We start from the raw sequence: 72,089 nt of genomic DNA on the forward strand, positions 1-72,089 counted from the left end.
TGAGAGCAGGCCAATCATTGATGGTCACGAACAACAACGCCTTTAGGTCAAATTCTTCCCCCATGAGCTCATCCCACGCACGTACACCTGTTCCATTCCACAGTTGTAAGAGTTCTTCAACTAATGGCCTTAGGTACACATCAATGTCGTTGCCGGGTTGCTTAGGGCCTTGGATGAGCACTGGCATCATAATGAACTTCCGCTTCATGCACAACCAAGGAGGAAGGTTTTACAAACATAGAGTCACAGGTCAGGTGCTATGGTTGCTGCTCTGCTCCCCAAAAGGATTAATGCCATCTGCGCTTAGACCAAACCATACGTTCCTTGCGTCATCTGCAAACTCCTTCCCATACTTTCTTTTGATTTTTCTCCACTACGACCCGTCAGCGGGTACTCTCAACTTTCCGTCTTTCTTACGGTCTTCTCTATGCCATCGCACCGCCTTGGCATGCTCTTTATTTTGGAACAAACGTTTCAACCGTGGTATTATAGGAGCATACCACATCACCTTGGCAGGAATCTTCTTCTTGGGGCGCTCGCCCTCGACATCACCAGGGTCATCGCGGCTGATCTTATAGCGCAATGCACCGCATACTGGGCAAGCGTTCAAATCCTCGTACTCACTACGGTAGAGGATGCAATCATTAGGGCATGCATGTATCTTCTGCACCTCTAACCCTAGAGGGCAGACAGCCTTCTTTGCTTCGTACGTACTCTCGGGCAATTTGTTGTCCTTTGGAAGCATATTCTTTATCATTACCAGCAACTTTCCAAATCCCTTGTCAGATACACCATTCTCTGCCTTCCATTGTAGCAATTCCAATGTGGTGCCCAGCTTTTTCTTGTCACCTACGCAATTCGGGTACAACAATTTTTTGTGATCCTCTAACATGCGCTGCAACTTCTTCCTCTCCAAATCACTTGCGCAGTTTCTCTTTGCATCGTCAATGGCCTGACCTAGATCATCAACGGGCTCATCCGATGCCTCTTCTTCAGCTTCTTCCCGCATTGCCGGCTCAGCTTCTTCCCGCATTACTGGCTCAGCTTCTTCCCTCATTGTTGTATCATCGTATTCAGGGAACCCATGGCCAGGATAGCTGTTGTCGTCCTCTTCTTCTTCATTGTCTTCCATCATAACCCCTCTTTCTCCATGCTTGGTCCAAACATTATAGTGGGGCATGAAACCGGACTCAAACAGGTGGACGTGAATGGTTCTTGAAGTAGAGTAATTGTGACCATTCTTACAGCCAGCACATGGACAAGGCATAAAACCATCTGCCCGCTTGTTTGCCTCAGCCGCAAGCAGAAAAGTACGCACGCCATTAATGAACACAGGACAGCATCGGTCATCGTACATCCATTGCCGGCTCGTCTTCAATACACAGCACCGAAACACCAAATTAATACAATACATAAAGTTCATACATAAAGATCATACAACACTTAAATGCAACAAACAAATAACTCTCTAGCTAAAGAATTTAAATGCAACAACAAATGCGATCAAGATTGCAACTAAGGTAACAATTGATCCAACAGCATAACGATCGATACCAAGCCTCACTATGAATGGCATATTTTCTAATCTTTCTAATCTTCAAGCGCATTTTCTCCATCTTAATCTTGTGATCATCGACAACATCGGCAACATGCAACTCCAATTCCATCTTGTCCCCCTCAATTCTTTCAATTTTTCCTTCAAATCCTCGTTTTCTTTTTCAACTAAATTTAACCTCTCAACAATAGGGTCGGTTGGAATTTCCGGTTCAACTACCTCCTACATACAAATATCTATGTCAACTTGATGGGCATAATTTTTCATAAACACGAAATGCAATGAATAGTTTTAAAAGAGAATATACCACATCCGAATCATAACCCGGACGAGGGCCGACGGGGACGGATATCAAAACCATGGCACTATGTATAACAAACAACGTATGGGTAAGATAATTATACGAGTAACTATATATCCAAATCACACAAACATCAATTTTTTATATAAAACTTCATGAACAAGAGGCTCACCACAAGGTGGTGCCGGCGACGGGACGTTGTGAGCGATCGACGGTGGTTACGACGGATATTTAGAAGGTACTAAGTAAACCACACCTAGATATGCAAACTAAGTGTTATTTTTGACCACAAATTGCATATAAATCAAATACTAGCACATATATATAATTCCTCCCAAATTACTAAACTCAAAAATCAATCACTATATAAAGCATTGCACGAGCTAATCTAGCAATGAGAGATGAAAGGACAAAGTTGCTAACCTTTGTGATCATTTGAATGGATGGGGGCCTTCAAATCTTGACAAATTTTGGGCAAAATGTGTGATGAGCTTGAGAGGAAGAGGGAAAAGAACAGAGAGGAGAGGGGAAAGGGGAAGAACAGAGCGAGCTCGGGTGGACGAAGGGTCTATGTAGGACGACCTTTAGTACCGGTTCATGATACGACCCGGTACTAAAGGTGCTGGAGGGGCCCCGGACTGACAACATCCTGCCACCACTCACTTTAGTACCGGTTCGTGGTATGAACCGGTGCTAAAGGTTCGCCACGAACCGGTACTAATGAGAGCGGCCGGCTAGCCGTTGGAACCGGCACTAATGCACACATTAGTGCCGGCTCAAATTCAAACCGGCACTATTGTGCTTCACATTTGACCCTTTTTCTACTAGTGGTGGTAGGACTGCTGGATGTCACACGCTTTCGGCGAAAGGAGGTACTACTACTAGATTACAATTTTCTCCATTCTTACAGCGGAGGCGTGCAAGAGCAGTGAAAACACGCAGACTCAGTGATTACATGCCCCACCTCACACTATCACCGTGCGACACCTAACTCTTTACATAGTACTCCCTCCGTTCCTAAATATTACTAGATGAGTCCCCGTGCGTTGCCGCGGAACAACTGTATATCTCTCTGCGCAAAATTATCGATTTCATAGAACTAAAAAAACTCTATAACCGCATGACAAATGTGGTAGCCAAACTAAATAAACTCCCATCATCATTTAGATCATCCCACGTAAGGAAAAAACATTAGCCAACTCCTACTGCATAATGGGATTATATTTTTCTTTTTGACATGTTAATGGGACTTAAAAGCTCACTTACATGCATGCTACCGATGCATGCTTGCATGCAGACATGTTGATGTGATTTAAAACCCACTCACTTGCATGTGGCTTAGTGCGGAGCCTCTCAACGTCTAGATCAGACGGCTATTATGGACTGATTTACTTCATCTAACGACTACATCAATTTTGATGATGTGGCTCAAGGAGAGGATAGAGAATTCCTAGTAGTGGGGGCTAGCTATTACTAGTAGATAAGTCTTTGTAGAGATTCCACTACATACAGAACAAAATGAATGAATCTACACTTAAAATGCATCTATATACATCCGCATGTGGTTCATGGTGAAATCTCTACAAAGACATATATTTAGGAACAGGGGAGATGGCGTACTAAGCAAGCTTCTCCTCGTTCTGTGAGTTGACGGGACACATCAAAAGTACTCTAGTGTATAGAGCCTTGCCTCTAAGGTAGGCCCCACATGGTTTGCCTCTTTTTTTAACATAACACGTCAAGTCGCAATTTGTTTGTTCACCCGTGGTAGATGATCCCCCTCCACCAAGTGGACAACCAGTATACGTGCCAAATTACCACATGGGCTGCCTTTTTCGTACAGAAATGAGCTCCACCGTGTACCCGCGCAGGTGTGGTTGGGAAAGAGACGGGAGTACGTGCGCCATGCATGCAGCTCTTCTCTTCGTGCACGTAACCACCTATGTGGGTGTGTGTGAGAGATACAAACCGCGTTCATGAGTGTTTTTTTTAGGGGTGGGGTGGGGTGGGGGTTGATTTCGTGAATTATTTGTGGGAATATGTGTCGATGACATCTCAAACAAAATTTTGCATGCAATGTGTGTGAAATGGAGGCCTATCCATATCATACATAGAGGGTCGGGCAATCCACGAGAAGAGAGGGAGGGGTCATAGCTATCTATAGAGTCGAAGAGAGGATCAAGTGGGTGGGTGCGAGATCGATGAAGAGATCCATCGAAATTGTGTGTGTGTGCAAGTCAAAGATATAGGGCGACTGGCCTACCGGAACGTTAGAGGGCAGATGTCAAGTTTGTGTGTGGCTGGGAGACATGACTAGAGCGCTCGATGTATCAGTGTGTGTGGGGGGGAGGGGTTGGGGGAGGGGTAGGCAGAGGCCTAACTATAGAGGTAGAACGCCTCGTATATGTGTTGAGAAGGAGAGACCCAGCTATGTCTTGAGGGAGATCGGTCGACATCCATACATAACTGAAGGACGGGAAATATGATGGGATAGAGAGAGAGAGGAGAGAGAGAGGGAGGGAGAGGGGTAGAGTGCTGGATGGGTGATGGAGTTGCTTCTCGAAGATGGTGGGACAGGCCTACTAGACAAACTGAGGGTGGAACTGCAATGTTATCAATAAGAGTGGGAATGTGTTTCTGTGTGTGCCTGTGCGTGATAGATCTTTCGGGACACATCCATGGATGATGAAGGGGAACCATGTGTTTGGTAAGCAAACCTAACTAGATCGGTAGATCAATCGTTGTTTGTTGGAGGAAGGGAGAGACACAACTAATGAGGTAGATCGATTGATGTGTGGGTAAAAACGAGTTATAAGGACCTAGCTAGCTATATGTATAGCGAGAGATCGGTCGGAGTACGTCCATTTGTTAGAGGCAAATAAGGCCCAGCGAGACGGATAGACAGAGATAATGGATCTAGGAGGTGGTGCGAGAGGCCCAACTACTAGCTAGATAGTGGGAGGAGTGTGCGGTTGTGAGATCGACAAAAAGAGGGGCGGGAGTTTACACATGCGTCTGACCGTATGAGAGACACGAGGCAAGGACACATAAAAGGAGGAGATTGAAGGTGTGTGTGTATGTTGTAGGCAGGCATCGCTGGAGAGGTTAATCGATCGGTGTGTGTGGGAAAGGAGTTGTGGAGACTCTGGGAGAACGACCTAAAGAAAAAACTGAATGTGCCCGGTGGATAGAATGCCGAGGGAGGGGGAGGGCGAGGAGGGCGTGTGCATGCACAAGAGAAAGTTAGTGGTAGCTACAAAGGTTAGAGGATTGTGTGGGTGTAAGAGACTAACAAAGATCATAATTTGATATGAAAGCGGATTCATATATTTGAATAGGAGATCATAGTGTTTTAAACATTGCATGCATGAATATAGCGGTGATACATGTGTTGTGCACATGTTATACCATAATGTGATAATGCACGGCGTTTGCAACTCATAGCTAAATGCCGAACAATCTAAATCATACTATACATCAAACAATCTCACATTTTATTTGAATTTGTGATAATGTGTGGCGTTTGCAGCTTACAACTAAATATCGAACAATCTAAACAATACTATATATCAAACATTCTCACATTTTATTTGAATTTGTGGTAATGTGTGGTGTTTGCAACGCACATCTAAATACTTGTAGGCATAGGGGGCGGGGCACCATACATAATGTGATAAACACATTATACATATGAGACATGGTTTAGATTATGAAGATCTAGCTAGATCTATAAATGTAATGTGATTTGAAATCATAATAAAGTGGATTCAAAAAATCTAGTTCGAGTTCATATAGTACACATAGTTCATATGTAACTCGAGACTAATCATGTGGTGTGCTGTGAAGATAATACACAAACGATGGTTTAACTTGACAATAATGATGATTGTAGATCTTATTAAAACAGAGAAACGAATTCAAATGCTTTGACTTCACAACAATCATTACTGTAGATCTTATTCAAATAGAGAAACGAATTCAAATTTAGTTCATATTGAAGCGGTAGTATATACGTTTGGAATGCACTAAAACGTTCATTTGAGTAGTAGGTTGCATACATTATACACGTAGCGAAATATTTTAATTGAACATAACATGAATTCAAAGTTTTGAATGACATTTGTAGTGCGCATTGATTTGGTACAGTACACATTAGGCTTGTCCGGAAATTTCACCCTGCGCCTTGTTAGCCCGAAATATTTAAGATATATCTTTGTCTCATTGTGCTCCGGCAACTCCCTCCATCTCAACCCGCGCCTTGCTATTCCGAAATTACAACGCGCGCAAAAACCCCCACCTCCTGTGAAATCCCGACACGCGAAATGCCCGTGGTACCCCTGAACCGAAAGAACCGCCTCAAATCGGTAGGGGTACTTTCATAACTTACCCCACATTTCGGACAAGCGCGTCTCTAAGCCATGGTTCCCCACTGCCATCCCATCCACCCACCCATTCGTACACCAAGGCCGCGAAAACACGCGACAAAACCCCACACCCTGCTCCGTCCGCCACCCAGCCGGAGCCTCTTCCCCGACGACGTCGTCCACAGCAACACCTTGATGTCCCTCATCCACCGTACCGGATGAGGATCCCTCGTCGATCTCATCGTCCCGCCGGTTCAGCCACCCCGTCCTCCACCTCCAAGGAGCTGCCCTGACGTTCCCCTCGTCTTTCACGCCACCTCCATTCCCACACTGTCGTCTTCACCTGCACCACCGGAAGAGCATCATCATCACCGTTTCCTCGGATGAAGCAGCGGCCTAATCGGCGCCACCAAAGAGGTTATACAGTAATCGCCGCATTTTCTTCTTGATTCGATCTCACGGTGCTGCTGGCACTTGGTGCGGCTCCATCCACGGCGAGTTCGCCAGCCACTTCCTCCACGGCGTCGCTCCCTCGGCGGCGACGTCCACATCAGTAGGAGTTGATGCTGCTTTAGCCCTCGCTCGCGCTGCCGCTCTACTCTTGCTCTCGGTCCCCTGCCTGGTCTGCTCTTATTATTGCTCTTGTTGGCGCTGCTGCTCTCGCTCTTGCTCTTGATTGCGATGCTGCTCCGATTTAGCTACACTTCAGTTGACAGAATCGACTTTTGGGTCAGTCGATTTTCAGGGGGTGGGGGGCTCGCCGGGGTGAAGGAAGAACCAGCCACAGCGGGGAGGGGGGCTCGCCAGAGAGGTATCCCACTATCTATCTTAGGGTTCAGGATGGGGGCGGTGGTCGCCGGCGGTGGCGGGGCATTGGCGGGGCGGTGGCGTGGGGATCGCCGGAGAAAAAGCTCGGCACGGGGAGGCCTAGAGGGATGGCCGGGGCGGCGGCGGACTGGCGGTGGGGAGTGTTTTCAGGGAGGGCGGGGGGTTGCTATTTGGCCGGTGGTGGCTAGCGGCTCAGGGGGTGGAGGTTGAAGATGAACCGCAGGCCCTTGATTTCGTATCCAATGGCTACAAAATTGATTGACCAGAGATGAAAAAGTCAGTCGACCGACGTGTAGCCTCACCTTGCTAGTGCGTTCAGTTTCGACAGCAAAATTCAGTTTCGACGATTAAGTTCAGTTTCGACAGTTAAGTTCAGTTTCGACAGTTAAGTTCAATTTCGATAGTTAAGTTCAGAGATGAGCGGCTGATGTATTTTACATCTAGCACTTTGTGGTTATGTATTTTATGTCATGTATTGGAGATACTATTAGAATTCCACTCGAGTTAACGTTTTTTGTTGTCTCTCTTGTCCTGCTTCATCCTCGGCGTCGTACAACTCACCGAAGCTGCTCCAACAACGAAACTCTCCATCACAGCGGAGTAGTACGTCGGGCTCCATCTCCAGACGCCTAAGATCTTCTTCCCCTCCTCCGACAGCAAAGTCAGCCGAAGCATCCTCATCGGCCAACCCAATCACACTAAGATCGACATGGCTTCGCCAAAGAGGTTGTACACTTGTTGCATCTCTTTTTTACTCTACATGTTATATATATTGTCCACTAAGCACACAGATTTGTTCCTTTAGTGTCTCCTTGAAAGAAAAAATGTAGGAAATTTAATTTTCACTTGTCCTGCTTTCCAAGTTCCTATTCATGAAGCACAAGACTAAGAGATAGTAGCATAGTAGCATTATAACCGTACATTTTCTTGTGGTTTGACTTAATCTCACCATGCTTCTTTGCATCCTGTGATCTTCCAATTGTTGTGAATCAAACACCCAGATTGGAAGAAATCTTGTGTTTTTAAATTCTCTGTTTTGCACTTGCATTCCTATCCTATTCCTGTCTATTTCCTATCCGTGCATTGTTGGAATCCTCCAATTCAAACGAGCCCTTACAGAATTACTTCTCTTACAGATAGTTATCAAAGAAAACCTTGCGTGGTTTGTCCCGCTCCTGCTGCGCCGTCGTCCACCCCAGCTCAGCTGCTCCAACGATAGAAGGGTCCAGCACAGCAGGGATCCGGCCTCCAGACTGTCTTTCGCCGCCTCAGATCTTCTTCCCCGCCGCTGGCAGCCATGAAAACTGCATTACCATCATCAACCGAGCAGATGACCTCGAGGACTACACGGGTCCGCAAGAGAGGTCGCACTCTTTCGTGTCTGCTTACGTTATGCATCGCTTAATATTACATGCTACTTTATCGTCCTTTTCACCGATTAGACTCTGAGTCAGCTCCAAACTAATGGTCAAACTTGAGTTTTTAAATGGTTGTGGGGTACATATCGGGGCCGCTATCAATAGTATCTATCTACTATCTGGTTAATCTCCGGTGTCTACTATGAGTTTCATGTTGGATGGGAAACAAACAGTAAAGAAGCCATTATCTGTATTTTTTAACTGAAGCCATTATCTGCTTGCTATTATTGGTTTTGGGTCTATCCACAGGTTGCTACCATCCCTCTGGATTTCTGCATGCACTCCTTACATAATCTCACTATGTATTATTCCTATGCATGACAATTATTGTAAACAATGGAACTGAACATGTAGAGCAAAAGAGACGAGCCTTGCGTGGCAATAAAATTTCATGCAGACGTCGCTCCATGGTAGGCGCAAAGGCAGCCCCCCCTCCACGCATTTCGGATTGTAATCGAGAGGAAGATATCTGTTCTGAGGGGGATTCGGAAGGAGAAGACAACTCCTATTTACTCCCTGAGGTCTTCGCTCTAACTTGGCATACTGATGTTGGTTATATCATGCATATCGTGTCTTGCATTGCTTACTTTATACATCAAATATGTCATCTACTTAGTTTAGACATCCTTTGTGCGAATGCCATCTGTTTAGTTTATTCATCATTTATGTGAATTATGGAACGCCATCTTGTTTAGCCAGGCATCATATATGTGAATTTTGCAATGCCATCCTACTTAGCCAGTCATCTTATATGTGAATTTTGCAATGCCATCCTACTCAGCCAGTCTTGATGACCAGTCCTATTTCCCCCCTGAGGTCTATGCTCAAACTTGGCAGGGTTATATTACCCATGTCATGCATGTTGTCTTGCATTGCTTAGTTTTTACATCATATATGGATTGCCATCTTCTTACTTGCTTACTATATAAATCATATATTTGAATTATATTATGCCCTCATGTTTACATAGTACATACACATCATCTATCTGAATTATGGCATGGCAACCCATTCAATAAAGACATCATATAGTTATATCATCTCATCATGTTTAGTGTTTACAGTCATCATATTTTGAATTATGGCATTCTCTCCATGAATGTATGTGAATTATGGCATGCCAACCTATTTAATAAACACATTATATAGTTATGTCATGTCATCCTGTTTACATAGTCTCATATTTTGAACTATGTCTTTCCGTCTTTTTTAGTTAGCCATCATAAGGTGAAATTGTGTCATGCTATCCTGTTTAGTTAGCCATCATATATGTGAAATTGTGCCATGCTATCCTGTTTGGTTAGACAACATAAATATGAATTATTTCATGCCCTCTTTTATTCCCCACCATCCATTGCACCTGTCTATCATACAATGTCTATACTTTCAATTACTTTTCTTGTTTATCAGCCATTTGAATTGGAGAGCGTTATGGCAGTATCTAAGGGAGTAACAACACGGTCTTCAGAAAAGATAGTGCTACCAGTTGATGCAGATAGAACCATGGTTGTACTTGCCCAAGGACCAGATCAACCACACATAACCCAGACTCTCGCAGATTGTACCCCTACCCAGTTGGACAGAGAGTCAGCTACACCCCTTCTAACCCCAACCCCGGCAGATAGTAACCCAGTTCCAGTTGACACAGCACCGTCTCCACCACAGAGCGCCCAAACACGAGCAGTTAGTAAGGGAACTGCAGTGCCCAAAGCACGAGGACCACCACTCTGAATCCCAACTCAACGCTTAAAGGAGAAGAGGATTTGTTCTCAGGTCAGGTTCTGTAGCTATGGTTCATACTCATTTGCTCTTGCATTACTGTATTTACTCATACCAACTATTTTCAAATTTGAAGGATGGAATTGAAACTCCAATGGCGCAAAAGGTATGTTTTAAACTTGTTTCTTTAACTGGTTTGCTGTTGTAACCTGCTCTATGTTGATTTCAGTTTCAATTGAATAAACAGTTATGTTCTCATGTCATGCACATTACAAGTGTTGTTATTGCTCTATAGTTACCCACACTTATATTCTGTCTATTCAGCTTTGTCTTGAACAAATATTATTTGAACTATGTCTCTATCTTGATTTTGCAACAAAAACTAGAATGATATAGACCATAAAGTGACCATGGTACATAGATATATGTTTGTTTCATGCTGTTATCCTGTCCACTTTACTACTGAACTCATTTACCAAAATGAGTTTCATAAACAACATGGTAAATATGTGATGTGTCTGCTTGTTCTCTTTTAGAATGCGGACAAAATATTGGAGAATAGTACCGCGTTATCCAATGGTAAAGGAAGTAATGCAGATAAGGTTTAAGATAGTGAGACCTCCCTGTTGGTCTCCAAGAAAGCTGATAAAAACTATCTTGATGATAGTGAGGGAACCCAAAAGTCATGTCTTGATGTAGTGTTCGAGTTACTAGCCACTACTGCTGGCACAAGCTCTTCGAACTCGCTGCCGGAATTAGTTCGTCTTCTTCAGTCTCAACTTCAAGTTGAAAGACATCGATCAGATGTGCTATGATAGGAAGCTGAAGGACTGAGGAAGTCCCTGTAGAATTCAGATGCATATTTTCTAGTGCAATAGCAAGCGCTGGAGGATTTAAGCGCCAAACAAGAGAAAGTTAATAGGCTTGCTAAGCATCTTGCCAGCATTATGGGTACCCAGGATATTGTTTCTTGAGATCTTATGAAGTGGTTTCAGTTCTTGATTTGTTTTGCTGCGGCGTTTATTTATGCTGGTCGCCAACTTTGACAACCAGTGTATATGATATGCTGCTTTGTTCCCTATATTTGCATTGGTGGCGAACTTTGATGCCCAGTGGATGTAATATGTGTAATAGCCGTGATAGCCTAGCGTTAGTTGCTTGCTTATATATTTCCTTGTTGTCTTGTTTATTTGTTTGCTTGTAGTCATTGCAGTTCTTTTTCTGCGGTTAGCTCGTGGCTGCAATAACCAATTTTTTAAAATAGGCCACAATAACCATGGGCTAATATTTACTGTAGTGACACTGGGCCTCCTACTGGCCGTAGAAACAGTGGGCCTTCTATGGGCCGTAGAAACAATGGGCCTTATACGGGTCGTAGAAACAATGGGCCTTCTGCTGGCCGTAACATCAATGGGCCTTATACGGGCCGTATGATCGGTTGGCCAAACATGGGCCAAACAGACCGCATTATGGCCGTAAACGGGCTAGAGTTGGAATCATCCGTTCATGGGCCGACCATAACGGGGCATCGTTAATAGGCCGTATTTGATGATGCAATGAAAATGGCCCAACGTATTAACGGACCACAAACGGGCCGACTGTAACCACGGGCTGAATTTGGCCCACAAGAAGAAAATGGCAGTAACGGGCCGTAAGTAAACGAATGCTGGAAATGAGCCCAAGAATAAATGGGCTCTGAGAAGGCCGAAAGATAACATGGGCTGGAAACGACCCAACGGAATAACGGGCCATTAATGGGTATAAAGTGATACACTATTCATTACAGGCCAGTTTCACCACGGCCGTTAATGGGTGTAAAGTGATACACTGTTCATTACGGGCCAGTTTCACCACGAGCCGTTAATAGGCCAAGAGTTACATAGGGCCTCATATGCACTAGTAGAAAACAGGGCTTTGGTCCACGCCGGGTCAGCCCATTAGTCCTGGTTCAGTCCAGAACCAGGACCAATGGGGGCAATGGTCCCGGTTCGTGAGCCCAGGGGGCCGGCCGGGCCACGTGGGCCATTGGTCCCGGTTCATCTGGACCTTTTGGTCCCGGTTGGTGGGATGAACAGGGACCAATGGGCCTCGCTCCTGGCCCACAACCATTGGTCCCGGTTTGTGCCTCAAACTGGGACTAAATATTAGACCTTTAGTCCCGGTTTGAGGCACGAACCGGGACTAATGGGGTTGAGACCTTTAGTCCCGGTTCGTGCCACGAACCGGTACTAAAGGTCCCATTTTCAAACACTACCCCCCCCGGTGGATCGCCTTTTCAGTTTTAAAAAAAATAAAAGAAAATGATGGAAATGTCAAAAAAATAAAAGAAAACAAGTTTCCCATGTGATATGTGGTCTAGTTGTTGGGAAAATTTGCAAATGTGAATTTTGACTTTCTTTGCAAAATCTCTCTGAAATTTGTAAAATTGGGCATAACTTTTGCATACTAACTCGGATGAAAAAGTTGTTGTCGGTGTACTAGAGTAGGGGTACCCTAGTATCCCGAACTTGTGCACGGGCAGTCGCAGCATCCCGCGGCAAGGCTTGCCGGGTGACCGCCAAGGTCCTCCGTGGTTCCTTTGGAGCCATTCAAGAACAAAGTATTCAAGTCAAAGAGACAAGACCCTGGCAAGAGGGGCTTGCCGGGAAGGCCATCCAAGGCATCTCAAGACCCCGGCAAGAGGAGCTTGCCGGGAAGGCTAACAAAAGCATCTCAAGACCCCGGCAAGAGGAGCTTGCCGGGAAGGCCCACCAAGGCACCTCAAGGAACTTGCCGCGATGCGCCTCGCGCTCCGGCAAGGCCCGGTGAGCGACAAGCCCCCGGACGCGACAAGACAACAACCGCGGCAAGGCGCTTGCCGCGGCAAGACACCACTGTGCCCGCGCTCCAGCACATCCACCAACGTGTCGCTCTGGGACCCCCTCCAGGCGTACGTGGCGGAAGGCTGTGCAGCTTGCGGTGCGCGGTGGCAAGCGGCGCTGACAAGATCGCCATCGTGGCGAACGGTGGCATTCCTGGCGGTCCTTTTTTGCACTGTTTAGGCGACACAGACGGGCATTTAAGGCCCTTGTCCCCTGCCGTCAGGGTTAGGTATGATACACTGTAGCAGGTAGCTGTACCTACTACAGCACCTTTCCTTTTTTACCCTTTACCTCCGTTGCCACCTGTCGGTGACCCCTTGAGCATATAAAAGGAGGCCCGTGTGCAACGTAGAGGAGGTTAGCTGATAGCTGGTTCGAACACTCACGCTCGGTCTCGTTAGCAGCTGGACTATACTGTAGCACTCCGCGCTCCCGAGCAAGAAATTAATACAAACCACAAAGCAGGAGTAGGGTTTTACGCATCCGTGCGGCCCGAACCTGGGTAAACTGCTCGCGTGCTTCGCCTCGATCTGCTCTTTACACGACCTCCGCCCTCACCGGATCGAAAGGGACTCGGCCCGCTGGTCCCATAGGTGTTCGTGGATCAGTCCCCCGACATCTTTGGCGCGCCAGGTAGGGGGCGTCGAAGTTGTGTGAACCAGATCCGGCGTTCTCGCGAGCTAGATCTTCATCATCTTCATCAACATGCCGCCGAAGAAGAAGGTTTCGGAGGCAGCTGCTCCGTCCGCGCCAAACCCACCATCACCGGAGCAAACGGCTGGTGGGGCGGACGCCGGCGGAAGAACGGGTGTCGACGAGGGAGCCCACGGTGCTGCCAGGTCCAAGGACAAGGCTGCGCTGCCCATCGGCGGCGTAGCCGGCTCCCACAACGACCGGGCGCACTCCAATACCTCGGCGTCCGTGCATGCACCGCGCCCATCTCAGGAGGCGCGGGACCGGCAGCGTCATGGTACTCACGGTACCATGCGTTTGCTAGATCAAGATCGGGCCGGTGGATCTCGGAGCGCTCAGGACCAGCATGCACGCCAGCATGCTAGCACGAGCGAGGCACGGTCGCCCGGGCGAGATACTGCTCCTTCTAACGTGGTTAGGAGTCCGAGCATATCCCGCTCCTCGCACCGTTCGCCACCACCACCCGCCACTGCAGCAGAAGCTTTGGCGCGAGCTCAGCTGCTCCTAGACTACCCTCCAACGGCGGATAAGATCGACGACTGGAGGGCCACCATCCAGAGTCTCACCGGCTTCGCCAACGGCGACACTCCACGGCAGCCGAGCACGTCGCAGCCTCAGCGAGTCAGCCAGGCACGAGCCGGTGGCGACAAGACCGGTGGGGGTGCAACCTCTGTGCACTCTCCACCCCGAAGGCCAAGATCGCCGACTCGCCGGATCTACCACGACAGCGACTCCACCGCGTCATCAGACCCGCGAGCTCGTCGCGATCAGCGCCAAGTTCTTCAAGAACAACAACAAGAAGACGCTCGTACTCGCATCGAGCGCCGAAGAGAAGCACGACGCCAAATCGAGCCACTGGCCAAACACCTTTCACTCTAGTCTATGGAGCAGAGGCAGTTATCCCCACGGAACTCGTATATGGGTCAGCTCGAGTGCTCGCTTATGATGAGCGCGAGCAAGAGCAGCTGCGACAAGACGACGCGCTGCTCCTTGAGGAAGACCGTCTTCAGGCTGCTGTGCGAGCTGCTCGCTACCAGCAAGCTTTGCGCCGCTACCATAGCCGCAAAGTTAACGCCAGAAGTCTCGAGGAAGGCGACCTTGTTCTTCGGCGTGTTCAGTCCGCCAAGAATTCCAACAAGTTGACGCCGAAGTGGGAAGGCCCTTACCGAGTGAAACGAGTCACTAGGCCTGGCGCTGTCCGCCTTGAGATCGAAGATGGCATTCCGGTGAGCAACTCCTGGAACATTGAGCATATTCGCAAGTTTTACCCGTAAGACGCGGTTGTCGGAACCTGTTCCGGCAACCACCTTTTGTACAAGTCTTGCCGCTGTTGCATGTAATCCTTCGTACAAAGCCGGGCGCAGACCCCGTGCATAAGTAAAGCCCATGTGCTCCGCACATTCTGTCGATTTCATGCTTTCTATTTTTGGCATATATGATCTGACACTTTGTGCAGCACCTAAACCCCGGTAAGCAACAACGAGCCGTGAGGCTCCATATCTTTATTTTCTCTTATTTCTTTTTGAAAGCAAGGTTCCCCTAGCCCACAAGGTTGCCGGGGGGGAAAGGAGAAGACGATGGTATGGACCAGGCGTTCAAGAAAGTTTCGCCTTGCCGGGAAGCAAACAACAGAAAAGATAAGTTGCCAAAGTTTGAGCAGTCAGATTTTTTAAATTTTAAGTTATATCCCTTGAACGACCGCACTTTGTGTGGAAAACCTGTGCGCGGAGGAACCAACTCATAGCTAGTTGCGCCTTTACTTTTTTTCGAGTCCGCTCAACAACTTAAGTGAGCTGCTAGCGCCCTTACTTTGCTTCGAGTCCGCTCAGCAACTTAAGTGAGCTGCTAGCGCCCTTACTTTGTTTCGAGTTCGCTCAGCAACTTAAGTGAGTTGCAACTAGTCGCGACAAGGTTTCTTGCCGGTAGCGGCACCGCCAGTAGGCTGCTGACGTCCCGCACTCAGCGCTCACGGCCCAGGTGCCTGCACCGGCAAGTTCCCTAAAAGCGTAGGGTAAAAAGACATACAAAGGGAGGGATCAAGTAAAAGGAATAACATTGCAATCATTCCTTAGAATAAAGCTATATTACAAAGATAGCTTGTCGCAGCTCTAATAGATTGTCTTCATGACATAATAAACAGCGACAAGGAAAGAAGAAATGGGCGGCCTAATCTACGCGATCGCCTTCGACCCTCTTGATCCCGCTCACCTTGTCCACAATGGGTGCGACAAGGGCCTTGAGCTCCTCCAGATCAGCTTCCAGCGGCAAGGTCCTGAGGATGTTGGTGAGGCGGAGACCTGGATTGCGGAAGGCCACCTTCATCAACACTTTCTGAAGAGCTCCCGCACAGATCTTGCGCGACTCGTCAGCCAGTTTCTTGGGGATCCTCTCCCGGAGTCGCTGGAGGGCCGTCGCCACGCCCTTGAAGAACAGGACGAGCTTGGCACTGGGTTGGAGGTTGTCGTCGGAGGGATACCCGAGATCTTCCATCCCCAGCTGCTCCAGCTCCTTGTCGATATCTGTCGCAGCATCCACAAGACTCTCCGTCCAGTGCTCCACATTTCTCCTGAAGGAATTTTGGGTGGCGGCAATGCTCTCCAGCAGCGCCTTGTCGGTCTTGATCTCTTCTTTCAAGGTCGCCTCCTGCTTCTTGGCGCTGTCCAGAGTCTTGGTCAAAGTGACTAGCTTCGACTCAAGACCCGCATTGGAGTCCTTGGCGGCGCCGAGCTCTCTGCCCTTCTCGGCAAGATCGGCTTCTAGCTGCGCCACCTTCGTCTCCAACTCCTTCTTGGCTGCCTCGGCGGCGGCGGCAGCGTCCTCTGCTTGCTTGAGGGCTCCGCCAAGTTTCTCCTCGCGCGCGGCAAGCTCCTCCTCGTGGGCGTCGAGGTTGACCTTCCGCTGCGCCAGCTCGCCCTCCTCCGCGGCTAGCTTCACAGCGGCAAGTCGCTGCCGCTCTTCGACTTCGGCCTTCTCGAGGAGGAAGGCCTTCTGCGCCTCAGCGAGCTACTCCCGCTCCTCCGCCAGATTTCGGAGGGCTTCCTGATGGAAACCCCCAGCTCCTCCGCGCGCTTTTCAATGTCTGCTCCTGCCTTCGCGACAAGTGCCTCGCGGGATTCCAGCTTGGCTTGCCGCGCGCGGTAGAGCGACATCAACTTCCGCAGCAGCCGCTCTTCTTCGGGCTCGTTGCTGCTGCTGCTTGGCGCGTCAACCACCGTCAACCCCGCGGAGGCAAGCACTTCTCCGTCGAAGATCTCCCCCTCGACCGGCGCCCTGGAGCTTGATGCCCAGGGGAGGTTGATGAAGACGCCTTCGCCGGCCTTCAAGTAAACGCCCGGCTGGGGCTCCTCGGTGCTTGGCGCTGCGGCTTCGGCGGACGGGTCGGTGGTCGGTGTAGCGCCTGGCGCTCCTGCGGCCTCTGGGCCGTCAGTATGATCGCCGGATCACTCGCCAGTCACCGCAGCGCCAGCCTTGGCGGCCTCGGCGCCGGCGGGATCACCCGCACCGGCTATGTCTTCGGCGGCGACCTCGGTCTCCATCCGCTCCGCAGCAGATGGGTCTGACAGCCGGCGAGGGGAAAAGAGTCAAACAAAATCCAACAAAAAGAAGATCAAAAGAAGAAGAGCCCAAGGGAAGTTTTGAAGCAAGAGGAGTACCTGCGCCAGGCTCTGCAGTAGTGGTCTCCGCCGTCGGGGGCCGCTGGTGCTGTCCCTTGCCGGAGAACCCTCCCTTGCCGGAGACTTCTCCCTTATCGGGAAGCCCTCCCTTGCCGGAGAGTTCTCCCTTGTCGAGGAATTCTCCCTCGGCTCTTGGAGGGGCTGCTCGGCTCCTACACAAGTCAACAAGCAGATATCAGCAAAGACAAGTACCCATGCGCTCCTCGCAGCGGAAAGCAAATCAAACACTTACGCTGGGGGCTGCCCTGGAGAAAAGTCGCCGGGTCCGGCAAGGTTGTCTCGGGCGCGCCACCTGCTGTCGCAGTGGGCTCGTCCTCGATGACGATCACCGGGGCCTTGGCTCTCTTTGCCGCTCTCTAGGCCAGAGTCCTAAAGAGGAACAAGTTCAGAGAAAAGCGAGTGAGAAACAAGACAAAACAGCAAGAATTGGAGAACTACAAGTATAGCAAGAGAAGCTTACTCTTCTTCTTCTTCCTCGTCGGAGCTGAACGCGGAGAAGTCGAAGTCCGGCGCGCGCCCGGTGCGAGGAGGCGGAGGGGTAGCTTCCCTTGGCCGCTTGGCGGGGGCAGTGGCGGCGGTCTGAGACGACCCCACTCCGGCTGTCGGCGCGGCGTGAGCAGTGGCAGGAACTGAAGCAGTGGTCCGGCTAGACTCCGCTCCAGTCGCCGTCGCAGCATGAGGCGCTCCCGCGGCAACGGTGTTTGCCGCGGTGGAGCGTGTCATGCGGCGCGGTGACTGTTGACCCGCTTGCTGCTCCGCTACATCTCATTAACACTCATCTTTGAAGTGATGAGGGGTGGTCATTACATACTAGAGGTTAAAATAATTCAGAAATTTGAAAATCAAAAAAAATTCAAAAAAAAATTTCAAAAAAAATTCATAAAATTTCCTTTAGTCCCGGTTGGTGTGGAGCTCCACGTGGGGACTAAAGGGATAGGCATTAGTACCGACCCTTTAGTCCCGGTTCCAAAACCGGGACTGAAGGCCCTTATGAACCGGGACTGAAGGCCCTTTTTCTACTAGTGATGGGCCGAAAGATGTCATGGGCCATACATGCGCCAGAAGTGAAAACGGGCTGGAATAATATTGGATGGCCCAGATGACGCTATTGGGCCTAATTCGGATAGGGCGTAACGGGCCTTGGGTTAGCGGGCTGTAAATGGGCTATATGCGAACAGGCCATTAACACGCTTTCCATGGGCCGGCCTGCCACCTTTTGACCAAGTCAAACGGGTCGGCCTTTTCACAGGAATGGGCCTCTGTTGGGCCGTGCCACATGTCGACGTATCATAGGCGCCTTCCGCCCAACGATGAGCCGACGCGTGTTTCTTCCAGCCAATGATGATTTTACACGTGGAAAATCCCCATTCGTTGGGGCTGTTAACGGGTTATCGGATCCAAAACCCGACCCGATAGCTTAACGGCGTTCCGTTACGGTGGATGCCACGTGTCGGTTACCCTTGATGAAAGCACTTCTGTGACGTGCGATTTATCGTCATGGAAGTGGACACTTCCGTGATGATAATTTTGGTAATGTCATGGAACACTTCTACGACATCACAGGTATGACTATCTTGATTCTGTCATAAAATCGTCATGGATGTACATGCATGACAAAAAGCGTGACCTACTGTGACAAACATGTATCATCATGGAAGTATATTTTTTTTGTAGTGCGAGGAATTGCGCCAACAATCTCCCCCTTTTCGGACGATTGTTGACAAAATAGAAAACATCAAAGAGTAGAAAAATGCTAACTGATAGTGTGTAGATGATTAGTGTTGAGAGTATATCCGAAGATAAAAGCGCTCCCCCTAAATGTATGCATCTTACTTGAGAATTTGAAATTGTGATGTTCTGCATTTGTTAGAATAATCAAGGAGCGATGTAAATCTTCAAAGATGAGTGTTAATGAGATGTGATTCAATTGAAGAAAACTGATCAATGCACTCAGTGAGTTCTGGTGGAAATGATTCCTGCAAGACAAAGCCTTAGAAAAGATTTAAGATAATAATATGAACAGCCTCTTTCCAGCATGCTGGCCACCAACAATCTCCGCATCGATTGCATTATCCTGGAACGCCCTGATCATAAGCCGTGTTCCATTACATAGCCCATTATGAGGGTCGAGGTTCCATAGAAAAATGACCAGGTAGTTGAATTTTACTCTCAAGACATGTGGGTCCAACCCATTTGGTGTGATCGAGTTCAGCAAGTCAATTGTGTAATTATTCTGGAAGTCATCCTCGATATAGTCAAAGCTATGGTAGACCTTTTCTTTGCTCGGAAACCTGGAGATCATCTTGTCATTCATGTCATCCATGTGCTCATTTTTGGTCGATAAAATTGCATGTGTGCTCATCTACTCTCTCAACCTAGCATTGGTGTGCAGGGATGGGAAGACATCTTCGATAAGCTTGTTAATATGTTCTTCATCGTCGGTATAAGCAATCACAATGTCTTCAGGGAGATGCACATAGTCGTCGCCAATTGTTTCTTTCGTTCCATTGCCGATCCGTAGGTGGTATTCCAAGAACCAAGGGTCTGTCTGTGTCCGCATATTGCGTGTGAGGCGTATCTTGCAGATATTCTGCCACAGATAGGATCTCAATAGTGTAGCATTAGTGATCTGTGCTCTTGTCCTTCGGGTCATGATAACCCACAAGTATAGGGGGTCACAACAGTTTTCGAGGGTAGAGTATTCAACCCAAATTTATTGATTCGACACAAGGGGAGCCAAAGAATATTCTCAAGTATTAGTAGTTGAGTTGTCAATTCAACCACACCTGGAAACTTAATATCTGCAGCAAAGTTTTTAGTAGCAAAGTAATATGATAGTAGTGGTAACGGTAGCAAAAGGTAACGGTAGCAAAAGTAATGTTTTTGGTATTTTGTAGTAATGACAGCAATAGCAATGGAAAAGTAAATAAGCGAAGAAACAATATATGGAAAGCTAATAATGATGGGAAAATTTCGGGATAGATGGCTCCCACCCCACCTCCACCCATGCCGATAGGCTCTCCGGCGATCTCCCTTCCTAGCCACTAAATTCCCAAACCAATCCACTCATCATCTCCGGCGTCATCTCCTCTCTACGTGGATCACCATCTTCGATGGATCAGGGTTCTGGTTCTGCCCTTGGCTTGGATTTCTCCAAGGGGCTGGTTTTTGCAAATGAGATCTATAGATCTCTTCGCGTCTCGGTTCATCCTTCCGATGGAATGGATCCTTTCATCATGGTGGTCTCGTTCAGTAGGCATGATTTCCGCCTTTCAGAGGATTCGGTTGCTGCAGCGCTTGAGGCCGCGATTGGTGGATCAGCGATTGAGTTCATGGTTTTCATTATACGTGACAAGGTATTCTCCTTTCATGTTTCATGCAAAAAAGTTGGTCTCTACGTTCTTGCTCTTCGGTCTTTCGTTTGTGTGCATTTTAAATGCTTCTTCCACCTTTGGGGCCATGGTGGTCCGAATTGGAGACGTGAGGTCTTGATTTGGAGAAAAGAGTGTGATGCTGAATGGATTTTCATTAGCCCTACCAAACGTCGCGCTACAATGGGCATGATGGCCATGCATAAACCTCCTGTTAAATCTTCACTCAAGTCTGCCCCTAGTTGCAGGAAGAAACTTTCATTCTCTATGTTTCAAAACTATCCTGCCTGCAAGGGCTATCAGTACCCTGCCACGCAAACATGCATTGACACTGTCCAGGATGCGGGGTATGTTCTTAATCAACGTGAGTGTGTCATTATTCATTCTCCTCCGGTGCTGGAGCTTCGGTGGACGGTCGCCACTCCATCGATCTATTTTGGTACGGTTCCCCCGCCACCCGCTCGATCTGCGTCAATCTCGCACGAGCTGGTTCCTCAATCTTCGGTGCATTTGTTGGGCGGGTCTGAGATTTTTTCAACTCCACACCTTCCTGACTTACCAACAATTGATGGGCCCATTGTGTCATCAAGGGCCGTTCCTGTCCAACCCAGCAGCCCACCTCCTGAGTCACGCATAATCTCTACGGGCCCAGTCAATGCCGAATCTCCCAATGCATGGCAAGTCAATCAAAATCGTAAGTTATCTCCCACCCTAATTTTGGACCGGTCTGTTGAGGATTTGGATGGATTTTCTTCTATGGTTGATGAAATGGCGTTTAATGTTTGGAAATGCCACAACTGTTTTTCTATGGCACATATCACCTCCAGTTGCACCAATCAAACGCGATGTCGCCGTTGTTTTCGGCCAGGCCACAGGGCAAAATCTTGCACATGATCTGCACCGGCAAGAGGTTTTAGGTGGGTCCCGTGTGGCATTGAGAGACCATCTGACAGCCCACCACCATCTACACGGCTTGACGCCTCGAGTTCCCTCCAACCTGCCGCTGTCGCCTGCCCATTGATACGTCCCGTCGACGAGTTGCATCTAGCATCGTCATCAGAGCCTACTTCACCTCCACCTCCGCCACCCCCATTACCTCCATCCCCTCCAGCTCCGCCTCTGCCACCACCACCTATACCTCCATCTCCACCAGCCCCACCCTCCGCCCCGCGACCAGATACGCCACCACCTCCAACCACAACACCCCCACCATTGTCGCGCTCACCACCAACAACTTCTCCGGAGATGGCCAACTTCGAGCTGGACCCCCTGCCGTACGTGCCACCGGGCTTCGAGATCATCGATGGAGGGCCGCTTCGTCTCCCTCGCACGTTCTTTGCTCCAGCTGCTGCGCCTGACAGAAGGCATGAGGAGTATGCGATTGGCACCGTCGAGCCAGCGTTGCTGCCTGAGGAGATTCAACTCTACCGCAACATGGTTAGTGACTTTGTTGTTAATCAGTTGGAGAGAGATGTTCTGGATGTTCAGCCATGGATTCAGGGTGTCGGATTGTTCCGTTTCCGTAGTGCAATCTCTAGGCAAATCATGGTGGATCATCCACCCTTTGATTTGGGCAATGATCGCTTTGTTCGTTTTCGTCGTGGCTGGGTCATGCTCCAAGGGGTTCCTTTGGACTATCATCGGCCGCAGTACATTGCAGATGTGATTAGCACTTTTGGTCGTTTTCACTATTGGCATCAGGTCGATCCTCTGCTGGTGCGGACTCTGGCATATGTGTCCTTCCCTGCCCCCTCTATGGTGCCTCGAGGTGTGGTTTATCGGGAGTTTGGAGATTTTGGTGGTACTAGGGTTTCATGGTCAGCTCCAGTCTATGTTCTGTCTGCGGATTTTGCAGATGTGATGCCTGCAGATGAAGATCCTATGCCGTTTGATGGAAACCCACACCCCCTCCCTGACCAACTGCATTTGAACAACCACAACTGGGTACTGCCAGAGTTTCCTGAGCTAGGATGGAATGACGTGCCTCCACCTGTTCTTGACAATGATAATGGGCAGCATGATGCCGCCCCTGACAATGCTGCTGCACCTGAGGAACTTGTTGAAGTTCAGTCTCAAGAGTCCATGGTGCTGCAAGTTTTGGATGATTCAGTTAATAGTGGCAATGGCCCTGATGATGTTAACAATGCTGATATTGCTCCCCTTCTCCCTGTAGCTCATCAAGCTCAGCAGGTTCTCCATATTGGTCGGGTTCTAATGGTTTTTGGCCCAATTCTGCCCCCGCAGATGTAGTCGACTCGTACTTTCTGTAAGTACATGCAGAAATTTGATTCAGCAGTCATCCCGCAGCCTTTGCAGATGCCTCTGTTTAACTTCATCAAGCAATCCTGGAGTCACAGCCTTTCTATTGGGAGCGTGGATCTCAGTTTGTTGCCATCCCCGACTGCTTCTGAGGCTTTCTGTCAGCTTTCACCAGTCAAGCGCCCAGTTGCTCGGGCGCTCTGCTTCGATGAGCTATCTGAGTTGTCTAAACCTGTCACTGAGAAGTTTCAGTTCTCTGCTATGCCTGTTATCAACAATAAGAGATCTCGCAAATCTGCATTTGTTGGGCCAATTCTTCTGGAGTCCCAAGTTCGACGTCGTGCCCGGCTTCACACCTTGCATGATGGTTTTCGTCAGGCGCCCCCAGGATCAAACAACCCATAATCTGTCAAGCACACCAAGAAGCGCAAAACTAGTGCCCGGCCTGTTCAGTCTGCACCCGCACCTGATGAGACGGTTGTGCCTCCTCCAACTGCAATTGCTGAACTACAACGCATTGGTGCATGCCTGTGGATTGCCCCTGAGAAGATCACAGCGGAGAAGCTTGTAGCTGATCCTTCTGAAGCCACTCCCTCCAAGGATGCGGATGATGAATGAAGCCTATCACATCATGGGTCGCTGGCGAACCCATTTAATCGCCACTTATCTTTACTTAGTTTACTTGTTGTTGAACTTTATGATGTTGTTCGCTGGATGTCGTAGGTCATTGAGTGATATACTTTTGTTTTTCTTCCCGTTAGTTTGTAATGAATCAGACAAACTTTAGAGACTGGAAGATTTTGTGTTGGAATGTGCATGGTCTTAACTCTGAAGCGAGGCAACTTGCAGTTAAACAAAAGATATATGAAAGTGGGTGCTCTATAGTCTGTTTGCAAGAAACTAAATGCATGCATATTGATCAGCGTTTTCTTAGGAAATTTGTCCTTGACGCTTTGATAATTTTGTGTATATGCCATCGTCTGGTGCTTCTGGTGGTCTCCTGGTTATTTGGAATTCGGCTTTCTTCACTGGCAAATTAATTCAAGCCCACTCCTATGGCATCATTGTGGAATTTGCACTGCACACACTTCTGAAGTTTGGACTTTAGTGTCAGTTTATGGTCCTTGTCAGTATCCTGCAAGAGACGGATTTGTTCAGTGGTTATATAACCTCAGCATACAAATTGATGATAATTGGCTGCTTCTTGGTGATTTTAATTTCATGCGATCCTTGGAAAACCGTAATCTACCAGCGGGTGATGTTAATGATATTTTCCTTTTTAATGAAATTATTGGCCATCTAGGTTTGGTGGAATTACCAATAAAAGGTAGGCAGTTTACTTGGTCCAATATGCAAACAACTCCTCTTCTTGAGCAGATTGACTGGTTCTTCACCACAGTATCTTGGACCTCTGATCATCCTAATACAATGGTCATGCCCCTGGCGCGGACTGCATCCGACCATGTACCTTTTGTGGTTTCTGTTGCCACTTCTATCCCGAAAGCCAAGGTCTTCCGTTTTGAAAATTATTGGGCAAATCTCCTAGGTTTTGTTGAATGTGTTTCTGAAGTTTGGAACATGCCTATTCAGAGGTCTTCTGCTGCTGGTACAATCTCGGTCAAGTTTAAAGCACTACGTTATGCTCTTAAGAGGTGGCATGTAAGTATTTTGAAGGTTAAGGCCCTAATTGCTGATTGCAACAAGGTGATCCTGCACTTTGATGGCTTGGAGGAACTTCGGGTGCTCACTTGGCTAGAGATAAATTTTCGTAAAATTGTTAAGCTCCATCTTGAGGATATTCTTCGTTTGCAATTTATATACTGGAAACAGCGCTGCACCATCAGATTCATCAAAGTGGGCGAGGAAAACACGAAGTTTTTCCACGCCATGGCTACTGAGCGCTACTGAAGGAATACCATCACCTCCATTAGAAATGTTGCAGCTGAGGTTGTGACTGATCATTACCAGTTAGCTTCCATGTTTTGGTCGGATTTCAAACAACGCATGGGCCAAGCCAAGGGTATTTGCATGACCTTTGACCTTGACAACCTACTGACTAAAGTTGAAGGACTTGAGGAGTTATCCAGGCCATTCACTGATGATGAAGTGGAGGAGGTCATTAAACATTTACCGTCTGACCGTGCCCCTGGCCCGGATGGATTTACAGGCCTATTCCTCAGGAAATGTTGGAATGTTCTTAAGCCAGATTTTATGAGGTTGGTTACTGAGTTCTATGAAGGAAAATGCAGCCTAGAATGTTTAAACACATCTCTCATTACCCTCATTCCTATGAAGTTAAGCCCGGAGTCTGTTGGTGACTTTCGGCCAATCTCTTTAACTAATACATGTCTAAAATTCTTAACCAAGCTCCTGGCGAATCGGTTGCAGAAAGTAATCCTCCAATGCATCCATCGTAACCAATATGGCTTCCTCAAGTGTCGCTCTATCCAGGATTGTCTTCAATGGTGTTTTGAATATATACACCAGTGCAAAGCTTCAAAGAGGCCCATTGTTTTATTGAAGCTGGATTTCACAAAAGCGTTTGACACGATTGAGCATGATGCCATCCTCAGAATTCTTAAATAAAAGGGCTTTGATGATCGTTGGAATGGTTGGGTGAGTAACCTTCTTTCGTCTGGTTCTTCTGTGGTATTGTTAAATGGAGTTCCAGGCCAACATTTTCAGTGCAAATGTGGTGTTCGCCAAGGCGATCCTCTATCGCCTCTCCTCTTTGTCATTGCGGTGGATCTTCTACAATCTGTGGTGAATGACATGTGCACTCGTAATATCCTCAGCCTGCCAATCCCAATGAGATCTAATGACTATCCGATTGTCCGTTATGCGGATGATACTCTGATAGTTTTGCCAGCGGTTGACAGTCAACTGATTGCTCTCAAGGATATGTTACATAACTTTGCTGAATCCACGGGGTTGCGGGTCAACTTCAGTAAATCTTCTCTCATCCCAATGAACATGTCTGAGGAAGAAGGGATTCGTATTGCTGCCCTAATGGGATGCTCTATTGGATCAATGCCCTTCACGTATCTTGGTCTACCCATAGGTACCTCTAGACCAACCATTTATGATATGCTTCCTTTTGTTGATTGCATTGAGAGAAGACTATCGGCAACATCCTGTCTCCTCAACCAAGGCAGTCGGCTTCAACTCCTGCAGTCAGCCCTCACGTCCATGCCCATTTACTTTCTCTGCTCCTTATCTATACCACAGGGTATCCTCAAGCAGATTGAAAGGATTGAACGGCAGTGTCTTTGGAGGGGGAATACTGAAACACCAAGACAGTCTCTAGCTGCATGGGAATTGGTATGCAGGCCAAAGAAGTATGGAGGGCCGGGAGTCACTCATTTGGGCGTGCAAAATGAAGCTCTTCTGCTGAAGCATCTGTTCAAGTTCTTCAACAAGAAAGATGTCCCATGGGTGAATCTCATTTGGGATTCCTATTATCATTCCTCAGCCCCACAAGTTACTCAACTCTATGGGTCCTTTTGGTGGCATGATGTGCTCAAGTTGTATGAAAAGTTCTGTTTGCTGGCCACACCACAAGTGCATGTTGGAGATACTGTGGTTTTTTGGCTTGATCGTTGGCAAATTGACAACAGAATGATTGCTCTTAAGGATCGATTCCCTAGACTTCATTCATTAGCCATTGATGACACGATAACAGTCAAAGACTTTTTTTCTTACCAGCCGGCTATTGAAGGTTTTCATCTACCTTTCTCTACGGAGGCATATCTGGAACTAACCCAACTTCAGACCTTGTTACAGCCCATAAGCTTGCAGTCAGAGGAGAATGATGTTTGGAAATGGCCATCCAAATCTGGAGAATATCAATCTAAACTCTACTATGAGTTCACCTTCTCCCATTTGAGGACTGACCCAATGTTCAAGTATATTTGGAAATGCTCCAGTACCCTCAAGATCAAGTTTTTTGGATGGCTTTTATTGATGGATCATCTTAACACATGGGACATGATGCAGAGAAGACACTGGAATATCCAGGATGATACTTGTGTTCTATGCCAGTATTCACTTCATGAAGATAGAGTCCACCTCTTTTTCTCTTGCAATTTTAGTCAAAGAGTATGGAATTATCTTGGGATTTCCTGGCCAGCAGCACCCAATCAGTCTACTTTCATGATGGCTTCAGCTTCTAGGAAGGATTTCAACAGGCCTTTCTTTTCTGAGGTGGTCTTTACTACTACATGGAACATTTGGACACAGAGGAATGGCAAGATCTTTAGAAATGAGACTCCAAGTTTTAGAGCTTGGAGGAGGAATTTTGTGCATGATATCTCCTTAATAGCTCACAGAATCAAATGTAAATATAGAGACAGTTTGTTAGCTTGGATAGCCTCTCTCCCCTAACTCTCTTTGTAAGTATGATAACTCTCTTTGTAAATTTCTTTTCCTTTGCTCTTTAGATGTATAGAGAACCTCTTGTTTTTGATTTTGAATAAAGGTCTGTGAGGCTGTTGCCATGTAGTATATAGTCAAAAAAATATGGAAAGCTCGTAGGCAATGGATCGGTGATGGAGAATTATGCCGGATGCGGTTCATCATGTAACAATCATAACATAGGGTGACACAGAACTAGCTCCAATTCATCAATGTAATGTAGGCATGTATTCTGAATATAGTCATATGTGCTTATGGAAAAGAACTTGCATGACATCTTTTGTCCTACCCTCCCGTGGCAGCGGGGCCCTAATGGAAACTAAGGGATATTAAGGCCTCCTTTTAATAGAGTACCGGAACAAAGCATTAGCACATAGTGAATACATGAACTCCTCAAACTATGGTCATCGCCGGTAAGTATCCCGATTATTGTCACTTCAGGGTTAACGGATCATAACACATAATAGGTGACTATAGACTTGCAATATAGGATCAAGAACTCTCATATATTGATGAAAACATAATAGGTTCAGATCTGAAATCATGGCACTCGGGCCCTAGTGACAAGCATTAAGCATAGCAAAGTCATAGCAATATCAATCTCAGAACATAGTGGATACTAGGGATCAAACCCTAACAAAACTAACTCGATTACATGATAAATCTCATCCAACCCATCACCGTCCAGCAAGCCTACGATGGAATTACTCACGCACGGCGGTGAGCATCATGAAATTGGTGATGGAGGATGGTTGATGATGACGATGGCGATGGATTCCCCTCTCCGGAGCCCCGAATAGACTCCAGGTCAGCCCTCCCAAGAGGTTTTAGGGCTTGGCAGCGGCTCCGTATCATAAAACGCGATGAATTCTTCTCTCAGATTTTTTTTTCTCCCCGAAAGCAAATATATAGAGTTGGAGTTGAGGTCGGAGGAGCTCCAGGGGGCCCAGGAGGTAGGGGGCGCGCCCTAGGGGGGCAGGCGCCCCCCCCCCCCACCCTCGTGGACAGGTGGTGGGCCCCCTGGTCTTCATCTTTTGCAAGGATTTTTTATTATTTCTGAATAGATGTTCCGTGAAGTTTCAGGTCATTCCGAGAACTTTTGTTTCTGCACATAAATAACACCATAGCAATTCTATTGAAAACAGCGTTAGTCCGGGTTAGTTCCATTCAAATAATGCAAGTTAGAGTCCAAAACAAGGGCAAAAGTGTTTGGAAAAGTAGATACGACGGAGACGTATCAGGTCACAACAGGGAGGACTTGCCTAAAATCGCCACCAAAGACGACAACCTTTCCACCAAATGGTAAAGAACATTCCATTATATCCTGTAGCGATCTATCAAGCGTCTCAACTGCTTGACACTTCATCATAGCAACTTCATCCCAAATTATCAAGGACGCCTGTTTAAGCAACTCTGCCGTACCACTCTGCTTTGTGAAGATACACATGCTGTTGTCAGTGAGCTTGATTGGAATTTTGAACCTGGAGTGTGCAGTCCGACCTCCAGGCATTATCGACGCTGCGATACCTGATGTAGAAGTTGCGATCGCTTTTAGGCCCATTGAACGGACCTTTGCAAGCAACGCCTTGTACAGGTACGTCTTCCTAGTGCCTCCTGGACTGTCAACAAAGAATATCTGGCTTTTTTGGTTCGTCACATGATCCATTATGTCATTGAAACCAGCTAGTTGATCATTGTTCAAACAGCTGAATAGATCTAGATGTTCTTGGTCCACTTTGACATGTCTCTCCTCTATTACCTCTGTATTGTTAACGTCAGAAGAACCATCTGCGTCAACCAGATTCGGAAGTCCATAGAGTTTAATATCCTTTCCCATGGATTGCAGCAGATCCCTGATATCCCTAAGGACCATTTGCTCAAGTGATGCCTCGTTCGATTGAGTGTGGCGATAATCTTCAGACATGGATGCTAGATGTTTGTCCCACAACTGACGGATTTGTGTTGCCACACAGAATACCAGTATAGTCGCAAACAACCGTCTAAGAGTAGAAGGCATTTGGAATGCCACTGCCTCTGTCATGCAATCATCAAGTGTCCTGTCGTGCTCAATGAGGCCTAATTGCTAACACGCCACTCTGAAGGACCCGCATGGCTTGCCATTTACTGTTTTTAAATCATCAAATGAAGTGGCATCTCGGACATGGTTTAGGAGCACCCGCAAGTAGTACCTCTCTCCTTCAGCAGGGTGTGCATGGACCAATATTCGAATCTGTGATCTCTTTTTTTCCTAGTTGCCACTTCTTATTACCGGGTATCTACCTATAATGTTCTGGGAACTCTCTGTACAACAATTTCCGTGCCTCTGGATACTTCTGGTTCATCTCAAAGTACTTGGTAAGCATGGATTTGGAAGAAGATGGTCGAGCAACAACATCTTCCAGATTTTCATAAGCCTGGAATGTGACTGTATGCATGTTTGGCAAATGAAGCTCGAGCTGCAACACAGCTGGGCTGACACCAAACATTTTAAAGCCGAAAATCCTGTAGATAGCTTCGGGAGGAGATATATAGCGTGCATCCCTATATTGTCGAATTTCATCGATGATTCCCCCATCATTGATAATATCCTGCTCGAACGCAAATGATGCCTTATCATGCCCTTTGTAGATGTACTTGAATAAGTACTTCACTGCCTTGATGCTCGAGCATGCTTCGACATTAATGTGACAGTTGTATGTCATCAGCAGAAAGGGGTTGTAAGGGACCACCCATCTATTGTCCAAATCTGCTCCTCTGATCCTAACTCTCACCCCATCATCCCTCCTTTTATAGATGGGATATGAGTCTTTCCCTTGTAATGTAGCATCACAGAAATCTCGTGGGTAATAAAACCGACATTGTCGATCTATCATGCAAGGGCAACTTTTCTTGAGCGCGCCACATGGACCATGCAACATGTGTTTGACCACCAGATCATGGAGAACAGGATATTTATTTTTGTCGGTATCTGTGCCGATATCACTCGATCGTAGTCATTCGGAGTCCTTAACTTACTTTTTGCTTTCATGATTACAAGTATATGCTCATGAGGGAGGCCTCGTTTCTGAAACTCAATGACATGTACATAAGCCACAACTTCTCCAAAATGCTTACCCTTAATCAGTAAGTCCATCATGGATCGTTGTTTAGCTCTGTATACTCTTGCCACAAGTTCTGGACGGTCTTGTGGCAGCTGTCCAGGCAACAATTCAATAGTTATCTCCTCCTAGTAGGGATTGCACGTCATCGTGATAAAATAATCCGGTTTACCCCATCGTTGAACTATTGTCATTGCATCTAGGAACCTACGCTGCATGTCACGGTCACCACCAGGAAAGGTACGTGGAAGCACGATTCTCTTGCCAATACGATCACCGCATGACTCGCCAGCGATGACGGTGTCAACAAGGCCCTATAATAAATCAATATTTGACGCCAATTAGTATACCATTGTGACGCCACCGATTCAATCGTACACTAATCATACACGCAAACGTGTACGTTCAAGATCAGGGACTCACGGGAAGATATCACAACACAACTCTACAAATAAAAATAAGTCATACAAGCATCATATTACAAGCCAGGGGCCTCGAGGGCTCGAATACAAGAGCTCGATCATAGACAAGTCAGCGGAAACAACAATATCTGAGTACAGACATAAGTTAAACACGTTTGCCTTAAGAAGGCTAGCACAAACTGGGATACAGATCGAAAGAGGCGCAGGCCTCCTGCCTGGGATCCTCCTAAACTACTCCTGGTCGTCGTCAGCGGGCTGCACGTAGTAGTAGGCACCTCCCGAGTAGTAGTAGTCGTCATCGACAGTGGCGTCTGGCTCCTAGGCTCCATCGTCTGGTCACAGCAATTGGGTATAGAAAGGGGGGAAAGAGGGAGCAAAGCAACCGTGAGTACTCATCCAAAGTACTCGCAAGCAAGGAGCTACACTACAAATGTATGCATTGGTATCAAATGGAATAAGGGTATCATATGTGGACTGAACTGCAGAATGTCGGAATAAGAGGAGGATAGCTAGTCCCATCGAAGACTACGCTTATGGCCACCTCCATCTTGCAGCATGTAGAAGAGAGTAGAGGTTAGGTTCACCAAGTAGCATCGCATAGCATAATCCTAACCGGCGATCCTCCCCTCGTCGCCTTGTTAGAGAGCGATCACCGGGTTGTATCTGGCACTTGGAAGGGTGTGTTTTATTAAGTAACCGGTTCTAGTTGTCATAAGGTCAAGGTACAACTCCAAGTCGTCATGTTACCGAAGATCACGGCTATTCGAATAGATTAACTTCCCTGCAGGGGTGCACCACATTTCCCAACACGCTCGATCCCCTTTGTCCGGACACACTTGTCTGGGTCATGCCCGGCCTCGGAAGATCAACACGTCACAACCCTACCTAGGCACAACAGAGAGGTCAGCACGCCGGTCTAAATCCTATGGCGCAGGGGTCTGGGCCCATCGCCCATTGCACACTTGCACGTTGCGAACGCGGTCGGCGAGCAGACCTAGCCTCCCTTATACAAGAGCAGCCGTTCCAGTCCAACCCGGCGTGCGCCGCTCAGTCGCTGACGTCATGAAGGCTTCGGCTGATACCACGACGTCGAGTGCCCATAACTGTTCCCGCGTAGTTGGTTAGTGCGTATAGGCCAGTAGCCAAACTTAGATCAAATACCAAGATCTCGTTAAGCGTGTTATTTTGAAATAACCACGGACGCCGACCAGGGCCAGGCCCACCTCTCTCCTAGGTGGTCTCAACCTACCCTGTCGCTCCGACACAAAGTAACAGTCGGGGGCCGTCGGGAACCCAGGCCCACCACTACCTGGATGGAACCACCTGCCCCTTGAGCCCCCCACATCGGAGTCACTTGCGAGTACTCTACGAGCCGACCCGACTTTAGTCACCACATGTATCATATATTATGTATATAAGTATATACCCGTGATCACCTCCCAAGTGATCACAACCTGATAGTATAGCATGGCAGACGGACAAGAATGTAGGGCCACTGATGGAATACTAGCATCCTATACTAAGCATTTAGGATTGCAGGTAAAGGTAACAACAGTAGTAGCAAGGACAGGCTATACATCAGAATAGGATTAACGGGAAGCGGTAACATGCTACACTACTCTAATGCAAGCAGTAGAGAGAAGAATAGGCGATATCGGGTTGATCAAAGGGGGGGGCTTGCCTGGTTGCTCTGGCAAGAGAGAGGAGTCGTCAACACCGTAGTCGTACTGGGTAGCAGCGGCGTCGGTCTCGGTGTCTAGCGAGAGAAGAGGGGAAAGAAACAATAAATATTAAGCAAACAGATGCATAACGATGCATGGCATGGCAAGTAGCGGTGCTAGGTGTGCCCTAACGCGGTATGAGGTGATACCGGCGAAGGGGGAAAACAACTGGGAAAGTATCCCGGTGTTTCGCGTTTTCGGACAGATGAATCGGAGGGGGAAAGCTGCGTGTTCGCTATGCTAGGGATGTGTGGCGGACGAACGGGCTGTGTATCCGGATTCGTCTCGTCGTTCTGAGCAACTTTCATGTATAAAGTATTTTCATCCGAGTTACGGATTATTTTCAATGAATTTCCGAAGTTTATTCAATTTTCTAGAATTTATTCATATTTCGATATTAAACAGTAAAATACTCACGTATTGCTATTGTAGCTACAGTGTATGACAATGGGGCTGGGTTGACACAGTCAACAGTTGACTGGTCAACAAATAAATAGTGTACGGGTTCACTTGTCATTGACTTAGACTCTTCTTGATTTGCTTTTTCTTTAAACTAATAGTGGGTCCTCATGTCATTCTCACATGTGTCAATAAATCATCTAGCTAACTTAATTGGGGGGGTCCCACTTGCCATAGAATACAAACTAACCTAATACTTATTACCCCTAATTGATACTCTAATTAGACCCTAACTAATTGGGCTCGGCCATATGCAGTGGCACAAGCCGGCCATGGTGTGGCTGTGCACCACGCACAAGCACACATGCACACAAGCGCATGGCCATGGCCGTTGCTACCAGCAGTAGCAAACGCCAGCAGCGGGCATCAGCACAGGCAGCGGCAACGCAACTAGCAGCAGGTGCATCAAGCAGCAGCAGTACAACAGCAAACAGGTAGCGGCAAAAACAGTCGGCGGAGCAGCGAACCAGCGGCGGCATCAGTAGCAACAACACCGGGGTGAGGCCATGGCGCACCGGCGCGCGCGACAGGAGCAGCAGCGGGACGCGGACACGCACAGCTGACCATGGCGCTGTCAGGAGGCTTGCGAGGCACGGCCGGCGCGGGGTGAGCGCGAGCGTGCGCCTGCGCACGGGGGAGCAGAGCTCCGGCCACGGGAGGATGCGGGAGATGGCTACGTCGACGAATCGAGGCGAAAATCAGTGGGGAATGGAGGAGGAGCTCACAATGAACACAAAGGCGAGGTCGGGGAGGCCGGGGCTGGACCGGAGCGGCGGCAAACGACGACGGACGACGTAGATGTACGTGGTGAAGATGGCGGCGTTGGCGGGCGTACGAGCTGCCCCGACTCGGTTTTGTGCTCGGGAAGGACGAACTGGACCGTGGCGGTTTTTCTGGGCATCTTCTTGCGGTGCGAGGAGCGCGGTGGCCGCGGCATCGACGATGACATGGTGACGACCGAGCTCGGAATCGAGTGGATCGAGGGTGGAGAAGGGGAGGAGTGAGCTAGGGTTGTCTAGGGTGTCGGAGTGTCGGCCTTATCCTCTCCCAGACTCCCTGTAGTGCCAGACGTCGAGCATCGGCGGCCATGGCGCCGTGGATGGCTGCCACGCCATGGCTCTGCCTCCTCTGTACATGAAGCTGAAGAAAAGGTTCACGTGGTGGGCTGGGTTATTAACTGTAGACATAGAGCCCAAGTGTACAGTGGTATTTAGCATTTTCCCTTTTTCTTTTTTTTGTTTTCTACTTTAACTACTGTTTTGTATTTAATTTATGCACTAAATGATTTCAGTTAAATGTGTAAAGTATCACATAAATTCTAGACAGTATTTTGGGCTAGTACAACAAGCTTCAACTATTTTTGAATATTTTACCTATTTATTTAAATCACATTATTTCAATAAAAAGGTTATGGGTCAGTTTCAAAAATCTTTAGGGGCACTTATATATTTTATAAAATGTTAACTCTTACATTAAAATTAGCTAGTACATATTTTCAACCCAAGCTACATTTTTATTTTACCTTTTTAAAATTTTAATTATTTGACTTTACTTTAAATTTTAATTTTAATCGGGTTAGGATCAAAGTGAGGGTTAGAAAAATTAAATGTGATGACATGGCACCATTAGTATGTGGTTACTATAGCTTAACTATCCGGGCGTCACAACCATGTTGAAACAAAGAGTGGCATCTGTAATACAATTTAATAGTATAAACACAAGCACGTTACTTGGTAGAGGTCAGCACGTATGACCTTTTGATTTGCTGGCTTTGAATACCAGTCAAGCCTCATTGTCTCAATCTTGATGTACATGTCAACCTCCCACTGTTGGAAAAGGCGCCCCCAAACAAGATGATGTTAAAAAGCTTCTTCCGGACCTGTAGTTTGAAGGCATAGTACTCCCTCGCGCTAACATATTTCCTTGATTTTGTGACATTCATCTCATTGTCACCAAAATCATCATCCGGGTTATCCTTGTAGTCATCTAAAAATTGTTTAACAACATTAAAGTTGGTATAATAGAATCATAAGAATATAAAGACAGGAATCGCGTCCAATACCTACAGCTAAATCAGTGGCTTGGTCTTCATGCCCTGCGCCATGACCAAGTTCTTCTCTAATCATGTTATCGTCTGAAAGATGGATACCAAATAAGGTTTACTTTGATTAATATGTTTTAAATCAGTAATGAACATAATTTTGGTCTATTACCTGCAGCTAAATCAGTGGCTTGGTCTTCATGTCGGACGCCATGATCAAGTTGTCCTATATTCATGTTATCGTCTAAAAGATGATATATATGTATAAATCAATAATGAACATAAACCGGGTATAATAGAATCATAAGAATATAAAAACTTCAATCACGTCCAATACTTGCAGCTAAATCAGTGGCCTGGTCTTCATGTCGTGCGTCATGACCAAGTTGTTCTCTAATCATGTTATCGTCTGCAAGATGGATTACTGAATAAGTTTAACTTTGATTAAAATGTATAAATCAATTATGAACATTATACCTGAAGGAAGAACACAGGCTGGGTACTCTTGTCATGCAGAATCATCCACTGAATCTTGGTTTGTGTCATCAGCGGCCCCAATATATGGCATCAAACGATTCCAACCAATCTCCCCACATGGGAAGAATAGTGGATATGACAAAGGGTCGTGGCACACATAGTATGCTCTAATATACAAGGGACGCTCTCCTTTCCCATACACGATAACACTTCTATCAAAGGTTTTTTGTGGGTCGCTCCCTTCAACCCATATTGCTGCTACCTGAGAAGTTGTTGGCGCATTGTACCTCCGTTGATCAAGCTTGATATCGGTATTTAATGAGATCGTGTATTCATCTAGATTCGGAACAGCACCAAGGCTTTTGAATACTTGAGCATAAGGGTTATGCTCTAGTATTGCCAGAATCTTCCGTATGAGATCTAACCTAAGATTTGGAGACCTCTTAACCCTGTGAAACAAGTTTTCATCTGTATCATAAATATATAGCTACAAATGTCGAGGGCCATTATCACCAAACTCCAGATCATCAAGAGCGTGGTACAACCCCCCACACGCACGAAATGTATATACGCCGGTTCCTGCCGCGGTGCTGACTCGAGAATCAAGGGCGACTCCCAGACTTGTGAATGCGAAGTGGGAGTTGAAATACTGTATATTTTCTTTGAAATATTTAGCATCCTCATCATCTTGACTTGTAAACAACCGTTTCAACTCCACACAAACATCTGCAGTAAATACATCCACTTTCCCCTTTCTGCAGCAAAACGCAGGCCCCTCATATTGAAATCACAAAGCTCCACAATGGCGGCAATCACTAACTTTTCTAAGCACGTGATGCTTTTTGGGCAGGTTCATGTAAACTCTGTCAAGAGCATCATTATTGAGAGCTCCATCACCATCCTGTTGCTCCACTCGGTAGGATTGAAAATAAACATCTGGAGCGGAATTGACATTTGTATTAATGAAAGTTCACCCATAAACCATATTACTAATATTGTATTGTACTGGTAACTCATGAAAGCAATAATAAACTTGGTTGGGCGAAGATCCTAGCTTCTTCATCATGGTCCACGTCTCCAGTTTTTTCTCCTAGGTTCCCGTCTCTCAAGCATTCTATTGGTGAATATTGAATAATAGTGCGTCAGGGGTAGTAAATGATGCCCATTTGATGTTATGCATACTGGGGAGATGAAACTAAAAATGACATTATGGAGACCATCAATGTTTATCGTGTGGACATCGGGCTCCAGTAGTCTATATGCATCTTTGGCGTGCTCGTTGGCTGAAAACATTTATTTGGCACAAAAGAGTAAGCAAAAGAGCTGGACCCTTTTTTGTACAGGGTGGTACCACAAAAACGTACCAATTTGATTATAAGTGGTTTAACCTGCATCTGCGGACGGTTCCATCCCTGGAGTAGTATCATTACGTTGGATCGGTAGAGGTTTCTTGCCAATAATAAGGATCTATACTTGAATAAAAAATAGAATGACAAAATAGAGAAGAAATAAACACCGGATAATTTAGCACCATTAATAAATCAGACAACTAACCCTTTTTTTAGAAGACTCTTCTGGCATATGTAGGTTGTCAATCGTACTAAGTTGGGGGTTCTCATCTAGTGGCATTTGTGTGGGTGTCAGTCGTCTTGAATTCCGTTGCATCTGGTACGCATCATTTCTGTGCAACCAATCAGACTCATCATCCACATTGTCTCTGGTTAAATGAACGGAATTTGGTAATGCACCCCCTGCACTTGTTATGTTATGCAGTTGTGTGATTGCAGATTGTCCGGTAGCATACACTTGCGTTGCAATGTTACTACCATCAAGGACGGCAACAATATGCTTATTTTGCTCGCGGGTTTGTCGTTGTCGCTTTAATATTTCCTCTCTATTTCGTGCATACCACTTCCTTTCCATCTGATTCTTAATCTCATTACTACCTGAGTAGATGAAGAATAGATCATTATATATAGCAATATAACTGGGCAATGTAGAATGAAGTTCATCTCCATTACACTAGTAGAAAACGGGCCTATTGTCCCGGTTCGTAAGGGCCTTTTGTCCCGGTTCCTGAACCGGGACTAAAGGGTCGTTACTAATGCCATGTCCCTTTAGTCCCGGTTCAGTCCAGAACCGGGACAGATGGGCCTCCACGTGGCCTGTGCGCAGAGCCCAGGCAGGAGGGCCTTTGGTCCCGGTTGGTGGCACCAACCGGGACCAATAGGCATCCACACGAAAACATTTCTGTGGCTGGGGTTTTTGTTTTTTTTTTAAAGGAGGGGGAGTTTGGGGGTTTTGGGGGGTTAATTTAGGTGTTTCATATATTGTGTTAGCTAGGTATAATTAATAGAGAGAAGTGTCCTCTCTTATGTCCGTGCTTGGTCGACGCTACGTACTATACATACGTATAGAGAGGACTAGACACGCTAGCTAGCTAGTAAGCAAACAAAGGAAACAGAAGATCGTCATGAACATATATGCATACAGAGAGAAGTGATATCGACCACCTCTCCTTCTCCGAGAGATTGGTCGAACAACAAGTTCTCGTATATCTATCCGACACTACCGGCTACATATATACAATAATTATCTCTTACAAATATAATCTCCTAACATACGGACGCATGGTCCACATAGTATTCTCCGTCTTCAGCGATCACGTGGTCAAGAAACAATGCCGCCAATTCCTCTTGAATTGCTCGCATGCGAGATGGTGCGAGGAGTTCATCCCGCTTCCGAAACATCTAATTTGAAGAAGGGGGTCAATACACACACACACACACACACACATATATATATATATATATATGAATGAATGAAGCTCAACACAAATGATGGTAATAAAATAAAATTGTGAATGTTGTTATTTACGCACTTCATATTGTTCGTCAGAGTAGCCCCGCTCACAAGTCGTGTGGCGGATGGACTCGCAAACATAGTATCCACAAAAATCATTCCCTTGTTCCTGCCACAACCACTTTACAAGAAATAGAGGTCAATCAAACTGATAAGCAAGAATGCCAAATGGTATTGATGAAACTAGCGCTTGAATCACTAGGAGATGTGCGGAACATGCTACTATAGTACTTACTTTCAGGTGTCTAAATTACAGCTTCTGCGGCAGTCCCGGAGCTTTTTTGGTGAATTTTCTCCAAACCCTGCCAAACAAAGAAAACAATTACTTGATATATCAGAAAATTAACAAAGTTGCTGATATGGTGGATAATGATCGATTTAACTTACTTCTCGAGCATTTGAGTCATGTCCGCATAGTCCTGGGGATCTTTTCGTCTCGAGTCTAAGACGGTTACTAGTCCCTGCTCAAGCTTAATCTCTAGGAGAATATAGTGGAAACTGCACACGCATGCATAACTCATCAATTACATTACTATAACCTTGACTAATATATAAGGGAAACCGAATATGCACAAGACAGTAACACTCACTTGAAGTTGTAAGGAAAGAGTATTATATCTTTGTTTTCATTTATTACCAACGATCGTAGCAAGTTGGCCTCGGTATTTGCGGCATGAAATTTAACCTTAGTTGCATCTATGAGATTTATGTTAATGAACCCAATATCACTGATTTGTCTTTTCTGTTGGGGAACGTAGCAGAATTCTAAAATTTTCTATGCATCACCAAGATCAATCTATGGAGTCATCTAGCAATGAGGGAGAGAGGTGTGCATCTACATACCCTTGTAGATCGCGCGCGGAAGCGTTCAAGGGAACGGGGTTGATGGAGTCGTACTCGACGTGATCCAAATCACCGATGACCAAGTGCAGAATGGACGGCACCTCCGCGTTCAACACACGTATGGTTGGGAAGACGTCTCCTCCAACTTGATCCAGCAAGGGGGAAGGAGAGGTTGATGAAGATCCAGCAACACGACGGCGTGGTGGTGGATGCAGCAGGATCCCGGCAGGGCTTCGCCAAGCGCAAGTGGGGAGGAGAGGTGTTATGGAGGGAGAGGGAGGCGCCAAGAGCAAAGGTCCGGCTGCCCTCCCTCCCCCCTCTTTATATAGGGGCCTTGGGGGCGCCGGCCCTAGGGAGATGGATCTCCAAGGGGCGACGGCCAAGGGGTGGCTTCCCCCCCAAGCCAAGTGGGGGGCGCCCCCACCCCTAGGGTTTCCCAACCCTAGGCGCAGGGGAGGCCCAAGGGGGGGGGGTGCACCAGCCCACTAGGGGCTGGTTCCCCTCCCAATTCAGCCCATGGGGCCCTCAGAGATAGGTGGCCCCACCCGGTGAACCCCCGTACCCTTCCGGTGGTCCCTGTACTATACCGGCGACCCCCGAAACCTTCCCGATGGCCGAAACTAGACTTCCTATATATAAATCTTTACCTCCGGACCATTCCGGAACTCCTCGTGACGTCTGGGATCTCATCCGGGACTCCGAACAACTTTTGGGTTACTGCATACTAATATCTCTACAACCGTAGCATCACCGAACCTTAAGTGTGTAGACCCTACGGGTTCGGGAGACATGCAGACATGACCGAGACGACTCTCCGGTCAATAACCAACATCGGGATCTGGATACCCATGTTGGCTCCCACATGCTCCACGATGATCTCATCGGATGAACCACGATGTCGAGGATTCAATCAATCTGTATACAATTCCCTTTGTCAATCGGTACGTTACTTGCCCGAGACTCGATCGTCGGTATCCCAATACCTCGTTCAATCTCGTTACCGGCAAGTCACTTTACTCGTGCCGTAATGCACGATCCCGTGATCAACCACCTAGTCACATTGAGCTCATTATGATGATGCATTACCGAGTGGGCCCAGAGATACCTCTCCGTCATACGGAGTGACAAATCCCAGTCTCGATTCGTGCCAACCCAACAGACACTTTCGGAGATACCTGTAGTGTACCTTTATAGTCACCCAGTTACGTTATGACGTTTGGCACACCCAAGGCACTCCTACGGTATCCGGGAGTTGCACAATCTCATGGTCTAAGGAAATGATACTTGACATTCGGAAAAGCTACAAAAACGAACTACACGATCTTTGAGATATGCTTAGGATTGGGTCTTGTCCATCACATCATTCTCCTAATGATGTGATCCCGTTATCAATGACATTAAATGTCCATAGTTAGGAAACCATGACTATCTTTTGATCAACGAGCTAGTCAACTTGAGGCTCACTAGGGACGTGTTGTGGTCTATGTATTCACACATGTATTACGATTTCCGGATAACACAATTATAGCATGAACAATAGACAATTATCATGAACAAAGAAATATAATAATAACCATTTTATTATTGCCTCTAGGGCATATTTCCAACAGTCTCGCACTTGCACTAGAGTCAATAGTCTAGTTACATTGTGATGAATCGAACACCCATGCAGTTCTGGTGTTGATCATGTTTTGCTCTAGGGAGAGGTTTAGTCAACGGATCTGCCACATTCAGGTCCGTATATACTTTACAAATCTCTATGTCTCCATTTTGAACACTTTCACGAATGGAGTTGAAGCGACGCTTGATATGCCTGGTCTTCCTGTGAAACCTGGGCTCCTTGGCAAGGGCAATAGCTCCAGTGTTGTCACAGAAGAGAGTCATCGGACCCAACGCATTGGGTATGACTCCTAGGTTGGTAATGAACTCCTTCACTCAGACTGCTTCTTGTGCTGCCTCCGAGGCCGCCATGTACTCCGCTTCACATGTAGATCCCGCCACAACGCTTTGCTTGCAACTGCACCAGCTTACTACCCCACCATTCAAAATATACACGTATCCGGTTTGTGACTTAGAGTCATCCAGATCTGTGTCGAAACTAGCATCGACGTAACCCTTTACGACGAGCTCTTCGTCACCTCCATAAATGAGAAACATATCCTTAGTCCTTTTCAGGTACTTCAGGATATTCTTGACCGCTATCCAGTGTTCCATGCCGGGATTACTTTGGTACCTTCCTACCAAACTTACGGCAAGGTTTACACCAGGTCTGGTACACAGCATAACATACATGATAGACCCTATGGCCGAGGCATAGGGACGACACTCATCTTTTCTCTATCTTCTGCCATGGTCGGGCATTGAGCCGTGCTCAATCTCGTACCTTGTAATACAGGCAAGAACCCCTTCTTTGACTGATCCATTTTGAACTTCTTCAATATCTTGTCAAGGTACGTACTCTGTGAAAGACCAATGAGGCATCTCGATCTATCTCTATAGATCTTGATGCCTAATATATAAGCAGCTTCTCCAAGGTCCATTGAAAAACACTTGTTCAAGTAGGCCTTTATGCTTTCCAAGAATTCTATATCATTTTCCATCAACAGTATGTCATCCACATACAATATGAGAAATGCTACAGAGCTCCCACTCACTTTCTTGTAAATGCAGGCTTCTCTATAAGTCTGCGTAAACCCAAACGCTTTGATCATCTCATCAAAACGAATGTTCCAAATCCGAGATGCTTGCACCAGCCCATAAATCGAGCGTTGGAGCTTGCACACCTTGTCAGCATTCTTAGGATCGACAAAACCTTCCGGCTGCATCATATACAATTCTTCATTAAGGAAACCATTAAGGAATGCCGTTTTGATGTCCATTTGCCATATTTCATAATCATAGAATGCGGCAATTGCTAACATGATTCGGACGGACTTCAGCTTTGCTATGGGTGAGAAATTCTCATCGTAGTCAACCCCTTGAACTTGTCGATAACCCTTAGCGACAAGCCGAGCTTTATAGATGGTTACGTTACCATCCGCGTCTATCTTCTTCTTAAAGATCCATTTATTTTCTATGGCTCGCCAATCATCGCGCAAGTCAGTCAAAGTCCATACTTCGTTTTCATACATGGATCCTATCTCAAATTTCATGGCTTCCAGCCATTTGTCGGAATCCGGGCCCGCCATCGCTTCTTCATAGTTCGAAGGTTCACCGTTGTCTAACAACATGATTTCCAGGACAGGGTTGCCGTACCACTCTGGTGCGGAACGTGTCCTTGTGGACCTACGAAGTTCAGTAGCAACTTGATCTGAAGTTTCATGATCATCATCATTAACTTCCTCTCTAGTCGGTGCAGGCACCTCAGGAACATTTTCTTGAGCTGCGCCACTTACCGGTTCAAGAGGTAATACCTCATCAAGTTCTACTTTCCTCCCACTTATTTCTTTCGAGAGAAACTCTTTCTCTAGAAAGGACCCATTCTTGGCAACAAAGATCTTGCCTTCGGATCTGAGGTAGAAGGTATACCCAATAGTTTCTTTAGGGTATCCTATGAAGACGCATTTTTCTGATTTGGTTTCGAGCTTTTCAGGTTGAAGTTTCTTGACATAAGCATCGCATCCTCAAAATTTTAGAAACGACAGCTTAGGTTTGTTCCCAAACCATAATTCATATGCTGTCGTCTCAACGGATTTCGACTGAGCCCTATTTAAAGTGAATGCGGCAGTCTCTAAAGCATAGCCCCAAAATGATAGTGGTAGATCGGTAAGAGACATCATAGATCGCACCATATCCAATAGAGTGCGATTACGACGTTCGGACACACCATTGCTCTGAGGTGTTCCAGATGGCGTGAGTTGTGAAACTATTCCACATTTCCTTAAGTGTGTGCCAAATTCGTGACTCAAGTATTCTCCCCCCACGATCTGATCGTAAGAACTTGATTTTCTTGTCACGTTGATTCTCAACCTCATTCTGAAATTCCTTGAACTTTTCAAAGGTCTCAGACTTGCGTTTCATTAAGTAGACATACCCATATCTACTCAAGTCATCTGTGAGGGTGAGAACATAACGATAGCCACCACGAGCCTCAACACTCATTGGACCGCACACATCAGTATGTATGATTTCCAATAAGTTGGTTGCTCGCTCCATTGTTCCTGAGAACGGAGTCTTGGTCATTTTACCCATGAGGCATGGTTCGCACATGTCAAATGATTCGTAATCAAGAGACTCCAAAAGCCCATCTGCATGGAGCTTCTTCATGCGTTTGACACCTATGTGACCAAGGCGGCAGTGCCACAAGTATGTGGGACTATCATTGTCAACCTTACATCTTTTGGTATTCACACTATGAATATGTGTAACATTACGCTCGAGATTCATTAAGAATAAACCATTCACCATCGGAGCATGACCATAAAACATATCTCATATAAATAGAACAACCATTATTCTCGGATTTAAATGAGTAACCATCTCGAATTAAACGAGATACTGATACAATGTTCATGCTCAAAGCTGGCACTAAATAACAATTATTGAGGTTTAAAACTAATCCCGTAGGTAAATGTAGAGGTAGCGTGCCGACGGCGATCACATCGACCTTGGAACCATTCCCGACGTGCATCGTCACCTCGTCCTTCGCCACTCCGCTTATTTCACAGCTCCTGCTTTGAGTTACAAATGTGAGCAACCGCACCGGTATCAAATACCCAGGAGCTACTATGAGTACTGGTAAGGTACACATCAATTACATTTATATCACATATACCTTTAGTGTTGCCGGCCTTCTTGTCCGCTAAGTATTTGGGGCAGTTCCGCTTCCAGTGACCACTTCCCTTGCAATAAAAACACTCAGTCTCGGGCTTGGGTCCATTCTTTGGCTTCTTCCCGGTAGCTTGCTTACCGGGTGCGGCAACTCCCTTGCCGTCCTTCTTGAAGTTCTTTTTACCCTTGCCTTTCTTGAACTTAGTGGTTTTATTCACCATCAACACTTGATGTTCCTTTTTGATTTCTACCTCTGCTGATTTCAGCATTGAAAATACCTCAGGAATGGTCTTTTCCATCCCCTGCATATTGAAGTTCATCACAAAGCTCTTGTAGCTCGGTGGAAGCAACTGAAGGATTCTGTCAGTGACCGCGTCATCCGGGAGATTAACTCCCAGCTGAGTCAAGCGGTTATGCAACCCAGACATTTTAAGTATGTGCTCACTGACAGAACTATTTTCCTCCATCTTACAGCTGAAGAACTTGTCGGAGACTTCATATCTCTCGACCCGGGCATGAGCTTGGAAAACCATTTTCAGCTCTTCGAACATCTCATATGCTCCGTGTCTCTCAAAACGCTTTTGGAGCCCCGGTTCTAAGCTGTAAAGCATGCCGCACTGAACGAGGGAGTAATCATCGGCACGTGACTGCCAAGCATTCATAACGTCTTGGTTCTCTGGGATAGGTGCGTTACCTAGCGGTGCTTCTAGGACATAATCTTTCTTGGCAGCTATGAGGATGATCCTCAGGTTCCGGACCCAGTCCGTATAGTTGCTGCCATCATCTTTCAGCTTGGTTTTCCCTAGGAACGCGTTGAAGTTGAGGACAATGTGGGCCATTTGATCTACAAGACATATTGTAAAGATTTTAGACTAAGTTCATGATAATTAAGTTCATCTAATCAAATTACTCAATGAACTCCCACTCAGATAGACATCCCTCTAGTCATCTAAGTGAAACATGATCCGAGTCAACTAGGCCGTGTCCGATCATCATGTGAGACGGACTAGTCAACATCGGTGAACATCTTCATGTTGATCGTATCTTCTATACGACTCATGCTCGACATTTCGGTCTTCTGTGTTCCGAGGCCATGTCTGTACATGCTAGGCTCGTCAAGTCAACCTAAGTGTATTGCGTGTGTAAATCTGGCTTACACCCGTTGTATTCGAACATTAGAATCTATCACACCCGATCATCACGTGGTGCTTCGAAACAACGAACCTTCGCAACGGTGCATAGTTAGGGGGAACACTTTCTTGAAATTATTACGAGGGATCATCTTATTTAAGCTACCGTCGTTCTAAGCAAATAAGATGTAAAACATGATAAACATCACATGCAATCAAATAGTGACATGATATGGCCAATATCATTTGCTCCTTTTGATCTCCATCTTCGGGGCTCCATGATCATCGTCGTCACCGGCATGACACCATGATCTCCATCATCATGATCTCCATCATCGTGTCTTCTTGAAGTTGTCTCGTCATCTATTACTTCTACTACTATGGCTAATGCTTTAGCAATAAAGTAAAGTAATTACATGACGTTTATGTTGACACGCAGGTCATAAATAAATAAAGACAACTCCTATGGCTCCTGCCGGTTGTCATACTGATCGACATGCAAGTCGTGATTCCTATTACAAGAACATGATCATCTCATACATCACATATATCATTCATCACATCCTTTGGCCATATCACATCACAAAACACTTGCTGCAAAAACAAGTTAGACGTCCTCTAATTGTTGTTGCAAGTTTTTACGTGGCTGCTATAGGTTTCTAGCAAGAACGTTTCTTACCTACGCCAAGACCACAACGTGAATTGCCAATTTCTATTTACCCTTCATAAGGACCCTGTTCATCGAATCCGATCCGACTAAAGTGGGAGAGACAGACACCCGCCAGCCACCTTATGAAACTAGTGCATGTCAGTCGGTGGAACCAGTCTCACGTAAGCGTACGTGTAAGGTCGGTCCGGGCCGCTTCATCCCACAATGCCGCCGAATCAAGATAAGACTAGTAACGGCAAGATAATTGACAATATCGACGCCCACAACTACTTTGTGTTCTACTCGTGCATAGAAACTACGCATAGACCTAGCTCATGATGCCACTGTTGGGGAACGTAGCAGAATTTTAAAATTTTCTACGCATCACCAAGATCAATCTATGGAGTCATCTAGAAATGAGGGAGAGAGGAGTGCATCTACATACCCTTGTAGATCGCGCGTGGAAGCGTTCAAGGGAACGAGGTTGATGGAGTCGTACTCGACGTGATCCAAATCACCGATGACCAAGTGCCGAACGGACGGCACCTCCGCGTTCAACACACGTACGTGTCACGACCGGGTTTTCCGGGTATAAATTTCCAGAAAATGGTCGTCGTGCTCACCAGCCCCAGGATTACTGTTAGCTGATGAGGCACCAACTTGATACAGAAATTCCAAGCAAAAATACAAAATATGTAGTACAAGACCATTCTGGCCTGTGAGTACAACAATTGGGTTTCTAGTGGTCGATGGCGGAAGCGGTTTGTGAGTCGTCAGTGTCCATGGGACTCCATTTCCCACAGGAACAGCTGACCAGGTCAACTCCTATCTTCGCGAGGCTGCTATCATCGTTGCTTAGTTTCCGGGGCTGTCATCGCCACGCTCCTCTCCAAGCAAGCAATCTGGCCAAGACAATAGCCAGGGACAAGCCAGTGAGTACTTTGAATGTACTCGCAAACATTAAGAACATAGGTATAATATAATTGATAATCATGCACTGAAAAATTCCATGATCACATCGTCAGTCATAAATAAAACATCTTTTATGCATGCAAGTAGGTTATTTTCATGCAAGGTGAATAAGCAGTAATAGAGTGGGAATAAAATGCCGCAGTCGGGCGTCTGAGCGACAGCACATAAAGGGCTTTAAAAGAAATGCCACAGTAGGGCGTCTGAGCGACACCACATAAAGGGCTTTAAAAGAAATGCCACAGTCGGGCGTCTGAGCGACACCACATAAAGGGCTTTAAAAGAAATGCCACAGTCGGGCGTCTGAGCGACACCACATAAAGGGCTTTAAAAGAAATACCACAGTCGGGCGTCTGAGTGACACCACATAAAGGGCTTTAAAAGGAATGCCACAGTCGGGCGTCTGAGCGACACCACTTAAAGGGCTTTAAAATAAAATAATCACAATGAATATCCAGGAGGTAGAACCGTCCCAGGGATACTCAATAATACAAATAATGCAACGGGTTAGCCCATCACAAAATAATAATCATGGTCCTCACAAGTAACCAGTCGGTATCCAAGTTTGGTTTAACAATATCTCCTCCGAAGACTGACACTAAGACCAATACTTGAGCCATCCCAGACTGTAATCCTTAACCATGGACACGGCTATTCGAATAGGTTTTAATCTCTGCAGAGGGTGTACTCTTTACCCACGAGTAACGGATTCCTTTAGTCCATCGGGACTAATTCCGTCTACGGCCTTTTAGTTGAAAACACGCCTAACTTGCACACACCAGCTTAACTCATCGGTGTCTGGAACCACCCATGACACTTGTTAAGAAAAACTCTAAGTGGGGAGGGTACAACCTCGCGTGGCATGGGATCAAATTTATATCGCGCGCTCTAAGGGGTGGCCTCCCCTCTCGGTCTCAACCGGAAACACCCATGCCCCCGGACCAGGTGGCATGCCTACCGGCTACAACCGATATCTTCCACCATGGCCTCTCTGTACGGTGTGTGCTTGAAAGGGGTTGACGACTTACTGAACCATACCCTACCTGCGGCAGGGACAAGTGGTAGTACATAGCAAGTATGGGGGTTACTGGAACAAGACTCGATCTACGGTCGACTCAGGAGGTTTATAAATTCCCTGCATGACATGTATAACAAATATATTTCAACCAACAAAATCACCACTCAATATACCTTACCATGCCATACCGGACGTAACCGTCCCGACGGAGACCGGCGATAAGCTCACGCCTACCCAAGGCGGAGGCTTTTCCCGGATTTCTTTCCGGTATGCATGCAAGGCACATGAGGATGATTACCATCACCAGTATATTCATTTCCAACAGCAAGGAAATCACTAATATGCATTCATGCAAATGATCATATCACATGAAATAACAAGTTCTCCGATATAAGGTGGTGTTATAAACGTGTCAACTAACACACCAAAAATATTATTTCGTAGTTCAGAATGCTAGCCTTTAATGGTGTGGAGAGGTGGGGGTGCTCTCCAAAATTGTTGAAAGCTTCCTTCTCTCCCAAAAATCCTATTTCCAAAAATATGCAAATAACACATATTTCAAAAACAGTACAAAAAAGTTGTTTGGAAAATTTTCAAATAAATCTTAAAATAAACTAGACAATATTTGAGAGATGTATGAAAAAGAATTAATTCATTTGGAGTTATATTTAAAAAGTTATAGGCAGTCAAAGTTGTGGTCAAAGTCCGTTTTTAATAAAATCAGGAAAAAGAAAACGTTTCAAAAAAGATTACGCTTTCGGACAGAGAAGACGTATTTGCGCCTTTTACGCCTCCACTTATCCAGCGTGGCTGGCGCGTGAGTCACCGACAGTGGGCCCGCCTGGCCCACTGGTCAGGTTTGACTGGTCCACGCGCGCGTCGTCTCCCCCTGACCGAACAGGGGCGGAGCTCCGGCGAGGCTCGCCGGCGAATGGCGGCATCCCTCGCTGATCTGAGTGCATGGATGTGCTCAGGAGGTCGAGACGAACTCAGGGGTACCCGCCATGGTCGCCGACGTGGACGGAGTTGTCGGCGACGAGCTTCGCGGCGGAGGGAGCTTTGGGAGCAAGGTGTGTTTGGGGCTACGATGGTTCCCGATCAAAATCGAGTAGGGGGATGGGTTCACGGGAGGATGAGGAGGTTCCTGGCGAAGAGAACGGAGAGGGGGAGGCCCTGGTGGTGCCGGAATGGCCGGGGCAGAGGCGGCGGCTGCGGTTGTCGGAGATGGGGAAGGAGCCCTCCCCGGGTCGATTGGCTGCCAATGGGGGTCCTAGGGAGATGGCTTGGGACTTCCTGCGTGCGTAGACGAGCTCGGGGCTCCATAAATAGGCGATCGGGGTCGGTTCCGACGGTGGCCGCGGATAAGGTCGCCGGCGACCGCCATTCTGTAGCTAGGGCGTCGTGGCGGCGACGAGCGCTAGTGGACACACTCGTGGATGAGCTCGCGCTGTTCCAGGGGCCAGGTGGCGAGCGGGAGAGGCTTGGGTGGCGCTGAACGGAGCAGGGGCTGTCGGCGGCCGTGGCGGCTAGCTCCTGGCCTGTCGGGGACGTGGCGAGGGACTGCTTGGCGTGTTGCGGTGAGAGGGGAGCGAGTGGCGTGGCTCTGCAGCGGTGGCAAGGCCAGGGTCGCGACGTGTCGGCTCGGGCGCGGCACGTGCAAAACGCGTACTCTGCTCGCGCCCAGAGCACGCACGGAACATGCTCGACGGAATGCCATTGCATGCTAGAGGTCTCGGGTGAGGTTGGGGTTTAACAGACCTAGGTTAAAGTCATCTAGAGGTTTAGTGGACAGGTTAATTTGGTCAGAGGTGCAAGTTCACAGTGTAAACTTGAATCCATGCCAAATCTGGCTATGCACACAGGGTGTTTGATAAAATGCCACAGGCACCTAGGCTTTTCTTGGAGTGGCCAAATTCTCCAGATTAGGGTCTCCTTAGATGCATAAGGAGGTGATGAAGTTAGTTTGCCAAAAGCAGAAACTTGTTAGTGCAAGTTTTGCAAAACTTCAATTCTGGACAGAAAGAAAAAGGCATTATTTCATGAACCAAAAATGAACCAATGGGTGCATGCTCCTGGATTTAGGGGTTTGGTAGGGCTGTCTACAAGTAGGAGAAAGCACAAGATCACTGGAGCAAAATTAAATAGGGTTGTAGTAGAAATCACAAGGCTGGACCAGAATGAAAATGAGGTTGATTCACTCAAATTTTTCAAAGAACAGCACTAGGTTTTTGCATAATGTTGAATCATATGCTACTACCAATATCCCATAATTTTGGTGGAGGCTAGAAAGAAATATTTGAATGGGTTGTAGTGCAAAATTGCACTCTGGACCAGAGAAGGAAAAATTGATGCAGAGCTCAACATATTACATGAATAAAAGATATTTTTGTATAAAAATGATTTAAAAACATCACATGACATCTCCAAATTTTGGTTGAAATTTTAAGTGAATTTATCAAATGGTTGTAGTTCAAATATGGCCATATAACCTTGAAAAACCATTTTTCAAGAAAATAAAGATCAAGCAATTTAATTAGTTAATTAGTTATACTGATAAAAGAAAAGTTTTTCTTGAGAGGTTAAACAAGTCCAATAACATATTTGAAAGGTTTTCACTCTGGGGAAAAACTCCATAATAACAAGGGAGAAAATGGTTCAAAAATCAAAAGGGAGCCCAGAAAATAAAAGTTTTAATTCCTGGCAAAAAAATTTAATTTAATAAAACAAGGCCAAAATTTTGGGGTGTCACAACACTACCCCCCTTAAGAAAAATCTCGTCCTCGAGATTTGTTAAAAGCTGTTTTAAGAAAATTATACGCAATAAAAATGTGGCTACAGTGAGAGGGCAATAAGTGGTGGAAAACCACAGTGTGAAAACTGGTGCTGCGTGGAAAAATCTACGGTTCGGGACAAAACGTGAGATTTCTACGCTGGATATAAATTTAGAATAACTTCTAAATTTAAATATACGCTGGTCGTACCCGAGAGCACAGTGCTCTCTCTGGCCGACAGGTGGACCCGGGGCCCACTGTCAGCCTCTTCTTCTCCCTCTGGTTCTCTCTTCTTCCTCTCTCCCGCGCGCTTTCTCCACCGGCGACGCCTAGCGCGTAGGGCATCTAGGCCGTACCGCGGTAGTGTGCGGCGTGCTAGCTGCCGGTGCAGCGTGCACTCACCTCGCGGGCCAGCGCGCTGTCGGCACTGCTTGCGGATTCGTCTCCAAACACCGGCGATCGGCGACGAGCGGCGTTGGTGGACTTCGCCCACCGTACACCAAGCTCGAGCTATAAAACGGCCGGGGTGCCCCTTCTCTTCTTCCTCACACCTGGCCTCACTTCTCCTCCTCCTTCTTCCTTCATTACTGCTTACAAAAGCTCGGGTTAGGCTCTAATGGCGGAGGCGATGCCGGACTGGTTTGCGATCCTGATATGCGGAGGGCTGGCGACACTGCTGGGGCTCTCCGTGCTCCTGTGCGCGATGATCCTCGACGATCGACGCGACGCTGCTGCTCGGGTGTTGGCTCTCCGCGGTAGTGGTGATCACGAGGAGTAGATGGGGTGTGCCGGGTGCTAACTGTTGTTAGCGGGTGATTAGCTAGATGTAACACCGTTGCAAAGTTTTGCAAACAGTGTATGAGTTCGAATGATTATGGTTGTGAGTCTGCTGCCGTGGTGCTGTGTGAAATTAATTAATCCACGCCGTGAGAAGGTGCAGATGTAGCAACTCAGGGAAAAGAAATCTTACTCCAGAATTTTATGAGGGACAAACAGTTAATTTAAAGGAGCATAAACCACAACAAAAACTACACACATTAGTAGAAGCCAAATAATTGACTCGTCGTACAAACTCAGGGTATCACGCATAAGTCACACACATAAATAAATGTTGCAATAATGAATACCGCAACGACGTCTAAAATGGAAACGGTAACTGGACGGGGTCCCTAGAAAACGTCTCTGGTACTGGGATACACTCCTCTTCTATCGGGGGAAGTGGATTGACCAGTCGATGCACGTGTCTCTCCTGGTCGGGTCTTAGTGCTCTGCCGATGGCGATCTGAGGATTTAAATCTGCGAGGCTCTGGAGATAACCCATCACACGTTGGGTTAAACGCTCTTGAGCGATGACGTACTGGACAAGGTTGGCCAGGACTGGGTCTCTCTCAATTCGTCCACCGGGAAAAGATGTCACTCCTCCGGGTGCTGCACGGCTCGGGAAGTAATAATACCCTCGTTCGCTGGCATAGGGTACCGCGAATCGAAGGCGAGCAAGCGCTTCGTATGCAATAGCTTCTATGGCCATATGTGGGGTTGGCATAGATTTCCCCACGAAGGAGACCTCCGTTGGGTCTTGGTTTGAGTTTACGGGAGGGATGTGCACTGCTGCCCAATATCTCGAGGTGGAAGGGGTAATTCATGATTTGAACAGCTCATACTGGGGTGGCTGGGTAGCGCCCATGGTACTGCAGGTAAAATCCCGCAATATCTTGACAAAACTACCCAGGGTTGCATCTGGGGTTCTCAGATAAATGCTAGGGCTCGGCATGGCTAGGAAATGGTTGTGAGGGTGGTGCACAAGGTGAGAGGTGCTTGGCAAGGTCACGCGGTGGCCTTTTTATAGCACCGGAGCTGGGTCATTTTTACCGAGGTGAATGGTAAAGAAAAATTTCAGCTCTGTTCCAAGGGTCGGGGTCAAGCCATAGATTCACACATTTCACTATAGTGATGTGTTACTGTGGGGTTGACGGGGTGATTTTTGGTAACTGTGTCCGGGATAGAAATCTTATACTGCATACTGGCGTATCCAGACAAGGCTACTATTAAAACAGAGGCACGACAACAGGCGGCATTTAATTACAAGGCCACACGATTATAGAGCGAGGGTACACTGGGACTCGATACGACTCGGGTGACTTAGTCTACCTCGTTTACATCCAAGCGGGCGTGCCTTGTGGATATTGAGGCTTCTTCACGGGTCTCGCCGTCGGAATTAGCTAGAGTGGGTTGAGGGGCTGCAGGCTCGGGGTAGCGATGAGGACCATCTCAGGGATTGTTGGCCACAATCCTGTTGGAGTGTGCTCCCAATATGCGACGAAGCACTTCTGGGGTTATCGCAGCACCTTGGCCGATGGCTGGGGCAGGCCTCAGGGACTCGATCTCCAAACAGCACGACTGGGTTGTCGGCGTTGGGCTCGTTCTCTTCTCTCGCCGGGGCTCGACGAACCAGCTCTCCATGAGCTGCGATTAGATCAATAGTGATTTGATCGCACAGTTCCTCTAGTGCACTTACATAGCGCACTAGGTGCAACAAAGCAGGATCCGTCTCGTGATCTCCGTTGGCAACTTGGGGTGGTCTACCATACCCTTCACGTCTGGGGTAGTAGTGGAACGAGCGACAGTTAACTCTGGGCGACAAGTGCCGGAGATGAACTATAGCCTCTCGAGCAGCTAGTTGGATGGCTTGAAGCTCAAAGGAAGTTGTTCTTCCGGTGAACCTATAGGGGCGCTCGGGCTCTAGACCCCTACCGTAGATGTGTACAGTGGCCCAGAATTGACGGCTCTCACCGCTCATGGGTCCTTGGTACACAACATATTCTGGGGGCTCTTCTAACGCATAGGCACGACGGGTGAGGTTTGCGAGTATGGTCACAAAGCCTCCAAGGTTGGTTGCTGTGGTCTCATTGTGTACGATAGGGCTAGGCATTGTAGCTTGGTTTGGGGTAGAGGCTGTGTTGTGCTGTGTTTGGGCTAGCGTGCCCCTTTTTATAGGAAAAAGGGGACGGAGTCTTCCTTTGCACGCTTGCGAGAAAGGACTATTTAGGGGCCGGTCACTGGCGCATGAGCGACAGGTTAGGTTGATAGGTTGGGCACCGACTGCCAAAAGGTGTTGGGTTACTGTGTGGCTATCTTGCACGAGAAGCTTGGCTGGGGTTTGGTTATGGTTTGGTGGGTTGGTTTGCCTAAGTTTATAGACCCGGCTAAGATAGGATTAGCCAATGGTCAGCCTGGCTCTGATACCAAGTCTGTCACGACCGGGTTTTCCGGGTATAAATTTCCAGAAAATGGTCGTCGTGCTCACCAGCCCCAGGATTACTGTTAGCTGATGAGGCACCAACTTGATACAGAAATTCCAAGCAAAAATACAAAATATGTAGTACAAGACCATTCTGGCCTGTGAGTACAACAATTGGGTTTCTAGTGGTCGATGGCGGAAGCGGTTTGTGAGTCGTCAGTGTCCATGGGACTCCATTTCCCACAGGAACAGCTGACCAGGTCAACTCCTATCTTCGCGAGGCTGCTATCATCGTTGCTTAGTTTCCGGGGCTGTCATCGCCACGCTCCTCTCCAAGCAAGCAATCTGGCCAAGACAATAGCCAGGGACAAGCCAGTGAGTACTTTGAATGTACTCGCAAACATTAAGAACATAGGTATAATATAATTGATAATCATGCACTGAAAAATTCCATGATCACATCGTCAGTCATAAATAAAACATCTTTTATGCATGCAAGTAGGTTATTTTCATGCAAGGTGAATAAGCAGTAATAGAGTGGGAATAAAATGCCGCAGTCGGGCGTCTGAGCGACACCAAATAAAGAGCTTTAAAAGAAATGCCACAGTCGGGCGTCTGAGCGACACCACATAAAGGGCTTTAAAAGAAATGCCACAGTCGGGCGTCTGAGCGACACCACATAAAGGGCTTTAAAAGAAATGCCACAGTCGGGCGTCTGAGTGACACCACATAAAGGGCTTTAAAAGGAATGCCACAGTCGGGCGTTTGAGCGACACCACTTAAAGTGCTTTAAAATAAAATAATCACAATGAATATCCAGGAGGTAGAACCATCCCAGGGATACTCAATAATACAAATAATGCAACGGGTTAGTCCATCACAAAATAATAGTCATGGTCCTCACAAGTAACCAGTCGGTATCCAAGTTTGGTTTAACAATATCTCCTCCGAAGACTGACACTAAGACCAATACTTGAGCCATCCCAGACTGTAATCCTTAACCATGGACACGGCTATTCGAATAGGTTTTAATCTCTGCAGAGGGTGTACTCTTTACCCACGAGTAACGGATTCCTTTAGTCCATCGGGACTAATTCCGTCTACGGCCTTTTAGTTGAAAACACGCCTAACTTGCACACACCAGCTTAACTCATCGGTGTCTGGAACCACCCATGACACTTGTTAAGAAAAACTCTAAGTGGGGAGGGTACAACCTCGCGTGGCATGGGATCAAATTTATATCGCGCGCTCTAAGGGGTGGCCTCCCCTCTCGGTCTCAACCGGAAACACCCATGCCCCCGGACCAGGTGGCATGCCTACCGGCTACAACCGATATCTTCCACCATGGCCTCTCTGTACGGTGTGTGCTTGAAAGGGGTTGACGACTTACTGAACCATACCCTACCTGCGGCAGGGACAAGTGGTAGTACATAGCAAGTATGGGGGTTACTGGAACAAGACTCGATCTACGGTCGACTCAGGAGGTTTATAAATTCCCTGCATGACATGTATAACAAATATATTTCAACCAACAAAATCACCACTCAATATACCTTACCATGCCATACCGGACGTAACCGTCCCGACGGAGACCGGCGATAAGCTCACGCCTACCCAAGGCGGAGGCTTTTCCCGGATTTCTTTCCGGTATGCATGCAAGGCACATGAGGATGATTACCATCACTAGTATATTCATTTCCAACAGCAAGGAAATCACTAATATGCATTCATGCAAATGATCATATCACATGAAATAACAAGTTCTCCGATATAAGGTGGTGTTATAAACGTGTCAACTAACACACCAAAAATATTATTCCGTAGTTCAGAATGCTTGCCTTTAATGGTGTGGAGAGGTGGGGGTGCTCTCCAAAATTGTTGAAAGCTTCCTTCTCTCCCAAAAATCCTATTTCCAAAAATATGCAAATAACACATATTTCAAAAACAGTACAAAAAAGTTGTTTGGAAAATTTTCAAATAAATCTTAAAATAAACTAGACAATATTTGAGAGATGTAGGAAAAAGAATTAATTCATTTGGAGTTATATTTAAAAAGTTATAGGCAGTCAAAGTTGTGGTCAAAGTCTGTTTTTAAGAAAATCAGGAAAAAGAAAACGTTTCAAAAGAGATTACGCTTTCGGACAGAGAAGACGTATTTGCGCCTTTTACGCCTCCACTTATCCAGCGTGGCTGGCGCGTGAGTCACCGACAGTGGGCCCGCCTGGCCCACTGGTCAGGTTTGACTGGTCCACGCGCGCGTCGTCTCCCCCTAACCGAACAGGGGCGGAGCTCCGGCGAGGCTCACCGGCGAATGGCGGCATCCCTCGCTGATCTGAGTGCATGGATGTGCTCAGGAGGTCGAGACGAACTCGGGGGTACCCGCCATGGTCGCCGACGTGGACGGAGTTGCCGGCGACGAGCTTCGCGGCGGAGGGAGCTTTGGGAGCAAGGTGTGTTTGGGGCTACGATGGTTCCCGATCAAAATCGAGTAGGGGGATGGGTTCACGGGAGGATGAGGAGGTTCCTGGCGAAGAGAACGGAGAGGGGGAGGCCCTGGTGGTGCCGGAATGGCCGGGGCAGAGGCGGCGGCTGCGGTTGTCGGAGATGGGGAAGGAGCCCTCCCCGGGTCGATTGGCTGCCAATGGGGGTCCTAGGGAGATGGCTTGGGACTTCCTGCGTGCGGAGACGAGCTCGGGGCTCCTTAAATAGGCGATCGGGGTCGGTTCCGACGGTGGCCGCGGATAAGGTCGCCGGCGACCGCCATTCTGTAGCTAGGGCGTCGTGGCGGCGACGAGCGCTAGTGGACACACTCGTGGATGAGCTCGCGCTGTTCCAGGGGCCAGGTGGCGAGCGGGAGAGGCTTGGGTGGCGCTGAACGGAGCAGGGGCTGTCGGCGGCCGTGGCGGCTAGCTCCTGGCCTGTCGGGGACGTGGCGAGGGACTGCTTGGCATGTTGCGGTGAGAGGGGAGCGAGTGGCGTGGCTCTGCAGCGGTGGCAAGGCCAGGGGCGCGACGTGTCGGCTCGGGCGCGGCACGTGCAAAATGCGTGCTCTGCTCGCGCCCAGAGCACGCACGGAACATGCTCGACGGAATGCTATTGCATGCTAGAGGTCTCGGGTGAGGTTGGGGTTTAACAGACCTAGGTTAAAGTCATCTAGAGGTTTAGTGGACAGGTTAATTTGATCAGAGGTGCAAGTTCACAGTGTAAACTTGAATCCATGCCAAAACTGGCTATGCACACAGGGTGTTTGATAAAATGCCATAGGCACCTAGGATTTTCTTGGAGTGGCCAAATTCTCCAGATCCGGGTCTCCTTAGATGCATAAGGAGGTGATGAAGTTAGTTTGCCAAAAGCAGAAACTTGTTAGTGCAAGTTTTGCAAAACTTCAATTTTGGACAGAAAGAAAAAGGCATTATTTCATGAACCAAAAATGAACCAATGGGTGCATGCTCCTGGATTTAGGGGTTTGGTAGGGCTGTCTACAAGTAGGAGAAAGCACAAGATCATTGGAGCAAAATTAAATAGGGTTGTAGTAGAAATCACAAGGCTGGACCAGAATGAAAATGAGGTTGATTCACTCAAATTTTTCGAAGAACAGCACTAGGTTTTTGCATAATGTTGAATCATATGCTACTACCAATATCCCATAATTTTGGTGGAGACTAGAAAGAAATATTTGAATGGGTTGTAGTGCAAAATTGCACTCTGGACCAGAGAAGGAAAAATTGATGCAGAGCTCAACATATTACATGAATAAAAGATATTTTTGTATAAAAATGATTTAAAAACATCACATGACATCTCCAAATTTTGGTTGAAATTTTAAGTGAATTTATCAAATGGTTGTAGTTCAAATATGGCCATATAACCTTGAAAAAACCATTTTTCAAGAAAATAAAGATCAAGCAATTTAATTAGTTAATTAGTTATACGGATAAAAGAAAAGTTTTTCTTGAGAGGTTAAACAAGTCCAATAACATATTTGAAAGGTTTTCACTCTGGGGAAAAACTCCATAATAACAAGGGAGAAAATGGTTCAAAAATCAAAAGGGAGCCCAGAAAATAAAAGTTTTAATTCCTGGCAAAAAATTTAATTTAATAAAACAAGGCCAAAATTTTGGGGTGTCACAGTACGGTTGGGAAGACGTCTCCTCCAACTTGATCCAGCAAGGGGGAAGGAGAGGTTGATGAAGATCCAGCAGCACGACGACGTGGTGCTGGATGCAGCAGGATCCCGGCAGGGCTTCGCCAAGCGCAAGCGGGGAGGAGAGGTGTTACGGAGGGAGAGGGAGGCGCCAAGAGCAAAGGTCCGGCTGCCCTCCCTCCCCCCCTCTTTATATAGGGGCCTTGGGGAGGGGGGCCAGCGCTAGGGAGATGGATCTCCAAGGGGCGGCGGCCAAGGGGTGGTTTCCCCCCCCCCCCCCAAGCCAAGTGGGGGGCGCCCCCACCCCTAGGGTTTCCCAACCCTAGGCGCAGGGGAGGCCCAAGGGGGGGGCGCACCAGCCCACTAGGGGCTGGTTCCCCTCCCAATTCAGCCCATGGGGCCCTCCGGGATAGGTGGCCCCACCCGGTGGATCCCCGGGACCCTTCCAGTGGTCCCGGTACAATACCGGCGACCCCCGAAACCATCCCGATGGCCGAAACTAGACTTCCTATATATAAATCTTTACCTCCGGACCATTCCGGAACTCCTCGTGACGTCCAGGATCTCATCCGGGACTCTGAAGAACTTTCGGGTTACTGCATACTAATATCTCTACAACCCTAGCGTCATCGAACCTTAAGTGTGTAGACCCTACGGGTTCGGGAGACATGCAGACATGACCGAGACGACTCTCCGCTCAATAACCAACAGCGGGATCTAGATACCCATGTTGGCTCCCACATTCTCTACGATGATCTCATTGGATGAACCACGATGTCGAGGATTCAATCAATCCTTATACAATTCCCTTTGTCAATCGGTACGTTACTTGCCCGAGACTCGATCGTTGGTATCCCAATACCTCGTTCAATCTCGTTACCGGCAAGTCACTTTACTCGTGCTGTAATGCATGATCCCGTGATCAACCACTTGGTCACATTGAGCTCATTATGATGATGCATTACCGAGTGGGCCCAGAGATACCTCTCCATCATACGGAGTGACAAATCCCAGTCTCGATTCATGCCAACCCAACAGACACTTAAGGAGATACCTGTAGTGTACCTTTATAGTCACCCAGTTACGTTGTGACGTTTGGCACACCCAAGGCACTCCTACGGTATCCGGGAGTTGCACAATCTCATGGTCTAAGGAAATGATACTTGACATTCGGAAAAGCTACAACAAACGAACTACACGATCTTTGAGCTATGCTTAGGATTGGGTCTTGTCCATCACATCATTCTCCTAATGATGTGATCCTGTTATCAATGACATTCAATGTCCATAGTCAGGAAACCATGACTATCTTTTGATCAACGAGCTAGTCAACTAGAGGCTCACTAGGGACGTGTTGTGGTCTATGTATTCACATATGTATTACGATTTCCGGATAACACAATTATAGCATGAACAATAGACAATTATCATGAACAAAGAAATATAGTAATAACCATTTTATTATTGCCTCTAGGACATATTTCCAACATTTTCTTCAATTCGACGATCTTCAATCTGCATAATATAGTGAGGATAATTATAAATACATGCAATGAAAGAGCTGAGCTATATAGAGAGACTTAATGATAGAAGTAGTACTACTTACAGACAGTAGCAGGTGACCGTTGCTTTATTGTGGGCCAATTGGTTGAAAAACTGAAAGAACTCCTCAAATGGAACAGGCAATAGTTCAATTCCAACGAGGTCATGCTCCTTTTTAACTCTCACATACAAAGTATTCCTCCCCCCAGACTCTCTGCAGATTTTCAAGTACCAATCATGCAATCTTCGCACCATCATTGATAGAGATCTTTCATCTTTGACGAGAGGCTTCCCGTACTCGTATCTTTGTATCTTCACCTCCAAGAAATCATAATGTACATCGTCGGGCAGGTAATCTCCAAGATTGCTATAACCGGGCACCATCCTCGGATCATTAGCGACGATGTCGCTAGGCACCTTGAGCGGGGGGCACGATTGCTTCGCTTGTTCGCCGAGCTGGGCAATTTGTTTCCCATCTCGCCATTCTTTCAGCCTTTGATCACTGACAGTACTTCCCGACCGCTCCGGTTCGGCAAATGCCTTTCCAATAATGCGCTCATAGTTGCCTTTCGGTGGAGACTTGGGTGGTTTTGTCAGGGCAGCCAGAGTGCGCTTCGCTTTCACCGGATCTACCTTCTTCTCCGGAGGTGTATGTTTCTTTGCTTTCACCCCTTCAAAGAAGTTCCTCACTTCTTCTCGCGCGATCTCGGCGTTCTCCTCTGGGGTCCTCTCGTATGGTAACTTCTCTAGAGTCTTCAGAGAAGGACCGAATCTGTATGTCCTCCCGTCTCTGGCTGTACTGCTAGACGCCGGCAGAGCAGATGGAGCGGCTGTCTTCTTTACTTGCTTACGAGGTGGAGGAGAAGGACTACGACGCGCCGGAGCAGCCGGAGCGGCGGCGGGTCTCTTCCGCCCTTGCTGACGAGGCGGAGAAGGAGGAGGCTGGCTGCTCGGGCGTGCCGGCGCAGGCGGAGAAGGAGGCGGAGTGCTGCCACGCGCCGGAGAAGGAGCCGGCCGAGTGCCCTGATCGTCACTCGCCGGAGGAGGAGGCGGTGGAGGAGGCGGAGTGCCCTGACTCGCCGGAGGAGGAGGAGGAGGCGGAGGCGTCTAGTTCGGAAGGTTGATGAGCTCCTTCCGCCATAGGCATGGAGTCTTCAGAGCAGAACCCAGCCGAGTCTCCCCTTCACCGGTAGGGTCGTCAAGCTGGAGGTCCTCAAATCCCTCTGTTATTTCATCCACCATCACCCTAGCATATCCTTCTGGAATTGGCCGGCAGTGAAAAGTTGCGCCGGGTTCAGTAGGAAAAACAGAGCCAACAGCCGCCTTGACCTTCATATTAATCCATTGTGTCATAAGGTGGCAATTTTGAGACTCCGTGATAGCATCCACGGGATAGCTGGCAGGAGCCGTCAAGACATGCTCCGGCTGAAGCAGCTCAGTGGAAGCCACGCTACTTCTCCGCTGAGATGGCGGGGTAGCTTCGGGGGAAGCTTCGGCAGTTCGTTTGCTGCGATTTGCTTCTCGTTCCTCTATCGCTTGTACCCTAGCGTGCAGCGCCTGCAGTTGGGTCTGCTCCACTTTCTTCCTCCTCTCGTGGCATTTGTAACCGCCTGCGTCCGGAAACCCAGCCTTCCACGGAATGGAGCCTGGCGTGCCTCATGTCCGTCCAGGGTGCTCAGGATTCCCGAGGGCCATTGTGAGCTCGTCGTTCTCTCTGTCTGGAATGAACGTCCCTTGCTGCGCTGCTTCGATATAGTGCTTAAGCCTCTTGACTGGTATTTCCATTTGCTCGTCCGTCCAAATGCACTTCCCTGATACAGGGTCCAAGTTTCCGCCAGCCCCGAAGAACCAAGTCTGGGAACGGTCTGGCCAGTTAATTGTCTCTGGTTCGATCCCTTTATCAACCAGATCATTCTCAGTCTTGGCCCACTTAGGCCGGGCTACGAGGTAGCCACCTGACCCCGTGCGATGGTGATGCTTCTTCTTTGCAGCATTTTGCTTGTTTGTCGCCGACATCTTATTACTCTTTTCCGATGTCTTATGGGCCATAAATGCGGGCCAGTGATCTCTGATCTTCTCATATCTGCCCTTGAATCTGGTGTCTCTTTTTTATTGACAAACTTATTCAGCTCGTTCTTCCACCTTCTGAATAGGTCTGCCATCCTCTTAAGAGCAAAAGACTTGATTAATTGCTCTTTAACTGGCTTCTCTGGATCATCCTCTGGCGGTAGGGTGAAATTTGACTTTAGCTCAGTCCAAAGATCATTTTTCTGCATATCATTGACATAAGACACCTCAGGGTCTTCTGTAGCTGGCTTTAACCATTGCTGGATGCTGATCGGGATCTTGTCCCTAACCAGAACCCCGCACTGAGCAACAAATGCGTTCTTTGTCCGAATGGGTTCAATTGGTTGGCCGTCGGGCGCGATTGCTATGATCTTAAACCTTTCATCCGAGCTTAACTTTTTCTTCGGGCCTCGTCTCTTTACTGAAGTTGTGCTCGATCCGGAGGGCTAGAAAAAAGAACAAAGACTTAATTAATATGTGTGCATACCAAAACAATGAATGCATCAATTAGCTAGTCAGCACAGGCTTAACAAATATATATACCTGGCCGAACTCGGTTCGGCCACCGGAGCCGTCATCACGGTCTCCTTCTTGCACCGGCATTGGGTCACCGGAGCCGTCCTCACGGTCTCCTTCTTGCACCGGCATTGGGTCACCGGAGCCATCATAATCATAGCCAGCTGCTTCCAGACCATCGGTGTCATTGAGAAACAACGAGCAGATGGCATCACTTCCTCGTGCGATTATGTCCCCTAACAACTCTTCTTGTACTTCGTCTCGGGCGGTGTCCATAGTTTCTACAAATATTTACAACATGGCAATTATTATTCAAACATGACAGATGGATATATTAGTGGCAAACGTAGAAGTAATATTAATTAGTGGCCTCAATGCTGCTTCTCTAGGGTTTGGGGTGGCCTCGACAACGCTTCAAGGGTTTGGGGTATATTGACAACGACGACATACATACATGGGAAAATAATATTATCGGGGAGGGGGTATATCGACCCCCCCCCCACGTGTTGAAGTTGTCGGGAGGGGGTATATCGACCCCCCCCACGTGTTGAAGTTAACGGGAGTTTATATCGACACGACATACGTACATGGGAAAAATAATATCATCGGGGAGGGGGTATATCGACCCCCCCTCGTGTTGATACTCCTCTATTCCTTTCTTCTTCTCCTCTTTTTTCTTCTTCTTTTTTTTCTTCGACACGTGGGGGGGGGGTCGATATACCCCCTCTCGATAACTTCAACATGAGGGGGGGTCGATATACCCCCTCCCCGATAATCTATCTTTTGCATATATACATGAACATATATATATATACACACACACACACACACACACACACACAGAGAGAGAGAGAGAACATATATACGTGTGGCTTGTGGGACGTGGATGTAGTGTCCGACACCAACGGCCACATGTATCTCACACCTACGATACTTGCTTTTAGAGTTTCCTCTACCGCTCGGCGACCCTCGACGACCCTCATTCCTGATAAAAAAAAGAGGAAGAAGAAGAAAAAAAAGAGGAGAAGAAAGAATAGAGGAGTTCTTTCTTCTCCTCTTTTTTTTCTTCTTCGTCCTCTTCTTTTTTTATCCTCTTCTTCCTCTCATGTTCGACGACCCTCGACCCCTCGGCGACCCTAGACCCCCTCTCGACCGTCGACCCCTCGGCGACCGTCGACCCCCTCTCGACCCTTGACCCCTCGGCGACCCTCGACCCCCTCTCGACCCCTTGACGATCCTAGAACTTTTTTTCTCCCCGATAACATTTTTTTCTCCGAGAGAGTTAGTGTTCCCGAGTGAACCGGAGGGGGACATTTGTCATATCGGATTCGTCATATTTTCTACGAATGTTCTATATACATACATCCATCGATATCATTCCATACATACATAGACATCTACATTATATATGAACAAAAAAATATCAAAATTTACATATACATACACACATGCATACATACACATGACCCCCCTCATTCATCATATCAATATTTTGCAAGGGGAAGGAAGGAATGGGGGAGGATGCATGGGGTGGTAGCTACCTCTCCCGGCAGGATCGGGAAGGAGACGCGGGCGGCCGGCGTCGGGGGCGACGGCGACGAGGACGGGCTCGGGGTCGGCGAGGGCGACGGCTGGGCGCGCTCGGCGACGACGGCGAGGCAGGGCGCGCTCGGGGGCGGCGAACGGCAACGGCGTGGGCAGCGGACGGCGTCGGCGTGGGGGCGGGGCAGGGGCAACGGTGTGGGCGGCGATGGCGAGGCAGCCTGACGGCGATGAGCTCGGCGGCGTCGGGGGGAAATGGGCGATGTAAACTGAAACCGCTAAGTGGTGGGTATATATACATGAAGCATTGGTCTCGGTTCGTGGCACGAACTGGTACCAATGCCACCTATGGTCCCAGTTCGTGCTACCAACCGGGACCAAAGGTCTCATTTCGGCAGCCCAAAGGGCGGGAAGCAGAGGCCATTGGTCCCGGTTCGTCGCACGAACCGGTACCATAGGTAGGCATTCGTACCGGTTTGTGCCACGAACCGGTATGAATGCCCCCCTATGGTCCCGGTTCTTGCGTCTAACCAGGACCAATGGCCTGCGCCGCGGTGCGGTGCAGTGGGATTTTTAGTCCCACCTCGCTAGCTGAAGAGCTCCCGCACCTGTTTATAAGTCCTGCTCTGTGTTCCCTTTCGAACTCCTCTGAACTGCAGGCTTACGGGCCTAATGGGACACTGCAATGCCTGTGGGCCTACTGGGCCTGCTGCGGGCCTGAATCCTGGCCCATGTTTGGGTTTCTAGTCATATTCAGGTCGTGTTGGCCCAGTAGGTGGCATTTTTTTTCTTTTTTGCTATTTATTTTTTCATTTCTACTTAGAACTAAATATTTATAGTTTTTTAGTGATTTCTTTTTTCTTTTAGGTCACAAAAATTATAAAATTTCTGTTGGTGGGCCAGGAGCGAGGCCCATTGGTCCCGGTTCGTCCCACCAACCGGGACCAATGGCCCACGTGGCCCGGCCGGCCCCCTGGGCTCACGAACCGGGTCCAATACCCCATTGGTCCCGGTTCTGGACTGAACCGGGACTAATGGGCTGACCCGGCCTGGACCTTTGCCCCCTTTTCTACTAGTGTTACCTTGTGATACACCCAGCTGTGTTTGTGCCCCATTGATCTCAGCAGAGGCAATTTTCTTCTGTTTGTAGGCCTCACATCGTCTCTTATTAATCTCATCCTTATTTTGTGCATATCACTCTCTATCCCTCTGTCTTTTAACTTCTTTAGGATCTGCAATCAATGGCACAATTCAGCAGTTGGGGTACAAAAACTGAAATTGGGTAGTTGTGTACTGCTCATCACCCAAGGATTGGTTGTTGCTTATATCCTAGAATGGGGTGCGCGCCCTGTTGGGACTGGTCCGGGCCATATGAAGTCCTTCAACCCTGTGAATGTCAAGAATGTTATCACACAACTGTAACTGAAGGAATACTATTAGCACAACACAGACAGAGTAGTGTTTTATGTTCAACTCCATCCCACTGTTTATAGCATGAAAGCTTTGTTAAGAGTACTCGGCAACCAATTGAATTCTTTTTGCATTATTATACTTGCAATAATGATTCAGGACGTAGTAGTTTGTAACGCTATTCATGTAGGTGTATCTCAGAGTGACTTTATGTGTGTTAATATGAATTGGAACCGAGAATTGAAGGATCCATATGCAGCTTGATGAGGCATTTAGGTGAGGTCAGTACAATGCTCATTTGACAAGGATTCATGAAATGACGTCAGGTTTAGGTCAAGTACGGACAACAGGGAGCATGTTAGCATATGGTCATTCCATAAGTCACCAGTTCCTACATTTTCCTTGTTTTTCATAACTTCATTCAATCAAAACAATTGATGGATCACATGAACAGGTTGACAAGGGAGCATGCATTTGCGGAGCAGTTCATCCGCGCTGACGTCGTCAGGTGAGCAGGGCGTCGTGATGGCGCAGTACAGTCTGGACGGAGGCGTCTTCTAGCCTAACGAAGCCTTGGCGGTAGCGGCGTGTAAAAGTCTTTTGAATTTCAGATCAGAGAACAGCATGTACCTATGTCGACGAGGAGCTCCTTGTCGCGGCCATGGCAACGTGCCTGTGCGGCTGTGCCTGTGTTGGGGAATAGCGCGTCGTCGCGGCCGCCATCCAGTGACTCGGCGAGCTCGTCATCACGGCCGTCGTCAAGTGCCTCGACGGCTGCGCAGGGCAGCGATGGGGCATGTAATCTGGACCCCGAGCCTGGATTGATTCCCGCTGAGTTAGCTCATTTGTTTTCGTATATGACTCCGTGTAAATTGGACGTGGTTGTTACCTTTTTTTCAAGACGTGGGTTTACTTGTAGATTTACCTGTAGACTCGTGTGGGCGTCGGTTGTTTGTACGGGTAGAGTTTTCGTCCGTCTTCATCATGTTCTCTTGTTTAATTAGTAGTGTAGATAGTGTAGAAGTGTAGAAAAGAAAAAAAAAAGATGGATCGCCCGCCAGCGGAGCGTGTCCTGCCGATGTGCACGTACGCACTACCTCAATCCAATTCTTTTCTCTTCTCTACTTATATCTACTTATCTACTTTATTTATACTATCTAAAAGAGATGTAAGGTTCCGGCTCTCTTCTTACGTCAAAAGTTTTCGTCCACCACTCCCCCACATCGCCTGGAAATCGCCCGGTTTTTCTCCCACCTCGCAAAGTCATCGATCAATAAATTCTCCCTGAAAAAATAGGGATGCAATTCCCTCTGCGGCCTCTTACCAAATTTGCTTATGTTTCCTTTACGTCCCCTGATCCTTCCCTCTAGCTCTCTCCCGTCTCACCCACGACGCCAAAGAGTCCACCGACCAAACCCTATTCTCCCCATCTCGTTTTCTCTCTTGTGTGGCATCATGGTAGATCAGGTGGGAGCCAGGGCATGAGGGCAATATCGGCAGAGGGAGTAGGTAACGTTGGACTGGAGCGATGCCTTCGTTTCCAGGTTGAGAATCTCATCTTTTATGTTTCTTCCTCTACTTCTTTGATGATTAAGCTTTGAAGATTTTTTGGATACTCCCGCTACCTCAAATGGTTACCTCATTACCAGTGTGTTCTCCTTGGGGTCGTGGACCATTAACTCCCAGCGTGCTCGGCGTTGGAGTTGGTAGTGTTGGGGTTGAGTGGGCTAGCTGCAATGCGACCTGATAGATGTCAATGAAAAAGTTACAAACGACCCACCATAGTTACAAATGATAAAGTTACACGGTTTACTTTTTGTCAGACTTCAAAACTACCATGAGAGAAAAGAACCGTAGTTTCACTCCAGCAGGTAAACCTAGAAACTAGCAGCGTTTTGAGAACTGGGCATCTGGTGGTCTGGTGATTGAAGGTCTTGTCATTTTTATTAAGCTTTGGAAGTTTCAAGGCTAAGCTTTTACCAAAGTTAATTAATTATTTGTGTGTCAATGTTAGGATTCCAGGCATATGCTTCACCATTCAGTTGTGAGGTCAGACCACGCATGGGCAAACGGCTGTGGCCGAATCGATGTCAGTTTAGTCTGTTTGCATGTGATGGTCAACAAGTACAAAAGATATTTGGAGTAAGCATAAGTAAACCGTGTAACTTTATATATTCCAGACATTTGCAGAAGAAATTCTGCACCTCTTGGGTCCAACTACAGATCGGTCACAACACTAGGATTGGTACTTTCCTCAAGGAATATCGAGTAAATTGCAAAAAACCACCACAATTGGGGACCCTAATTCACAAAATCACCATCATTCGGATTTTTTTCAAAAAACCACCATCATTGGGGTGACAGTTTTCAGAAAACGCTAATCTGTCACTAAACACATGTTGACATCATTTCTGACGGATGGGACCCATTGTAAGTGCTGATGTGGCAAAAAAAAACTTGTCACCGTTCACCAGTCTGTTAAACTAGAAGAAGGGGCCACCCGTCAGCTGCTGCCGGTGGAGGGGGGCAGCTGAGGTCAACGGCGAGCAGGGGGCCTCCAGCTCCGGCGACGCCCAAAACCAGGCCGCAACGCCGGCTGCCGCTGGATCTGGCGGACAGGAGCCGCATCCGGCGAACTTGCGGCTGGTGCGGGAAGCCGGCCCCTCCCCATTTCCTGGTACTGGCCTAAACATCTGCGGCGCCGCCTCCTGCGCATGGTACGGATCTGGCGTCCACCGTGGGTCATGCACGGGCTGGCTCCGGTGCCCGCTGCCCAAATCTGGCGTCCGCCGTCAGGGTCCCGCGCATGGGCTGGCTCCGATCCGGAAGGATCCCGCGCCGAACCACCGGTCGCCGCCGGCGAGGCAAGCCGCTGCCGCCCCGCCGTTCTTGGGGACTCGAGCAGCAGCGGCCGCCACGCACGGGCGCGAGCAGCGGGAGCCACCATGGCCGCGCACGGGGACACGAGCAGCAGCACCGGCCGTGCACGGGCCCCCGAGCAGCAACCCCGTTCGCGCACGGGCGCGAGCAGCCATGGTCGCGCAAGGCGCGCACTGGCGCGCTAGCAGCGGCCCCGTCCGCGCACGGGCGCTCGAGCAGCAGCGGCGCGCACGCCGCCTCCTCCAGAGCACGGGCGCGTCGCAGCGGGGACAGCGGACGCGATGGCCATGGCCCTGCTCCGCCTCCGGTGCATGCCGGGGCTCCCGAGGGTGCCGAGAGCACGACCGAGCTCTCCTAGCGGGTCATGTCGATGGCAATCTCCGGCGCCTGTTGCTCCTTCCCATGCATGGCCACCTCCACAACTTCGGGTGACTTGGCCAGGAGCAGGTGGTGGCGCGCAAGGGAGGCTGCGGTAATGGCGACAAAGCAGCGCGGGGCGGCGGCCGGTGGCGCCGACTAGTATGCGGGCGCAGGCGCGCTGCGGGGCGGCGATGAGTGCGATTTTGACTGGTCAAACCTGACCAGATAGCGCCCTTAGTACTTGTGTGACCGGCGCCGTCTACACCTCGGCCACGTTACATCCGACAGTGGGACCCAGCAGTTAATTTTTGGTCAAACGGCTCTAAGCGACATATTAGCGTTTTTTTGAAAACTGTTACCTCAATGTTGGTGGTTTTTTGAAAAAAAAACAAATGGTGGCGGTTTTGTGAATTAGGGTCCCTAATTGTGGTGGTTTTTTTGCAATTTACTCAGAAATATCCCACATGTTTTGGACTTATTATGTGTGCACCACGTTTCAAAGGATCATTACTGTATAATCAGCTGAAAATATGTTGATTTGGTTACAGAAGGTGTTATCATCAGAGAAATCGAGGCTGATGTGGTTCAGCGGCTGAAAAGAATTGGTGTCCATGATTGGAACTCTGAATATGCATGCATTTATGGCCATGTAAAGTATGCTGTAATAAAAAAAATCATTTCTAAACAGGTCGAAAGAGACGGCGACAAGCAAACACGGCACAGCAAAGTGAGAAACTTAGAAAGCAAGCTGAAAGCTTGGAATCATCTTTGATTTTGTGACACTAAAATATTATTTATACACATTATTGTTAGCTTGAATTTTTTTTAGAAAAGGAGGATGACCCCCGGCCTCTACATCTGGGAGATGCATACGGCCACTTTATTGATTATCCTCGAGGACCTTACAAAGTATTACAACAATATGCCTGAATCCGCCATCTTGGCAACATATGCCACTACTCCTATCCATATGATGAAGGGGTGCTACCTGGGCCACATACCCGGTCTACTCACCTAAATCTATCATCAAAAGCCAGAAGCCCCAGCCGAGCCACATACCGGGTCTTGGGCATAAACTGGTCTGACGCACTCACATGTCGTCGCCGCCATCTTCCACAGGTCTGTCTTCAGAGCAGATATTGAGGCTTCTACCTTGTCAGGACACTCCGTCATCGATGCCACCTTGACGCCAGACTACTACCTCCACCTGCGCGAGTCCATCACCGCGCATCGGGCGCCTAGTCTCCACTGCACCACGCCGCCGAGATCCGCCGTCATCAATGTGAAGGATGAAGTACCGCTCCACCAAAAAAGGCGCCCACTGGTCCCTCGATCCCGTGTACGCCTCCAAGAATGATGCCCCCAAGGAGGAAACGACACCAACGCGCCACCGTCATCCGATCAACTGATCTAGGGTTTCCCCGGAGGTAGCGGATAGAGGTCTAGAGTTTCTCCACGACGATGCCTTCAAGAAGGTAATAACACCACAGGGTGCCACCAACGCCGGTCTTGGCATCAAGCCAAGCACAAGGTTTTCACCCGGATCCGCTCGAAAAACCTCCATCACGTATTGTGCGCACGGGTCGCCGCCGATCTGAGCCGCCGCACATGGCGCAGACCGCATCGGCCATATCAGATCTGTCCGGAGGGCACAACCCGCATGGTGCCGACCCAACCACCAGGCCCTCCATGCCGCCACCGCCGATCCGAGGTCAGATGGTGTGTCGCCGCAGACCAGGCCGCCGCTGCCGAACGCCGCCACGCAGCCCGAGACAGGGCCGGCTGCCGCACCCCACCATCGCCGCCCTTGGCCGAGGCAGCCGCCACGCCGCCGCGGGAAGGCAGGCCCGCCGCGCCGCCAGGCCAGATCGGCCGTGCCACCCACGCCGCGGGGCTCCGCACCGCCCACGTGGCGCAGGCAAGAGGGAAGACCCCCGCCACCGCCATCAGCCCCGGGCTATAGCCGGCGGCGTCCTTCGGCGGCGGCGGAGGGAGGGGAGGACGGATGGGGACCCCCGACGGCTAGGGTTTTAGATCCCGCCCGAGTCGCCCGAGCGGGGGCGACGCGGGGGGAGGGACAACTTTTGCATATGCATTAGTTCATCTAAAAAATGGGGGAGAATTTCACTTCCCCGGCCTCTGCACCAACTAGGGATGCATACAGCCATTTTAGTATGAGTACCAAGATAAATATGGTCCTCAGAATTTTTTTTAAATGAGTATCAAGATATTTTTTGATGAGTGATTTGATCACACACCAAACTTGATCCTCAATAAATGGGCAATATTTTTAATTGATATGTAGTGCAATTGCCGTCGGATGTGCATGAGAATTTTAAAGGCATATTAACATGATTAACTAGAAGATACCCCACGCTTTACCGCGGAATTTTCTAATGATTTGTTTGAGATATGATGATGGGGGAAGGTTCAGTTCCACATGAAAAATATTGTACATCAGTGCAGCAAGAACTTGAGAAAGATATTCATAATAGCTGAAAGCTTGTTTTTTCTAAAAGAACATGAAAATACTATGGTAGCAAAATATTTCTATATCTAACAACCTACTATGAAGAGACCGGTTTCAAATCCATGGAGAATGTACTAAGGGAGAGGTAACAACATGATTAACTAAAAAAGGTGTGCTCTTAGCTGCCAGGTATGAGAAACGGAAGAATATGGTCATCAATACCAAAAGCAAGCACGTGGGCTTGCAAGTCTTCATACTCCCAACAACTAATAATGGATTAATGGACGATGAAGAAAACAAAGGAATTACGAACTCTTCCAATGGATGCAGGCAGACCTTTGGGGCTGTCAGGGAGTAAAGGTACCACCGGCAGCAGCTGCACCCGCGGAGTTGCCACTAAAGGTCGCTGGATGTACGTGAGCTTAAGCTACCAAGGTCCAGAGACGTTGCAACCACACAACAATGATGCAGGTATACATGAAAGAAAGCTAGGGATTGACATCTGACGGATGGAGTAGAATTTGCTGCCTGTCTCGAAAGTGGAGGAAGACGTGAGGGACCTGGAGCTATAAAGTCCGGGACTGAGAAAGTGGGAAGGGTATTGAACCACCGGCCGGCTGGTCAATTACCTCGTCACTTCGTCAGTTAATCTTTTAAGCGTGGAAAAGTGGGAGATTGAAACGGAAGGGCACAATGGTTGATTGCGTGAAGATGAAAGGAATCCACGGGATGGGGAACTCTTCGGGGGCAAAGCCATGGAACGGTGCATGCATGGGTTGGGAAAAAAGACATGACTAACGAAGACGATAGGTCTGCACAACAAATAGAAGAAATAAAAATAAAAATGCTGATTTGGCACCCTGTTGACGTGGAAGGCTGCATGTTGAGAGAATAGGGTGTAGTAGGGATGAACTTCTTAAAAATGTAAGATGTGGAATCACCGAAATATATATGTCCCGTTGCAAGGCACCGGCAATTACCTAGTTCTGTTTAGATTAGGGGAAAAGCTTGTGAACAGCCGGTTGATCCAACACCGCGCGTCCACCGTCTTGAGCGTGTGACGTGTGTCCCATGCGTGACCCGTGACTACATCTTTACTGTAAATTTTCTACAACAACATCCGTATTGCAAAAGTACCTTCCGCTACAATACTGGTGTTGCAAAAAAGTGGAGACGTAAAAAAAATTTATGCAACAAAACGTATATTGCAAAAAGTATATGTAACAAGACCTTT

The 72,089-nt window shown here is 47.7% G+C and overlaps 1 protein-coding gene across 1 annotated transcript; it reads right to left on the minus strand.

Moving 5' to 3' along the window:
- Positions 1–28,693: 28,693 nt before the first annotated feature.
- LOC147983425 (uncharacterized) lies at positions 28,694–29,380 on the minus strand. The gene has a single exon (XM_087540722.1). It carries the CDS (start codon positions 29,378–29,380, stop codon positions 28,694–28,696), a length of 687 nt encoding a protein of 228 aa, XP_087396848.1.
- Between the last annotated feature and the right edge of the window lie 42,709 nt (positions 29,381–72,089).

Source organism: Triticum urartu, chromosome 2A, assembly GCF_056163025.1.
Source record: "Triticum urartu cultivar PI428250 chromosome 2A, HENAU_Tu73, whole genome shotgun sequence".
NCBI classification, from domain to species: domain Eukaryota; kingdom Viridiplantae; phylum Streptophyta; class Magnoliopsida; order Poales; family Poaceae; genus Triticum; species Triticum urartu.

What these genes read in the sequence shown, in the direction of transcription:
- LOC147983425 (XM_087540722.1), bottom strand. Translation starts at nt 29,380, where the DNA reads ATGTCTGAAGATTATCGCCACACTCAATCGAACGAGGCATCACTTGAG.